Here is a 71,752-nt window from a genome sequence, read left to right on the forward strand (position 1 = left end):
ATGAATTCAACCCCATTTGTCTAATGTGCACTTTTGAGGCAAGAATGATAACATCCACAAGAGTTTCCATGAAAAAGGAAAAGGAAAAATATACATGTAAACTCAAAATATTTTGCTCTTACTAAGTAAACCATGCAAAGAACCTGCATAAAGTAAACAGCACTTTTATAAACCAAACCTTAAGTTTGGTTTCCCAATGTGTTCCCATTTAAAGAGTTGAAGCAGAAACATCATCTTTGCAGCCACTATAAATGAAACACTGAAACTTGTAAACCTATTATAGACCTTTTTCAAAATGCCTTTGCTTAATGTAAGAGACGTATTTCTCCTTATGGTAATTTGTGCTGTCAGAAAGGTATAATGAATCTAATATTAGTTACTCTAGGTACCTTACTTCTAGGTTATGTCTATAAAATATCAAAAAAATACGATTTTAATGACTTCAAACTTAATTTCAGGTATCATACCATGAAAATCTTTCCAATCTGAAAGTGAACTCACAAACTGAAATACACCTTAGACAATTTATATGAGGTGCATGAATGAGTTCCCTTTCGTTATAAAACAACCCATGGCCCACAAATGTGATAACCCAGGCCAAGCTGAGATGTGAGATGTTCACTAATGATTTAGATAGCGAATCAAGTTTCAAGGTGTTGTCTGACTGTTGACATCCATCTTGAAAATCAATGTCACCAATTTCAACTGTCTCCTTACTATAGAGGCAATAATTACTATCACTGAAGAGAGTGAAACATCGTTTTATACTCTATGAATTCCCTGTGCTTAAATCTCTTTTTTTTTTTTTTTTTAACCTGGGGATTCCCAGGAGTTTGTTTCAGCAAATGACTTAAATGAAAGAAATCAAATGGATCAAATACAAATGCATAGGTACCCATAGTGAGAAGTCCAGATATTTGGTAAAGCTTTTTCAAAATGCCAAGAGTTACTGCTGGAAAACAATTTCTGTTATATCTGCTTTTGCCTTCTTAAGTTCTACAGCAATTTTTTTCAGCTCAGGATCAAAACCCATTATTTTGTCACCCTCATTGGTTTATGTGAAAGTGGTTCCCAGCTGCTTTGTGGCCTTGTTACAGTACTTGCCCGAGTGTGCCAATATCATGGTGCTCACAATGAGCAGTGTGTCAAAGCCTCATGTGAGTTTGCAGCTAACAAGCTGTTAATTCCCCCAAAGGTGACTCAGTCTACCAAACAAAATGACTATCTGCTTGAACTAACTCCAGTATAAATACTTCATATCAGTGTTAAAGTAGATTTTAGAGAAAACAGAAGCAGAAGCCTCTGGAATCTAAAACATTTACACAATGAAGAGTTAGCTTTTAGCATACTGCAGCACTGACCTACTTCGCACGCATTTTCATAGCAATTACAGACATATGATTAATGTTCACTTAGAAGACATCAGTAATAATTAGGATCTCAAACAGTATCTGCTAAACTGGGTGAAAGCATTTAAAGACCATTAGTAGTGAAAGTGTTGAGATATATGACAGATATCATTTATGGATTTTTCTTTTGCTAAATCACAAACAGTATTTGTTGCTTTTAGAAAGGGTTCGGTTTGTTTTCTCTATATCAGTGGTTGATTCACTTGCCTTGACAGTTTTTCATTAACAGAGATAAGAATAAACAAAAATATACATACACTGTACTAGAAAAGCCATCACATTTCAGGATACTCTATAACATTAAAATAAAATTTAAAAAATGGAATAAAACTTGGCAGCCCTGACCAACTGAAGTAGACCACTGAACACTGTCTCTATTACAATGCACTGTCAGAGAGTGTTAGGCTCTAAATTCATAGAGTCAGAAGATAAGAATTCTTTGTAACTGATCTAGAAAGTTGGGTTATTTAAAAATAGAAACTATTTTACTGATCTGCAAGCATTTTTTTTTTTGTATGAAGCCAAAAGAATGCAAAGCATGTTTATTGCATATGGCTGTGAATAGTTTATTGGATTTGAGGATTTGTTATTATATTCAAATAGTGTGTCTCCTAAAAATATGAGATGAGAAATTATAGCACAGGTATGTGTCTAAATGTATTACATAAAAAAAAGGAAAAAACAAACAAAAAAAAACACTACTCTCCAGCAAACAACCTATGTGGTAGGGGTCTCTCCATCTTTCTCTGTATACCATGCAACTTCATTACACAAACTGTGTATGTTACATTAGAAGACAATATATGACTGCTTTGAAAATGAATGATACAATTGTATCATGCCTTTAAAACAAGCAATGTTCATGATTTTTACTACCTCAGTATATCTAATTTCTCTTTAAATTTCATCCAGTAAACATCATATTTAAATCAGATAAGCCTCCTATGATCCTATAAAAATACACATGAATTTTCATTCTTTTCCCTTCAAGTCTGAACAAATTTTATACATGCTTTGGATCTATGTAGACATACTCAGCTGAGTTTGCTCCCAAAGAATTTGAAGATAATGTTTTATGCTAGTTTACTATCTTTCTTACAATGTCTTTGTAACAGATGCTTTTCACATTATTGGTCTGATACATAGCGCATTTAAATCATGTGTAGTGCTCAAAACTTAGTACTGGAGATTTTTTAACTTGAGCCAGCATGCTCAACTGAAGCCATGTACCTAAATACTGCATTAATGTAAACATGCAGCAGGGTAATCCATGACTCTTTACACAATTCTGCAAAAAAGGCTAAACCACTTGAAAATGATGAAACAGAAACTACCAATTGCTGTTGTGAAGATTTGTTCTGTTTACAAAATTGACAGGCTAATTATTTGAATATGTCAGGAGAAAAATATGTATTTGAAAATAAAGTTATTTTCAAAATCTGTATTTGGATAGCTGAGTAATAATAATAATAATAAATCATTTAGCAAGCATGTAGTCACCAAAAAGAAAGGATAAATAGCATTTGGTTTCAGACACCTTTTATCTCTTTTGATTGAGTTGTTATTCACCTACAGAAGGAGGATAAGGACTCATCACTGTGCTTCATCATATGTGGCGATCTTCAACTCTGCATTCTGTTTTTACCTAGTATATTTCACCTCTGAATTCTTTAGCAATCTCGATGGATTCTCCTTAGGTTTACCACAGAATCCAAATTTATATGCTGGAGGAGATTAAAAGAGAGTGCCATCTTTAGATAGATATCCCCAATGCAAGAACACTGAATCTGCCTATTCACAAGAGACAGGATTCATTAAACTGCTCTGATGCACGGCACAACCTCCCTAAATAGCATAGAAATGGTTAAGACATGCAACACAGGTTTAGCAATGAATGGCCAGAAACTCTTTGAACTGGAACTGCCTGAGCTTTTCACAGTGTGGAATGAAAGCCAGTGTTGCATTCCTCCTTATTGATATGCTTTGTGTAGTTTCTATTGCATGTTTGCTACTTTGTTCATTGATTTAAAAAGATGATGAGCATTAATTCTACACACTGTTAAAGAGCTACCAGTCAGTCCATTAAACGTAGCTTACATCTATGGGTAAATGACACAAATTCCCAACAAAAGAGGGGAGCCCTGTTCTCAATCCTCCCAGGTAATATTGTGGAGATGTTCCTCTTTGGAGAATCTATGCCATCTCCTTTATTTCTTGGTTCAACCATTTTTGTATTTTCCCAGTGGAATGCAATCAACAACATGGAAGCAAATATGTCTTCAAATTTTTACAGGATTACAAGCATCAACCAATTCAGGACCACATTGCAGAAAAGTTCATAAACTAAAATGACAAAAACGCCTATACCTACAATACATGCTCTCCAAACAATAGCATTACTTCAGTACATTACATATTGCAGTGGGTTGAACTCAGCTGGCTACCAGACACTTACCAACCACTCACTGTTACTCCTCAGCAGGACAGGGAAGGAATAGGATGAAAAAGCTCATGGGCTAAGATGACGACAGTGAGATTGGTTACAAGTTACTGTCATGGGCAAAACAGACTTGACTTGGGAAAAAAATATTTTTTTGCCACCTAAAATAGGCTTGAGTAGTGAGAAACAAAAATTAAAACAACACCTTCCCCCCACCACACATCCTTTTTCAGGCTCAACTTCACACTCCCATGCCATAGACCTGCCCTACATGACACAGGATCTATGGGAGGTCCCTGGAGTGCCCATGGGGGATCAGACCAGATACCCAAGGATATCTGAAGTGCACTGGACACCTAACTTTAGGCACATAAATTATTCTGTACAAAGTGTTCAGTTCCTCACAACCCCTGAAGTGATTCTGCACAGCCTGGTCCTGACAGCTGAGCCCTGCTCTGTGCAGCAGGGGTGAGCTACCTGGCCTTAAATGAAGCCAGTGGGCTTCTAGGTGTTATAACTGGCATTAAAATATATATTTAATGAAATACGAGATGCCCTAGTGCACCCCTCCTGGCTGATGTACAGGCATGCATTATTCCCAGGTCCAGTGTCCAATCTGCCAGTTTCATGTATATTCATAGGGTATTAGGCTTTAAGATGGCCAAAGTGCCACTAGGTAAGTATTAAACACCTAAATTTCCCCCCAATGTTTAGACAATCCATTTATTTATTTTACTAATGAGGTCTGCAGCCTCATGCTGAGCTTTACCTCCCACTGTCCTGGCCCTGACAGCAAGGAGGAGACCCAGGGGAGGTGGCATGAGATGGGACAGGGCAGTGAAGGGCCACAAGGTGATCACAAGATCACCTGGTCAAGAGGCTGTCCCCACGAACAGGAGTGACAGAGAGCTCTCTGTGTCAGCCATTTTCCTCATGGGCATGAGTTATTGGGGTTTGTCGTTCCCACTACATTTGAGCAAGGCAAAAGAGCGACAGACCTTTTCCTCTGGGCAGTCGAGGACTGAGCCTTCCATCAGCTCCTGGTACCCACCCTGGTGATGTGGTGGCTGTGTCACAGCGGCAGAATGTTGGCTGTGGCCCATGTCACAGATGACACAGCCGCCCAGGATGGAGGTGAGGAGCAGGCGAGCAAGGGCTGAGGTGAGGAGAGGGACACGGACAGGAAGGGATGGGTCTGGGTAGGGATGCACGGGTTGTCCCTGGTGGGTCAGGTGGTGGCTGTTCCTTTTTCATCCTCTAGAGCTGGAGGCTCATGCAGGGACACAACCAGACCATGGCGCACTCCTGTCCTCAGCCACTCAGCTGAAGGGATTTGCTGCTTTCTACAAGGACACCAACATCAAGATAAAGCATCAAAATGTTATCTCTGGGCACCAACCCCAGTGATGCAGTGCCCATGTCACAGCAGGCAGCAGGCTGGTGGTGGCCCACATGCTACCTGTGCTTGTTGGCATTACCCGGCTTTGTGCAGCCGCAGGCCCAGGCCGGGACACAGCTGGGCCATGGCACGCTCCTGGTCCCCCTTCCTCAGCCCTCTCAGTCAGAGGTTTCTGCAGCTTTCTGTGGTGTCCTGGACCTAAGGGTGAGGAACACATACAGCCCCAGACTGCACTGCACCATGGGCTCACAGGTGTGAGACACACGTCCCACAGCCATGGATGAGCGGAGCTCCCTGCCACCCACACTCACTGTTTCTCTATATGAAGAATCTGAAAAGGAAATGCATCTCAAAAAAAAAAATATTCTAGTTCATGAACCTGTTGGCTACTTCTTCTGGTTTTGTGGTCTTTTTCAGGAAACCTTTTGGGGTTTTCCCTTACTTTCCTTATTTCTGTATTATATTCAATTTAAATATCTTCATATATATATAAAGATAGATATATATGTATATTTATGTATGTTTGTATACACATATGTATGTACATATATAAAGATATCTTTATTCATAGCAATATAGATGTATGTGCATGTATAAACACATCTAAAGTGTATCTGTATTAAAATATCTATTTGTGCATAACTGTATACTCATATATATATGTATAGAAGAATCTCTGTATAAATCTGTATGTTGTTATGGGTGAGCACACACTGATGTACAAGGAGTGGGAAGACAATCAAAAGGTGCTCTGAGATCACAATAGCATAACAGTTTCCAAACAGGGCATCCAGCCAGCCAGAGAGCAGTATGGAAATGTCCTGTGTGAGCGTCCCAATATTTCATTATGTAGTTTTTAAAAAAAAAAAAACTCAGCTTCTCAGCCAATTGTAAGTCCAAATCAATAATAATAATACAGTACTGGTGTCTTAATGATATCTTAATAACATCTCAAAGTCATGGTAGAATCTTAGTTTAACCAATGTATATAAGCCATTTTGTTGTGATCCAGATGCCACTGGGGTTGGCCATGCCATGAGAGCCAGCACAGTGCCCTTTTAATTCCTATGGAATGGGATCTCATTTGATGCCTTTCTACAGTTCTTTTTGTTATTATTTGAACTAATGAGACCACTAATTGAATAATAAGATGGAACTAACTACAGAATTACAATATTGTCTATAAGAGACTCAGAGCCTTAAATTCATGGGTGATTTAACATCTGTGCTACTGTTTCCCTCTGCTCTGATATTTTGGGCCAGACCTTTCCCAAAAGTGTCAATGCTTATAAAGGAAGTGCATAGAAGTCGTGTTTGCAAAGCCAAGTGTGACATCCTTATGCTCCTCAAAGTGTCAAGAAAAAATATTGGTTTAACATAGGAATATGTTTATAAAAGGATCTATCATGATCAATATTAGTCATGTTTCAAAACTGTACTATGAAATACTCTTACTTTTTGCTCTTTAAAGGGAAGGGCATGCAGACTTGTGAGATGATACATGCTACAGTTCATAATAAGTTTGAGATAACAAGAACTCTGGACCTAAGTAGTTTGGAATCAAGATTTATGTCACTAGGATGACTGCAAAAAGCAGCCAGAAGCATCAGGGGACCTTGCCATATTAAGCAAAGAGCATCCCAAAGCAAATGGTTCCTATGACCAGCACACCCCTTTGCAGCTAGCCAGCTCCTTTGGACTCTGACATCAGTGAAAGATACTTGCCTCATTTCTTTTTATTAAACATCATAAAAATAACCTACTCTTACTTTATTACTATTTAATTTTAATGATTTGTTATTTACTATTTCCTCAACTCTGTATATGATTGCTCAAAATAAAAGAAAAGGTAGAAATCATTGCCATGATCATCACAGTATTCAGCTGTGGAAAGAAAGATACTATATTGTATAAAGAAAGATACAAAAAAAAATGTATAAAGAAAGAACTGTGGAAAGAAAGATACTGTATTGTTGTACAGAACATGCCATATATAGAAATATTAAAAAGCATCATTTTTATTGAAGTGTGTTCTGCACACTCCTTCTGTCTCTATTTCAAATTATTTTTTGTTTTATTTTAATCTTGAGATTTCTACTCAGTGAATGTCCCTGATGGCACTAATTTTCTAGCATGCTTGCTATGAGGTCAGGTTAGTGTCTCTGGAACCAGGATCTCTTCACATGTTTAGTTTTATATGGTGACCATATTTAACTTTCTGGAACATCTGTTTCATAAAAATTAACATAACAGCGTGTTCATAACAGGCCTGTATGAATGTGTAATGGAAACAAAGAGAGAACTAGCATCCTCCCATTCCTGAACATGACACAAGCAGCCAAAAATGAACCATTGAGCACAAGCAGGCACCCCTGAGGGCAGACAGCCCCAGCCCCGGTACAAATACAGAAGAGTGAAATGCTCCTTGCAACAGTCACACAAGACCCACAGAGACCACAACGAGGGCTCAGGCACTTTTTATCTCATGATGCTGTAATAATGCAAAGGCAAACCAATAGATTTATGAGAAAATCAGGACAGTTCTAGCAATGGATGCCCATTGTTAGCAGCCTCACTCCGCTGGACTGAATGCTTCCCAGCAACAGTCCCTCTTTTAGTAAAATATTCCTGCTTAAATTGCATCAAATCAACGTGGATTTAAAATGTTTTGAGGGACCCCTTTATTCCATACATATCTTTCAAACATCACTTACAAAGGCATGATGGACTCCCTTAATATTTAATACAGAAGTACTCTGGTCCAGAATTCCACTTACTGGAATTAGAAGGAAAAGCATTTGGATATATTAGTCTCTTGTCAAATATCATACAACAGTAAATTCTGTGAGAGAGTACAGCCAATTTCTCAGAAGCTGTGATTAGAAATATATTTTTAAGGTTTATCTAGAAACATAAGCATACTCCAGTATATGTATCATGAGATTAGCATCAAAATGAGAAAAGAAAACAATTATATTTCACGGGAGTACCAAACAAACCATCTGACCAAAACAGAGACAGAAAAATTAATCCCTGAATCACATTGGTGTAAGCCCAGAAAGACTCCAGTAAGATTTATAAAAGTCATCCTGGATTTACTACAGACAACACAGAATAAAATTTAGCCTATAATATTGATAATAAAAACAACACTTCCTGACATTTTTATTCTATATTTTAAAGTATCTACAAGGAATTTTTTTTGTCCATTCAAACATATCTCAGTACAATCAAATGTGTCACATTGCCTATCCTTCCCATGTTTCCAAAAGGTTAATGTACTGTAAATAGCTCTGCTTCAGGGGAAAAAGAACTTCCCCATAGATCTTTCTCCCACATGAAGAGGAAACTATGACTTAATAGAATTTCTAAAATTATGAAACCCATTCAGCAAAAAGGAACTTTGACTGATTGTCAGTTAGTTCATTAAAGCATTGACTTTCAGAAGTGGTTAGTATCTAGTCAGCCTCAGGAGAGCTGAGGATGCTTGAGGTGTTTTTTCTCACTTTTTTTTTTTTTCATAGTACTCTAAACTGAGGCTCCAATACTTGGACTGAATTTTAGACATTAAATTTTAAAAGGCTACTCTTAATATTGTTTTGGTTTTTGTTTTGTTTTACAAATTGTACTGCTTCTGTTGCTTCTGGCTAATTAGGCAGATTTTTCCCTTCCTTCAATCTGCTCTCCCAGAGGCCCAACCAGCATTGCTCATGGCTCAGCTCTGGCCAGCGGCGGGTCCCTTTCGGAGCCATCTGGAGCTGGCTCTAATCTGACATGGGGCAGCTGCTGGGCTCTGCTCACAGAGGCCACCCTTGCAGCCCCCCACTACCAAAACCTTGCCAGGTAAACCTGATACACTCCCTCTCTTTCCATCTATGTAGACACACATCTATGTCCAAGTCTGAATCAGATCCCAGAAGCCAGGTGGGGTTAGTTTTAACCAGCTCTAGGACAGACATGCTCAAGAGGCACCTGCCCAAAACAGAAGGAAGCACCGTTGTCCATGCCAGATAGGTAAACCTTCCTGTTCAGGACAGTGTGGAATCAAAGTACAGTTGCACCAAGGGCTGTTCTTAGCTGTTCCTCAGTTCCACCAATCTGGCCAGGTTCCAAAATCAGCTACTACATTTTGTACCACTGAAATTCACCTGAAGTTCCAGTTGCATGTATTTATTTTTAATATTTCCTTTTTTACGTCATTAGAGACAGCTGTGGCATCACCTCTGTAGGTGGCTGCAGTGCACTTAGCCAACAACCCCCTGCTTCCGTCACAGCACAGCAGGGAGAAGTTACCTCTCTTAAACTCCCACTCACTACCAAAGTATGTGAGCTTTCACTGCAAACTGAATAGTCAAAATAAGATGTCTGCTACATTTGAGTTTTATAAAGTGCGGTGATCTGTACAGAAAAACTGCTGTACATGATGTATTTTTACCATTAAAATTACCCATCAATTATGACTGGAAATGTTTTCCTTCTGATAAGTCAGTACATTATACAAGAGGAAGCTAGCTGTTGTAGTCAGTATCTTACTCATCAGTATGTAAAACAGCAAAAAGCGGATAAGAACTAAACAAGTGTGGTTCCCATGTTCCTGGTAATACATAAGCAAGACTCCTGAGCATCCTCCATAGCAGGCTCCATGTACCTGTACCAGATCTCTGGTTGAAAGGATCTATATATCAGGACCTGCATGCAAAGCTAACTGCCAGGCACAGGATCCACTGAGATATAGCAATGTGGTTTTAGTACAGAACTCCATATATGAGATAGCATCATAGAGTTTGCAGAACAGAAAAGCCAGCAGGAGGTTCATACTTATACTGAGTATAACACAGTGATGAATAATCCACTGCATGGCTTGGAAAATTTAAGGCTATCCAGGAATAGAAACTTCATAGAGTAAAAGGCTTTCCAAACAATGATGTATACAGATCTTTCTGACTGAAATAGTTGCATTATGGTTTGTTTTCATCACAGTTGTTCACTCTTAGACCAACAGAGAGCTCAAGGAAATGCGTTTTCATTCAGAGTGTGCTGGTGCTTCATGTGGGAACTGCTGCTCAACAAAATACAGCTAATCCTGATAGCATCGATATAATTAAGAATACGATCCCTTACTCTTTGAAAAGTATGAATGAAGAAACCCAAGCAAATGCAGATTGGCTAACACTGATTAGTTTGGTCTACTTTGGTTCTTACCTCACTTAAGAAGTAGATTTCTACGGAGCATAAGTGTAATATTTGCAACACCAAGAAGCATGAATTAAAGTTACTCTTGCTAGTATTTCAGCAAAACATGTTGCATATTCCTGTATTTTCCTACATAGAAACACTTTGCTGAGCTAGCAATGTCACTCTGATGTCTCAGAATATAAAAGCAACAGGATTTGTAAAGCACGGTGTCATCTATTATGTTTGGAACAACACCTTTGGGGGTGGGGAATAAAAACTCTTACATGTTGGATCCAGACACAGCAGACATCAAACTAAGTACAGGCTGTGAATGACTGCTCTGGGTGTAACCTAAATTAGTGTTACTCAAGCATCGTGAGAGAGGAAGACAGCTGATTAAGTATGTTAACCAGGAGAGATGACAGTCTATGAGATGTAGGAAAACTACAGTGGTCATAAAGCTTTCATTGAGTAAATACTGAGTCCAAGGTTTTGAATACAGTTTGCTGTTTTAGGTCCTTACAAACAGCTGTGGCATTATCTCCGTAAGGTGGCTGCATTGTGCTTAGCCAACAACCCCGTGTTTCCGTCACAACACAGCAGCGAGAAGTTACCTATCTTAAACTCCCACTCACCACCAAAGCACCTGTGAGCTTTCACTGTAAACCAAATAGTCAAATTAAGAAGTCTACCACACTTGATTTTCATAAAGTGTTTTGATCTGCATGGAAAAACTGCTACATAAGAGGAAACTGATATTACTCAAAGATCTTGAGAGGAAGACAGCTGACAAGGAGAGATGACAGTCTATGGAATGTCGTTCTACACCTGCCTGAATCGTGAGTGCACTACTGAGCCTTAACTGATAGCAACAAACCCTGACCAGCCTCACCTGGAACTTCCATCCACATGCCATGTGCTCATTCATTCAGGAGCTCTATTTCAACTCAGGTCTGGGCCATCAGTCCTTGCTAGATCTACCTGATAGCTGTGCCTGTCCCCAGCCACCCTCAGTGACTGACAATGGGGGCAGCATTATGTCCTGCCTTGTCCCCTGCATTGACCTCGGACCTGTGTCATAGCCTTGTTTCCAAGCCACGTCCACTCCCAGCTGGGCTCCCTGGATCAGGCTCATCACCTTGCCTCATCTGAGACCAGGGCTGATCACCTGGAACTACCACCACCCTGCTCAGGTCCAGCCTGTGCTGAGGTCACCCATAGTACCCGTTACCTGCACTAGGGATAGCCCTGTTCTTGCTGCTCCCTGACATGGAATACCACATACAAAATTTAGGAAAAGAAAAAAAGAAAACCCTCACTTATTTTTATCTGGGAATCTAGATGAGAAATCATTTATTACACCATGTACCAAAAGAAGATGGTAACTTTCAGTAGATTTTCCCAGAACATTTCTTTCTTCTCAGCACATGAACAGTTCTCAGCCACCCCCAGACATATTGTCAGAAATTCACTTCCCACAGGACTATGAACATCAAATAGAACTTGATCAAGCCAAAATGACAAACACCAAGTTTTCCACCACCTCTGTTTTTACACAGCAGAGCTCACGCTATTTTTCAGCGCATCTCAGCTCCTGCTAACTCATTGCTTCTTCCAGAGTTATGTTTCTATCTTTCACAAGTCTATGACTTCTTTTTATTCTATGTATTTTGACCACTCTTCTCTTGCAGATATAGAAGTTGAGCAATGTTAATTAGGCTAGTCCCAAAATAAATTGTTTCCAGTCTGTTCTAAGTCTGATGTTTGCCAGAGTTGTGCAAGAGCTGAAGGAGGACTTACATAATTAATACCTTTATCCTCTAAATACATGTTAGATTAATAAAAAACTCTCATTACAAGCTTTGCTTCTATAACCACAAGCCCTTATACTTAATAACATATGTATTATTAGCTTTGCCGGAGTTAGGCTAGCTGCAGACATTATTCCTACTGCCATGATAAAGAAAAGCTTTGGGGTTTTGAGGGAATCATTTCAGAAACTTCACAGGAAAAAGGCTCACGTTGGTCTTCAGTTACCTTACTCAGGAGAACTACATGGGAAGCAACGCGAAACAAAGGCATAAGAAAATGCCTTAAGTATAACACATATTACCTACTTTCACCAAATGCAAGGTCTTTATTCAACATTTTTGTTTACCACTCTCTTGCTGAGACTTACAGAGCAAATGCATGTGAAAGGGTAATTCCGTCATAAGGAAGTGAGCCAGGTCCCGAGCAGTGCCTCGGTACAATGTCACTGCCTGCCCTTCTGCTCTCAGGCCAGTCCCTTTCTTTGGCTTGGCATGCAAATATCTTTTTGCCACAGGGAACATAAACATAGTGATGCATGCTAAACATCCTCCTGTGACCTTGATGAGGATGCTACAATCACCCACATTGAAAGTATTTTTCTCCAGATTACTAGAATGCAATTTGTAGCAGCATGCAGTCATTTTTCCTTCAATAAAGGCTTTTCTAGCTGTTTTAATTCTTAAGAATACGTTCATAAATTCCCTTTTAAGTTTCTGACACCAACTTTAATGTTAGTAGCATGCAAGAAAACTTGCACAGTAACAGACATTATCAGTTCTTTTACTTTACTGCCCTTGTAGTCAATTTTGTAGCTGACTTTGCTGTTAACAATGCATAGAAATTTTAGGATAGCTCTGTGGCCTCCACTTAGGTTACAGAGCTGCATTAAAACATGAGTGGAGACCGTACGGTGGATGATCTGTACCCAATTACCCAGTGCGAGTAGCCTGGCAGTCACAGTAGAAGCACAGTAAGCCGCAGAGGACTGATGAGTAGATATTATTGAGACAGGCATTACCAACAGCAGAGTAAGACCCAAGTTCACCATTGAGACTCGAGAGTTATTAAAACAGCACACAGAAAATGCATTTATTTATATTAATAGCTGAAAGACATGCATGTAGCACTCCTAGCACTCAGCCCCCGCTTCCCCTACCGCTCACAGACCCACAGCACTACTACTCCAGCACCGTGGCAGGTCATCCCCCTCTTTCCTCTCCTCTCTCAGCACCCACTACACCACCCCTCCACCACCAGAGCCCCCAAATCCCAACTCGACCCCGGGCCCAGCGCTGAGGCAGTGCCGGGCAGGGCGCCCTGTAATGGCCACCGCCCCTCGCCCCGCCCCGGCCCGGCCCCGGCAGCGCCTGGCGTGCCGCGGCCGCTGCCGGCCCCCGGCTCTCTCCGCGGCCATGCGGCTCTGGGGCTGTGCTGCCTGCGTGCTGCTGCTGCTGCTCTTCGCCCCCGGTTCCCGTGAGTAGCACCCGCGGGGGGACGGGAGCAAGGGGCTGGAGGCTGCGGGGATGGGTTGAGGGGAGCCGGGGAGCACCGCGCCCCGATCTGCCTCAGGCCGACCCGGGGGGTCGCGGTGCCCCGGGTGTGTTGCACCGCGCTGGGAGGGTGCCCCCTTTTCCTGCCCTTTTCTGAGTCACGGTGACATTGTGGCGAGTGGTTCTGGGTGGCTTCGAGGGAGTTTGGGCTTTGCTGTTGGGACAGGTGGTGGGGTTTGGGGTGTTTCTGTCCCGCGCTGCAGCAGCGCGTCCCTGTTCAGTGACTGGCTCTCCTAAACGGCTAGCTTCTTGTTTTGTGGTGGTAAAAGGCGGGATTCAGGCGGCAATTGTCAGAATGCGCTCGAATAAAAGGAGAGAGACAACGGTCCCAGCTGCCAGCATCGCCTTTTCCAAAAACTGAAGTGCCTCGTGCAGTACTTTGCAGTTTTCAGAAGTATGTAAGCCAAAAGATGGGTACCAAAATTAACTTGAACAAAACAACATTATTGCCCTAAAAAAAAAAAAAAAAAGCTTTTCTTTTTTACGCTTTTTTTTTTTTAACAGAAACTTACTTGTAATCTGTTTACAGCTTTGCTGAGATTATGGCCTCCATTTCACAAAGATAGACTGCCATTTCATTTGATAGGAGATTGGCCTGATCTGCCTTTTGTCGGGCTGCTTCCTGGTTCTATATGCTGGTTTAACCCGCGTGCTGTCTGTGCTGTCTCCTGGGGCAGGGTTGGTCTCATCTAACTTTAGGCAGGCTAACTTTAGTCCTTTTATACTTGAGTTTGTTGTGTAGGTTCCACTTATGACCTGGTGAGAGAAACTGTGCCCTTTTAAGTTCGGTTCAATGTATCTATTGAGGTGTCTACTGTAGGATGAGCCAGGGAGCCCCTTAGAAGTTATTATTTATCAGTATGAATGGATACACTTGATTAAATAACAGCTAGATTTGGGTCAGGCTCTGATGTGCATAGTCTAGGTCTGGTTCCTTAATACAACGGGTTGAAGTACAGATTTCACGTTCAGACAGAAGTGAAGAATACATCAGTCACTTAAGCTTGCATTTTCAGTTAGTCACAGAACAGCACTTATACAGTATACTTTGCTATGTCATTTAATATTTTTTTTAATTGTTTCTGGATCTTTTTATTCTTCCCACACGTTCAGCAACTTCCAGAAACTCCTGCTGAGGTCTATGTTGGTTTCAGCAAGGATTGGTGTGATGTGAGAAAGTGGCAGTAGATTTATCCTCATTCCAGTCAAGATTGTTGGGCAAACTGGTTATTTCAACATAATGCCGTTCTTTTACTCTGCTAGAAAGTTTATTTCTGTGTGTCAAGTCAGTGGAAGAAACATTTACCAAAATAGTATGGTCTAGAAAAGTCCCTCCCACTATTATATAAAATCCATCTGGTTTCATGACATCTTAGTAAGGAGAATTGATGTTCCTGTGCAGGAAGCCCACCCCCTTCCTACTCATTCAGAAAAGGTCTTCAGCATCTCCTCTGAGCTTACTTGTGTACAAAACTGCTCATGACACCAAAAAAGAGCAGCAGCACTAATCTCCAGACCTGAAAATGGGCATGGCATTTTTATTTCAGTGCATCTCCATACTTCTCTTAGATCCTTGGGTGGCAGTAAAATGTGTAATTGTTTTTCAGTCTCAAATAGACTGAGGTTGAGAATCAGTTACTTTCATCCCTGTTGTTTCCTTAAGCATCTGTGTAATGGTATGCATGCTTTCCTGTGCAAGATTGCGAGATAACTTCACAATGTTAAGGCATGAGGACCTGTCCAAAGAGTTGCAGAGATAATCCTGCCTGATCTTTGTCACAGGCTGAAGCAATAACCTTGCTAGCTCAAGACCACTTACACACAAAAAGACCTTGTTGAGTTAAAGGGAAAATAAATACGGAGTTTCTGCATAGCAGCAGGGTTTTAGATTTATAGTTGTCAAAATTGTCTGGTTAATGTTGCAATAGATTTGAGACCAGGGGGTTGTCTTTGTTTTAATCTCCAGAATTTGAGTTTGATCTGTTTCCACTGGGAAGAAGGAGAATCCTAATGGTGGAGACTGTCAGGGGGCTGGCTACATTTGTGTTGCTGCTTTAACTGTTCCAGCACCTTGACTTTTACTCATTTGGATTGTTTAGAGGCTACTGTGCAAGCCAGGGATCTGTCTGATAGACCGTGTGCTGTCAGTGCCTCTGTATTATGTTGTTGTTTTTAAACTAACAGAAGCTGAACAGTTCAGAGACAAAACTCACCTACTTACCTGCTTGGTGTCCAATGTGAAAAGAAAAGGTTCTCAGGCACAATTAAGTAGATGACTCTTGAAATGTCCTCAAAATGACTGTGAAGTTGTGCTTAGAAAAAACCTGAATCGTATTCTGACATCTTTCTGCAGCACTAGGTTTGGTTAGACTGGTTACAAAGCCTGCGAATCCTTAGAAATGTGTTTATCTTAGCTGTGAGTGTCAGAGTGGGCAGATTGTCCTTCGTCTGTACTGGGAGTGGAATGAGCAATGCCACCCATTTATGTGCATGTCTTCTGTCAGGCTTTGTCTACAGAGAACAGTGATTTGGTGCATGCCTAAGCTGGAGACTGCAGATTTCTAACATTAAGGGTTAATGGGAGTTACCCACTGTGTTGATTTTTTTTTTTTTTCAGGATATGGCAAAATTAAGTCAATTTAAAATTTTGTCCTGCGTATTTTCACATTTACCTTGTTATCTGCCTCTGTGTTCGGTTCCCATGTCTGAGCACCACTCCTGGAAGCTGCGTTCGTGCTGTAAAGCTGGAGGAACTCGAGTGATTTTGACCTTTTGGAAGTTTGTTTATCCAAATTGTCTCAAGCTCGTGACATCTTATGCATTAGACCAACAAAACCACAGAGAGGCCCTGAAAGTGCTTGTTGTAGCTAACTGTGCCGTGTGTTTCACAGGAAGCACGCTCGCCTTCAGCTGCGCCCCAGCCAGCCACAAGCAGTTAAGTTTGTAGCTGCATCTGTGCCCGACCTTGAAGAGAGGAAAGCACAGAGCTGTCTGACAAAAATGCTGCCTATCCCCTTTCCCTGACCTTTTCTCGTATTTGGAGCGTTTGGTGCATTGTTTAAATTGGGTATTTCCTTGGTTCAGTTCTGTTTCGTCATGAAAAATGAGGATCTTCTCTTTTTTCTCCTCTGGATCACGGTAGAAGCAAGCATCAGCGGATTTTCTCTACCCAAGATTTCTAGCCCCAACACTGCAGCTAATCCTGTGACCCATAGAGCTTTATCTCTGCGTGTGTGCAGTCTTCCATGCTGCAGCTGTCTGCCAGCTCTCTTCCCCCTTCCTTCCTGTCCTCAAGCACATGCGTGTACATGTGAGTCTCTCAAGCCATCTAACCCTGGCACTTCTGCTCCTGGTGACCCCAGAAACCCTCGCTGCTCTGCTTTGGACCAGTTGCACCGTGCAGTCCGTTGTCATGAGTGAGAGCTGCTGACTGTCAGTAGAGCCATCGCTGCGCAGAAGGGCGTGCTGCTTTTCCCTTGGCTGTAACACGGGATGTCCTTCCAGTCTCCCTGGGTGAAGTCTCCTGCCCTCCCCAGGGTGATACACGCACCCCTGATTCCAAAACCACGGTTTGAGGATACAGAACAGTTCAGAAATGGTGGTGTTTTCAGCTTTTCCTCACCTGTCCCGTTCACTGCCACGTGTTCCAGTGTGGCCTGTGCTTCTGCAGTACCCCCATATAAAGATGTCTTGGTATGCAAGGGTGCTGGCTCTGGTGGGGGTCACGTTCTGCAGGATTGGGACTTTCCTGGCGAAGCTTAGCTTACCTGTCTTCCATAAAACCAGGGGGCTGCGTGGTGTTTTCCCCTAAGCTTCGTAATTAAATATTCTAACGCATCTTGCAACGCTGCCCTCAGTCTTGCTGCCACAGTGATGAGATACAATGAGTGGTTTATTACTTGTACTCACAAACTTTACCATTCTGAGTTCTTTCTTGACTAAGGTTTTGTAGCTACTACTAAATGCCTTATTTCTGGGATATTTAGTTCAAGTTATTTCCTTGCTTGTGATGTGAGATTGCCTTAAGTGATCAAAACTAGACACTGCTGTGCAAAGGCAGGATCCGCAGCTGGTCCTCTTGCGAGTGTGGGAATGCCAGACGCTGCGTTCTGCGTGGTTTATGTTGAAATCTTGCCACTTGTGTGTAGGACCAGGCCTGAGGACAGACTAAACAGGCCTCAGTCTTAAGGGTATGATGATATTTCGCTGGCAAATGTGATCCATCTCCATCCTACTCCTAACCTTACAAACACTCAGCGGATGCATTAACAAGCTATTAGTCCCAAACTCAGCAGCGCAGCTTCGTAGTGGAGTTATCTCACCATGCTGTCCATGCAGGGGCAGAGCAAGCACTCGTCTGCTGACAAAAGCCTTATAGGCCTTAGAGGAAAAGATTTATCTGAGAAGTTCTCTTCCTTCTGCTGTAGGTGATGCGGATCGTATGTTGTTACTGAAGGAAGGTGCCTGACTTTCTACCTCTTACTTCTTTCAGTCTCCTTGCTTCTCAGGGAAGAAGAGAACTTGGGATGATGATGATGGGGAAGATAAAACTGAGGATGGGAAGGAGTTCCAGCTCATTTGATGGTTGGGTAGTGCGGTTGCCATTTTTAATGTGCTAAGAGCAGGCTGTCATGGTACCGTTCGTTTATATCGTCATTACCTAACTCCTGTCCACAGTAGTTTAGTCGTGCAGATGCCCAAAGCAAACGACAGTTGCTGTACTATATACTAACTTCTTTTTTTCTCTTCATGGTAATAAAACACCTAAACTAAACCATCTTTTTTTTTTTTTTTTAAGTTGGAAATACCGATGGAAAGACAAACACAACTGTCAGTAATACAACCCTTAATGAGAACTCACACTCTAAGGAGCAAGGTAATACTCCTGGCACTTCTGTTTCTACTTTTCAGTAGCATTGAGAAAAGTAATATGTATCACTGCATGTGTTAAACTGCCTTGTAACAGTTGACCCTTTATTGATTCATGAACAGCTGTAGGGCAGGAGGGGGGTACTCTGATTGTCACATCCATTCCGGGATGACTAAAGATATTTAAGAGAAACTGATGAACAGTAGAAGAAGACAAGTCAATTCTCATGGTCTTAGGTACCCCAGAGCAACAGGATGTTACTCCTTACCAGAGAGAGATGATATCAAGTGGGAAAATTGTATGTGCAGAACTAGAAATATCTGCCAACATCAATTTACAGTTAAAAAGAGGAGAACCAGGTCAAGAATTCTTCTAGGCTGTTGACTTCAGTTCTGCTGAGAAAAAGGCAAGGCATTTGCTCATTTAATTTTTTTTTTTTAACATCAAAGTGGATTCTGGGTCCACCGTGCTTGAGCTCATTGCTAAAGCATGCATTTATTTCATAGTGTGATCTCATTTTTACTGCATTAAAGTGCATGGCTTTAAGCAATGCATGATGTTTAAGCCACCCATGCAAAAGGGATTTTTCCTTGGGTCATTTTAACTCTGTATTCCTTTGCTTGTCTCATTTGCTGTTGGCTAACAAATGAGATGAATAGCCAATACTCTGCTCGTTGACTCACTTTGTCATTGTATTAATTGCATCACTGACTCACGCCCAAATTCGAAGTAATCTACACAGCTTCTTTTCACCTGTATGAGCATGCAGTCCACATCCAGATGTGTTCCCAAGGTTGCAGAAGCAAGCACTCAGAACCTGGGGAAAACCCAAAGCTGCGTTCTGGCTTCAATATTGGGCCAGTGTGGGAAAGGTTTAGCCCCAGGCATATCCATGGCTTATACTGATAGAAAAATCGACATATACAAGAAAGAATGTGTTTGTAATTGTACAGTCATAGACTGGTTCTCAAAGGCAATTAAATCTGCAACCTAATATCCCAGATACTTCAGTATAAAAGTTGTGGGTTTAGTACTTAATGTTGGGGCTAGTTGGCTATGATTATACCAAGGAAAAGGCAATGAAATCATTCTGTACTTTTTTCTTTTTTTTTTTTCCCTCCTCTGTTTTGGTGGATGATACAATGGTATAAATTGGTGCTCATAAACCTGAACTCACTCATAACGTGTGCAATTGCAAAGAGGGTTGACAAAACTGTTCTAAAGTAGCCTTCTTCAGTGTTAAGAACAGGCGATCCTTCCAAAAGAGTTATGCCTGCTGCTTGATTCTGATGGCAGTCGCTCTTCTTGTCTCTATTATGTACTTTATTTTCCAGCCATGATGAGAAGCAGTAGAGCTGCTGCTAGTTACGTAACACTTGCAATGTGGAGGATGCTGTAAGAGACCAGTTACTTCAGAGAAAACAGTAATCACAGAACAGACATAGGCAACAGTGCAGAACTGGATGTATGGACAGTGACTTTGTCAGGAGTGGGAGTGTAAGAACAGCCCAGGAAGTCATTGCTAGGCGGGAGAGACCATTAACCTTTGGCTAATTTTGAAGAGGGACACAGGAATGAGGACTGAAGAGAGAGTGTTAGGGTGCCTGAGAAACTGAAGTAGCATGAGTGGGAAGGGGAAAAAAGAGAACTGGAAAAGCAGAAGTGAAAGAAAGGAGGGAAGGAGAAAAACATTAAAACTGAAGCAGTTTATGTTTTAAAAGTCTGTTGAAATAGGTGCATTCACAGGAGCCTTTTTGTGCAGAGAAAGCATAAGCTCACAGAAGGCTGCTTCACTGAGTGTCAGTCCATCCCTGTGTGACACAGACACAGATTTCTAGGTTGGAAGAGACCTCAAGATCATCGAGTCCAACCTCCGACCTAGCACTAAGTACTCCACTAAACCATATCGCTAAGCTCTACATCTAAACGTCTTTTAAAGACCTCCAGGGATGGTGACTCCACCACCTCCCTGGGCAGCCCGTTCCAATGCTTAATAACCCTTTCGGTAAAGAAGTTCTTCCTAACATCCAACCTAAAACTCCCCTGTCGCAACTTTCGCCCATTCCCCCTCGTCCTGTCACCAGGCACGTGGGAGAACAGACCAACCCCCACCTCTCTACAGCCTCCTTTAAGGTAACTGTAGAGAGCGATAAGGTCGCCCCTGAGCCTCCTCTTCTCCAGGCTGAACAAGCCCAGCTCCCTCAGCCGCTCCTCGTAAGACTTGTTCTCCAGACCCCTCACCAGCTTGGTCACCCTTCTCTGGACTCGCTCGAGCACGTCCATGTCCTTCCTGCAGCGAGGGGCTCAAAACTGAACACAGTACTCAAGGTGCGGCCTCACCAGAGCCGAGTACAGGGGCACAATCACTTCCCTAGACCTGCTGGCCACACTGCTTCTTATACAGGCCAGGATGCTGTTGGCCTTCTTGGCCACCTGAGCACACTGCGGTATGTATAACACAACTACAGTATGTTCCAATATGAGCCCAGTTTGTAACAGAGATGAAACAAAATGAAATAAAAGATTGGAGGACAGGAAAAGGAACTGAAACAGATGAATAAAAGCTAGAGAAAACACAACGCCTGAGTAGGTCAAGAGAGTCAGTGACAACATGGCAGATAAAACAGCTGGATTAGACCATAATGTGAAAATGGAAGAGAGCAAAGAGAATGAGATGCAAAGAATTCAGATCGCAGAGTATTTGAGCACTGCTGTACTTACAGTGTAAATATGTTCTTGCTGCACTGAAGTCTGAAAGCATTCTTTAGAGGGGAAAAAACAATCTGGTTTTAGGTGGAATACTCTCTTCTCTATTCCCACTTGGAGCCTGCAAACGTAAAGGAGAGCATTGTGCTGTGAGTACTTTAATTATAGCAAGTTAAAAATGAAAACAAATAACATTTCTTTTCTTGTTTTCTTTTGTCCTTGAAGAGAATAGCAGCAATTCATACAGGCTCCCTCCTATACCACCCGCACAACCTACATCTACATCAAATACAACAGGTATGTGTTTGTTCATCTGTTCTTTGCTATGCATCTGGAAGATAGCTCCAAAACTACCCCCAAACCATACCAAATTCCAAAGGAACATCCGTCAAAAGTGGGTATTTGAGAGAGGCATTATAATTTTAGAAGACTGGGAGCCAGCATGTAAAACAAGTCTAAGATGAAACTATACTATTTTTAAAGTTTAGATTGCATGCTTCATGGGTGGAAGCAATGACATTTGCAGTGCCACAGAATAACAGGAATCAAAAAGTAAAGTTTCAGAGAAGAGTTGAAAGGAATGCTCTTTTTTTAATGCTTATTCTTTGTCTCCAAGCAAACTTCCTCCATTTTCATGTAGTAAAACTGAATGTGTTGTTATGTAAACAGTGCATATCTGCTTATGATATTTCACAGTAAATAGAGTTAGGGCATAATGAAGGCACTGGGACTTGAGTTTCAAGACTCCATTTCCTTTTAGGTAAGACTCATGGCACCTTATACAATAGCAACTAGTCTTTGTAGAGCTCATAGCACGAAACACTGGAGTTCAAGCAAGACATGAGCAGCAGATCTGGGACAGTCTGTCACAGTATTTTTGTACTGTTCTAGCACTACCATCTTACCTTCACACCTTGGCAAAAGAACTGTAGGTAAAAATGATTTCTCAACACTGTTGCAGTTCTGGTGCTCCAACACAAATAAAGTGTTTACAAAACACATCTTTGTGGAAATGAGAAACAACTTTATTAGATCAATTACTAGAGTCTGAAAGCAGATTTTTAACCTGAGACACAAGCAGTTCATCCACTTGGATCTGCAGTATTCCAACCTTTGGCTATGTTAATGTGAGATTATTAAAAATGGAAATTAAGAAAATGTTTTTCTGGAAGAGCTTGAGCAGGCATATTTCACCACATCGGTAAAGACTGGGTAAGAATTAATGTCATGCAGTCATTCAGTCTGTGATGCACAGATAAAAGGTTGTGTCTGAGAGAAGAAAAGAAGAGCTAGTTTCGTGCATACATCAAGTCCCCTTTGTGCTAACAGCCATGTGAAAGAAGGGCAGAAATGTTGTGCCTACCCTAAAATACCTTGTGTATTTGTGGAGTTTTATGCTGATCATAAGGTCCCAGCTAAGTCACTGCATTTCCAGTACAACTCTCACTTTGTGCATCTGCAGTCTCCAGATAACCTCTGAGCTACCATGATTTGTTTGCAATTCATTTAAGAATAAAATACTCATCAGGGAAAAAATAATCTTTGCAAAGAGCTTTGTGTAGCAAGGAAGTTTCTCATTCCATTGCCTGCAATATACCAGTTTAAGCATGCCTAGCTTGGAAAGTGGAGAGGAGAGATTTTTGTAATCCCTTTGTTGCCTTAGGGCCTTCCCCATGTGCAAAGCCAATGTTAAACACAGGTGTTTAATCCGCCCTGCACGCCAGCCCTGACTGTGGGCTTTTTGCAGAGCTCTGAGATTTATTACGTAGAGATAATAATAGTAAAAAGAGTCCTGAGCCCTGCACTATCAGGCACCGTACCAACCTAACAGACAGCCATGTCTTGCTTCACCTGGTTTACGATTCACATCCTTCAACGTTTTTGTCTTTTTGTTTGTTTGTTAGAAACTTCAGAGGTTTTTGCTTAGTCTTTGCTTTGTGTTTTTTTTGTTTGGTTGTTTTTTTTCCATGGCAGCAGCGAAAACCTCATTCTTCAGAAAAAACATCTGTGAAAAAGGAAATATTTATTTTATGATGATCAGTAATAATTATTCTGTATGTTAGCACAATGCTTATGCAGTTTGAGCAGTTAGTTGTGCTCTTTCCTGTTGAGTTAGAACACACATGGTGTATTGCGTGGTGCTAAGAATTATACACTGTACGTGTAGTTTGGTGGATGCATATAAGATAGTTGCTTATTCTTTAAACACAAGTAGCTTACAAAGTAAAATACCTGTCTCTTAAAATAAAGCTTCATAAACCTGAACTATATTACTGGCATGCATCCTTTTCAAATAATAAAAATTAATTCATGCAGCCTGGGTTTATTTAGCATGTTCAATTAAGCCCAGCTGGTCTTCTGGGGGGAAAAGTAATTAGGGAAATAAAAGATAAAAGGACAGATGTTCCTAGCAAATGTTCTTTCATCTTACCTCTGTTGGTAAAACAGTACGGCTAAGATTTCTCAATGACAAAGAAGAACAGATTGGTGTCCAATTCATATCAGCTTCTCAGATTCCCCACATGCCTCTGAAGGCCTCCCACTGATGTTCTGAAGTGACTGGCACTAAATACATCATGAAAGATAAGTCTGTAGAAGATTAACCAGGCTTTACTTTTAATATAGAAGTTCCATCACCAAGTGCTGTAATCCTGATAAAGTAAGAAAAAAGGATCATTAATAGGAAAGAGAGGGAGAGAAGGTAATATACAAACTTGCTAAACTTCCTCGTGATAGCTGTTTGGATGTTTTTTGCACTGACTCTTGTTTTCTTTAGGGTAATTTAATGCCCATGGAGTAAGTACCATCTTTGTGTAGCAGCATTTAATAATGATATGCCTGGAACCATTATCACAGAATCATAGGATAGCTTGTGGTAGAAGGGACCTTAAGATCGTCCAGTTCCAACCCCCTGCCATGAGCAGGGATGCCACCCACTGGAGCAGATTGCCCAGGGCCTCATACAGCCATGTTAGCCATTATGTTACTCAGAAACACGAGCCAATTTGACATTCAGAAATCATGGTTCAAAAAACCAAAATCGTTATTGATTGACACTTGCATTCAGATTATTCTTTCTTCACTGTAGGTGTCTCTTTATATTAAGAATGTAGTGGCCAGGTGTGATTTCATGTCATATGACTGTAGATGGTTTCCACATAGACTTCCATATCTTACTTATTTCTTACAATGAGGAACCATTTGATATTTATAGATCGTTGTACATTTGGGGAGCTTGCCTGCCAGTATTAAAATGTGCCCTGAATTTTATCTGATGTATTTTACACATGCTTCATAGAGGAACTGAATTTCCTAATTATAACAAGGTAAGCACATAAGTGTGGTACTTCATATGTTCCATCTCAATATTTATTTCAAAACTGTTTCCCAGGGTTATGGCAAAATACAACAATAATATCAAAGAGCAAGAAGATAAATAACATTTACTGTGGGGACTGTATTGGGCTGTTTCAGTAATTTTAATGTTAAATGTCTCAGAAAAGCATCATGTAGGCCTGTTCCTTTCTGAATGCTTACATTGTCTTAGTGTTTCATTGTTAAGAAACATTTCAGGTGCTGTACAAATAAGCAGAAACTGAATATCAGGTTTACAGTGGAATTGAGATGACACTACCTTTTATTCAATTGTTCTAATATTAGACAATTTCAAGAAAACACAGGTGTCATTGGACATTTGAATTCCCATAGTGAAAATGAATCCAGATTGTATGAGGTTGTAGAAATAATACAGCAGTAGACAGTGCAAAGGGAGCTTTTTCCCCTTAAAATTCCTTCATACATAAAAGCTATTTGCCTCATATTGTCTGCTTAGAGAAATTTTAGTTACACAAGAGGCTCGTGTTTCTTGTGACTTCCTTCTTAGAAAAATAATTACTTATTCTTAAGATTTTTCTAGCTGGCTGCCTTTTGTCAAGGTTCTAAGGATTTTGCTATAAATATCAACCTCCTCTATTGTTACTCTTGCATTTTGCCTCCTGGTACTTTTATTCTGAACAGTTCATTACTGCTTTAAGTGAAATGGGAAGGGGAAATATTGGGTAAAAGCAGAATAAAAGTTAAAGACGTTAAGTGTCAACCAAACTTGTGAAACAGCATTCCAGTCCTCTGTTTTAACCATGGCAATATAGGCAGCTATTAAGTAAGTGATACAAGCTACCAGAGTTAATTTAGTTGAACTTTTACCATGTGTGGAAAACCTTTTGAACCTTGAGTTTAATATACGTGCAGAAATTTCTCTGCTAAGTTTAAAATACATGCAGCCTCAGTAAAGTCAGTCTTTCAGTCAGAAGTAAATTAAAGATTAAATCATTGATAAAATTTGGTGTTTTCATGCAAAATCTGCTCTTATAGAAAAGCTTAGTTACCTGGAAAGTTGGAAAATTATTTCTTGATTCAGAATTTTATGACATTTTGAAATTTTCTAAGTTAGGAGTGATTCTGTGGAATTGAATAGTGTTGCCCAAAAGATTTGATACTTTTAAAAGTTATTAGATAATATTCAGGTCTTATTTACAGCTTTTCCTTAAAACCATTCCTGACCTTGAGCCCTACAAATTGGGAGTTAAGTCTTTCTAAAGGAAGTGCACAAGTGAAGGGTCTGTATGCAAGCCTGGATATATGTGGAATGATTGTTTCATTGTTACCCTGTCATTTTAGGTGGGTGTGACAAATCATGTGTTATTCAATGCGTGTACATTTGATTATTTTAATATATTTTTCTGAGTGATTTCAAAAATACAAATTTCCCAGGTACACCCGCCAATACCAGCCAGCCCACCAACACCACGATGTCCACCACTGTGACTACTCAGCGCACCAGTACCAGCCGGACAACAACTTCAACTACAACTTCATCAGCCACATCTTCACATCTCAATATTACAATGACCACTTCCAAGATCCCTCTCGCTTCTGTAACAGGTGAGCTCACACCTCAAGAAGGTCTTTACGGCGTGTATATGCATTGACACATGTACAATTCTGGAACTGTTATTTTTGCAGTAGTGTTGCAAAGAAATAATATATTTGCATGCTGAAAAGCAAGAGTGACTTTTTAGTTAGTTGGTCACAGCAACATTCCTCTGAACACTCCACATACTCAATAAAACTTCACTTACCCTGAGTGACCTGACGTATTTAAAAAAAAAAAATTAGTCTGAACCAGCATCCACCAGTGAGGAGATTAGTGTGTTAGGAGACAGCCTGTTTTTTATGAGACTTTGCACTAGGCTTCTGAGTGCAACTTCTGTAGTTCTTGTGTTCTTTCTTCTACAGTTTACACGAACTCATCTCTACTACTTCCTTTCTCAAGCCAACCTGTGGTTCAGAATACGTCTGCTGGCTTGGTAGAGGGTCTGAGATCTGTTAGCCCCATTTGTAGTAATGTAATGAATTTTATCCCTAACAGAGGATAGGGTATGACTATGAATGAGTCACACTTCATGTGAAAGTTGTAAAATTCAGTTTGACAGTACCCTTGAATTCAGAAACAGTACCTGTAGAGTTCACTGTTGCCTTACAAGTGAAGCATTATTGGGTAGGTGGAGCTGTCACCAGATCTTTGTTGGCCACATAATTTTACTTTTAGCAAATACAAACCAGTACAACCTGAGTCTTTTGCTGGCAAATAAAACCAGTTCTCACATGGAAACTACTAGGGCTTATTGAAGGTCATGATATCTATGTCAATATTTGATATTTGGGGGAAGCTCATGTTGGGCTGCGGAGCTGATCTCAGTCTGGCTGCTTATTCCTGCAGTGAGGATGCATACCCATGAGACACAGTAAAACAATCCATTCATCACCACCAAAATACTTTACTCCCACCAGTTAACTATGCTGAATGAGTTGGTGTTTGCTGGCCCCTCTGTAGGCTGACCCAGTATGTTCATCTGACTAAAACCAACTTCCTTTCCTGCTGGGTAATTTCAGGACAAATTTAGCAAGCTAAATTACAGAGTCTGAAAAATGCTGGGACTGGTGTGTAAGAAGGGCAGGAGCTGCATGCATGGAAGGAGGTGAGAGCAGGGGACGAGAGGGTTGGAGAGAAGTGGCAATCAGTCTTTCAGAGAGAGGAAGCAGTTGGATCAGCTGCTCCCATGTCACCAGAATTTGTCACTTTAAAAATTAGCTCTAGGTTTCAGTGTGTTTGGTTGGTACCTTGCCAGTTGGCCTACGTTAAATTTGTCCAACTGGGTCTTTAGATGACATGTCAGTCATCTGGGGAATGCAGGAGACAAAGGAGTCCCTTGAAACAAAATTTGTAAAAAGTGAATTTTGTTTTCTTCTTTCAGCCACATCAAAATCTGAGACTGTCGTAGACAAAAAAACATCCAGATTTGACGTGGGCAGTTTTGTAGGTGGCATTGTGCTGACACTTGGTGTCCTAGTTATTCTCTACATTGGGTGCAAAACATACCACTCCAGAAGAGGCATTCAGTACAGAACCATGTAAGTTTCAGAGAAGGTGTTTCTGGTCAATTTATGACTCTTCTGTGTGTTTTTTTCCCTGTCATCTATTATATTATTATTTTTATTTTTAAGGACATATGCATATAAGTAAGAAATGCACGCATACTTTCATCCTAACTATTTGCTAGCACTGTAAATACTTCTGCCAGCTTCTGCTCCCTGTGTTGTTTACAACAATATTTGTGAGTTGTTTGCTGTATTTGCTAGACTTCTGGTTCTTCCTGATGCTTTTTCCTGGACTAATTTGTCTGTTTGATTTGCCTTCACTACCTCACCACCACCCCACCCCATTGTTTCTGTTACTAAATGGTATTTTATTGAAACTGTCACCATCTCTCTTTCATATCACCTTTTACGTACCTCAAAGTTTAGTTTACCAGTTTTCAAGCCAGACATTTAATATTCCACTTTCGTAAGCCACCACTGTTGAAACAATTAATTTGTTTATCACAGAAAACGTACAACTGCAGTAGTGCCATTATTCGTGTTTTTAAAGCACAATATTTGATTGTTGTCAATACATGAAATCAAACTTCTGCCCCACTTCACAATATAGGCAGGGCAGCTGGTTGATTTCTAACATGTATTTTTGTGTTATCATGTTCAGATCTCCAGAAACCTGTCCATAAAATTGTATGCACTGAATGTGCTTTTAAGTACTCTTCGCAAGTCTGTGAAATGAGGTAGAATTCATTCTAACAGGATATAAGCATCTGCATCTATCAAATCAGTTCTATTACCCTAAAGTGGGCACTTAAAATCTGCTAGATGAGTCAACCTACCCATGCTTGTTTGTATTCATCCACTATGAGGACAGATAAGAGCCTCAGACAGCGAAGCATATGTCAAACGGTATGGGCCGGATCCCACCTAAGGTCACTTGTTCATTTCATGTGCGCCAGTGACTTTCAGCCTTCTGTGAGCTGCAGTCCATTGGTACTTCGCCTGTGGAGCGTTAGGTCCTACAGAGCAGATACAAACCTGCTGAAAGCAAGCTTGCTTTTCTTTTAGATTCTGTAGAAGTTGTCTGACAGCATATAGCCTACAAGTGGAAAACAACAATTTTAAACGTTTTCTCTAGGTGTTTCCCCAGGTGGTCTAAATTAAGTGTATGTCAACCAATTTCATCCAGGAAACTAACTTGTGAAAGGAGATTGGGGGTGTTTTTGTCTTGGGCACGGTTCATCCTCGTTGAGCTACTCCTTTCCTCTCCTGTACAGCGTTCACTTCTGAGAGCAAAACACATTTGTGTTCTGACTTCATGCTTTATCTCACTACTTTTGCAATGAATGCTGCAATTTTGATTGAACCTTATTGGCTTATCAGCTTCAAGTGATTAATAAAAATTAAATGCTGTTTAGCTTACTGTAGAGCTGCAGAAGTATCTCATTTGCCGTTAACACCCAGTTCTACTCAGTTTTCTTCCAGGCTTGCCTCCTTGTCACATATTTAGTTTAAGAACTGGGAGGTTTTGTAACTAGGTTGCTTTCCTTTTTCCTATTCAATATAATGCATATCAGTTGTAGGAGCTTGTTTTAACTGAGGTGATGTCATTAGACTAAGTGAGAAGCTAGTGTTTGGGACTTCGTTTTCTCTCCATCTTTAACTACTGTTGGCTGGCCATGGGATTCAACAAGTCCCCGCTGTGCATGTTTACCCACAACAGTGTTTGAACAGATAGTGTAGAATTCAGGTGAACAGCGTCTTTAAAACAAAGGAACTTATAGCTGAGCTTGTAAGCTGCCTTTGATCAGCTGTCACTGCTGGATATAGGTAAGACAGAATAAAAATGTCCAATAAACTACTGATCTGGAAGTATTAACATTTTGACTTCCATATTTCATTCAAGTAAATAAGGCTAGTGAAGCTTGAGGAGTGTTGACACAATTAAGTTCTTTTAGCTTCTGACTTGGCTCAGAGAGGCCTGTGATTCCAGATTAATGTGTACTTTGGCCTTCTCAGCAAGATGGCCTTTGTTCACAAAATATCCTTCTTAGCAGCAACTGGGTGACTGTTTCTTACGTTGACTGATGCTTGTACTGCAGAACGTTAATTACTGTGTTTCTATTACAGTGATGAACATGATGCCATCATTTAAAGAGACTTCAGGGAAGACAATAATGGAAACCCATCCTATCACACTTGTCTTAACTTACTTCTGGAAAGAGTTTATTTCATAAAGATGATCACCATCTCTAGAACTGTGGGTTTGATCCTGCAAAATGTTGAGAATCCCCTAAGTGACCTGATTTTCTTACATTGGCTTTGATAACAACAAGAGGAGCTCAGCACTTTTTAGAGGAAGTATCTTCTTTTTCCAGTATTTGTAACCAAATTTAAAGAATTAAACGTATTGAGTTGTTTGCAGGTACACAAGGCTCTGAAATGGCTAATCACTAGCCCAGTAGATCACATCATTACCTTGTTAAGTTCAACTATTTCTCACATAGCCCAATAAATCCATTGTGTTCCATAATGGATATAGTAGAATAAATAGGACAGACTGCCTTTGAGACCAAGAATAGGCAAGTAAAATATTTTTTCTTAGTGTTTTGCATTAAATTGTATTTATTTTGAAGTTTGATGTGAACTTTAGTTTGGAAATCTGGGGTTTTGAACAACTCGGTTAATTTTTATTAGGATAGTAAAGGGACATGGTTTGCTTTGCTAGCTGTATAGAAAGTGATAAGGAGTACTTTAAACTTCAGTCATTAGCTCACAGTGACCTGTAGAGACTTCCCTTAACAGGCTACACAATGAAACTAGCTGCAGGAACAACAGGCAGACTGGAGATACCTATTCACAACCCCTTTTTTATGAATGGGTCCTTATTATTAATAATAATTTTTAAAAAGACTATGCAATCCGTAGCTTCTTTTTTATAGTATGTCCTAGTGTTCTGAAGATAAACTCAGAATTGTCCCCATCTTAAATACGAAAATTCTTGCTAAAATTGTTTTTTAAGTTCAATGTAGCAGTCACTTCACTTGTAGGTTTTTTTTATTATTATGAGAAAGCTGCATACAATGTTTTAGCATTTGACAAGCACTGAAAGTTACACAGAAATGGAAAATCTGTAGGATGTCATTTTAGAAGAATATAATCTGCATTTTTAGAACTATTTGCTGAACTTGGTACTGCTGTACCCATGTACAGCAGCCTGGTCAAAATGCCACGGAAGGCAACAGGGCATCTTCCAGAAAGCTATGGATTAAGTTCCAGGTTACTCTGGGAGTCGTGCGCAAGACAGCTGATGCTGTTTCCATATTACTTTTGCATTTACACTGTGGTAAAACTGCTGCCTTCAGTAGATGGGCTCCTGATTTACACTGGTGTAAGGAAAAGTAGAATGAGGATCAAGAAAGGCTTCTCATGCACCTCTTCTACAGCACCAAGAAATTGTTGGGTCCTGTTCAGGCTCCATTTGTAGACCTCTCCCTGGAGATCAGGGTTCGTGCGGTGGGACTTGGCTGTCCTGGTCACTGCTGGGACACGTCCGTCACGCAGTGCCAGAAGGGAGGTGGTGATAGCTGAGGAAGGTCGTGAAGGGAACTGCACGCAAGTCTGTCACTGGTCAGGGGTGCAACAACATTGGGGAAGTAGAACTACAGCTCTGGCATAGACTGATTTTTTTTTTTTTATTTTTTCCAAAGAGCAGTTGATTCTTACACTTGCTAACCATGCTAAAATGGGTGGATGGATTTTCTTTTCTTTTATCATATGGAGTACTAAAGCTTTTGTCTGAGGCACAATCAAGTCCAGCAAGCCATGGTTTATGAGTAGTACCAGCCACACTTGAAACGTAGGTTGTATGGCTGTTTTGTTTGTTTTTTATTGTGATGCAGCAGAGGAGTGACTTGAAGTAACTTCTGTGATTATTTTCTTTTTTTAATTAATTGCCTTGTTTGGTGTTTTTATTTTTTTTAACTTGAACAGTTTGGAAAGGATTGTTACATAGCACTGCAATTCTTTACTTTGTGGAAATTAAGAGAATTAAATTCAACTCCATTATTGGGATTGCCTCACCTCTGTTGTACAGATGAATAAATAAAGTGAAATCTTTGGAGTTACTATATCAATCTCAGTTGGATTTTTATTTTATTAAAAGTTTTCTATAGTTTTTTATAATTATCATTTCCACAATCATAACAGTTGAGTAAGATATATTCACCGTATATACTTTTAAATGACAGAATACTGGAACTATGACCCTTTTGCCCAGCCCAATCACATGTAGTCCATTTTGTAACTTTATTACTACAATAAAGCAAAAATTATTTGCTTAAGGTTTCAGAGGCATCAGTGCAAATACAAAACTTCACTTCCTTCCACGTCTTTGGATACTAGACAAAGTGAGGTACAATTGATAAGTCTTACCTTTAACTTTGCATTTGCTTTCCAACAATAAATGATGTATGTGACTTGAAAAGGGGATGAATAGGTCAGTTTTTCAACACTCCATAGCTCCACCAAGTACTTATTTAGGCCTCAGTCACAGAGGTTGTTCAACAGGGGTGGAACAAGCAGTGGATTTGAATTTAGCTAGACTCTAGAGGGGTCAACTGTATGTAATAACTAAAATAATAACTTAGCATCCAGTAATCCTGATTATGTTAATTGAACATTATCAGTTCTTATTTCTGCAAGGATTTCAAAGGATTTGGTACAGCAGTCTGGAAATCTTAGGCAAATATGACCACGGTCTAGCACTAGCACCATCCCAGGCAACTGGGCCATAATCCCTATGATAAGATACATTTCACAACTTCCTCATAGAAATCTTTCCCCTTCCCTGCTGATTAGTTCATCTAAATTCCATCATAAGTCTATCATCTGCGCATACTCATTTTATGTAACAGACCTTTTAGCATGAATGCTGCTTCTCCCCTTCTCTAGGTATATTTATACCACAGTTGGCATCTTTCAGTTCCTTAACTAAACTAGAGTTTATCTGGTAAAGATGATTCACCTGTTCACTGTCCATTCACTCAACAGGACTCTGTAGTTGTTATTTTGCTTGATTGTGTTTTTTTAACAGTACTGGTGCCTGAGCAATGTGGTTCATAGTTCTCTCTTTTTATTAGGTATCCCTCTGGTGACACATCACAGAACTGCATTTACAGTGTCGTAGTTTAGTACCATCACCAGACATTGATTACAGTTCTTTCACACTACCTAGACACTCATTTTTAATTCTTAAAATTCACATTTTTGTAATTCCATATTAAAACTTACTACACTTACTACTGCAATCTTGGGAAGTCATCCACTAGCTGCAGAACAGGGCCAAAACCTTTGGTTATAGATCATGAATGTTACTTTTGCCTTTACCAAGTAATAAAAAATGAGTCAAGCTCAGCCATATGACCAAATCTCAGGACTTCAGCATTCTGCCTTCCTCTCACAGGTCATTTCCTTCTGTGCAGTGCTCCCTTAGCCTTTACTCTGGTACCAACTCATAACCTTTCCAGCTTAATTTTTTGGTGGGGCCCCTGTATCAAAGGTTTCGAGGCAGTCCAGAAATACAGGAATGCTGTATTTATTTATTTAATAATAACGAAAAAATGTCTATTAAGATTATCTGAGTAACATGATCTTGCATCCCTTTGTAAACCTTCTTCCATACATTTTCCTTCATGTTCAGAGACTGTTAAAGCTCTTACAGTCTCATGCCACTCTCAATTTTTGCCCTGAAGACCTAGCATTCTTAACATGCTTTATTGAAAAAGATACAAGCAACAAGATGACAATTTCTTATAAATCAAATATTGCCAAAAGCAAAATAAGGAGAATACAGGTAAGTGTCTACAGAAGCGGATAACAATGAAAACAGACCTGGGAAGAATATAAACGTTCTCTGTATGACACTCAGCCATTTAGAGCAAACCAGCAAACCCTGACGTGCGTGACAGAGATGGCAGTCTCAAAGACAGGAAACCTAAATGAATTTAGGTCTGCATTCGGCTGTTCTCAAAGAGAGCACAGAGCGGGCCTGCCAATTCCTTGTGTTGATCGTAGTGTCTAAGCGTGGGCCTGAATTAGAATTTAGTGTTTGTGTCACTGTAAGGCACTTTGAATAATGACAAACCTTATCCTTCAATGCCAGGTCATCGCTACACTTCAAAGTGTCATATCCAGTAACTCCAAAAATTGAAAGAATAAGAGGAACTAAGTTCTGGAGGTTCTTAAGCATCTATTTAGAAGACCCATGAGTAATATAATCTCACTCTGATACTTAAAGAATTTGTCTGTTATTTGTTCTGACCTTATCAATGGAAAGTTTCAAGCAGCTTGGAAACCATGGCATTGAACCTGGCCAGCAATCAGTTGAAGGATGCTTCTGAAGTTTTAGAAGAAAAACTGAGGAAGACAGGGTTCATAAAAATAGAAAACCAACAAGCGTCTGTGCAAATGGGGTACTTTCTTACTACTATTGTTGCATACTTGACAATCTTTTCTAAAGACTCTATTTTTCACCGACAATTGAAGCTATCGTCCACTGGCCAAACCACAACCCTAACTAATACCCTATTCTCCATAACTACCCAGTATTTCTCATTTCTCTTTCTGTGGAAAGAGGAGAGCATCGGTAAGTCAAACTGTGCAGATCTGAAAGGAAGAGATCTTTGTTCTGAAGAGGTCCATACACTACCTGAAAGCACACGAGCAAAGAAAGCTTTGGCAAGTTCTAGGATACTAGGACCACATGCTGTCTTCAATTTGAAGAGAGCTCTGCTTCCTGGTCAATGCTCAAAAACAAGTAAAAGACAGATACACAGCCAGTCCAAAAACAAAAACAGCAGGAAACTCCTAAATAATTATGATAACATTTCTTAGCACTAGCTTTACAAAAGAGCCAGCTGCTACTTGTGCCTTGCAGTATCTCAAGCCAGTATCGTAAACTGCAGCTGCTCTGGGCTAGAGCCTTTGCAGATAAGTGGCTTCACTCAAGTAAAGCCACTGCTCATTTATAGCAGCTGGGAATATTGCCTTCTAGCTTTATCTTAGCGCAGACCTGGCCACCGAACACCAGTGACACTGAAGGTCTCACCTTCCACCTGTAAGCCATATGAATGCCTGCTGCTAGCTCGAGCCACGCGGTGGATGCGGAGCGCTGACATCTGGCAGCAGGGAGCCAGGCAGGTGGAAGGGCTGCTGGCTGCTGCCTCCTGGAAGACTCCTGTGAGCTGCTGGTCACCGAACGTTTACTGTATCAGCACTGCCAAAAAGACACAGCTCTTGAGCTTTCCCAGTGGAAGCTTTGGAAAATGCTTTCAAAGGAGATTGACACGGAAAGAAGTGTGAGCATGGTCAGCTAGTTCACAACTAGCTAGTTATGAGTGTAACTGCTAGTTACAAGTGTAACTGCTCAATTGTAGAGCATTACCCATCAGGGCAACCACAACCATCACAGCAGGGAGTAATGGAAAGCTGCAACCTACATTAGCCTCCCTGCCAAAACTAGGTCAACGGATTTTACCCAGCAGTTTCTAGGTCAAGTTCTTCCACTTCTCAGAAAGTGGTTCAGGTGCCTGGTGGAGGAGGAAACCCCACAGCCTCTGGGCAGCCTGTGCCAGGGCTCCATCACTCAAACAGCACAGGAGTACAGCCTGGTGGTCAGAGGGAGCCTCCCGTGTGCCAGTTTGTGCCCACTGCCTCTTGTCCTGGCACCACGCATCACGTTTTAGTCTTCCCCAGCTCCCTGTTCAAGCACAGGGCTTATGTGGTAACACTTCATGTGAGCCTGACCCCTCCAGTTCTCCTACCAACTCTCATCTTAATTGGTAGAAAGTTTACATGGTTCTACTATTATTGCTTTCTGAGCAATAAATGAACATAAATTTCAAATCATGCACATTACGCTTTATCAAGCTTTTTATAATCCTTTGCAACTTCTTAAGTTGCTGCATAATACAAAAAGCACCTTTAGAAACTTCAAAAGCAGAAAAGCAAAAGGATGTTAATCAAAGCTGCTTAAAACTACATGCAATGCTTGAAATATTTTCACTTTTAAACTGCAAAATTAAAAGAAGGTTATGTACATATAATACAGTTGGATAAATGTACAGTTAAAGAATCCTATGTACTGCAAGGTATGTATGTCAAAGCATTACAGTAAGCAGGGTGCCAGCTACTGTACAGCATTAAACACAACACTGCAGAAATTATGGAAGAATGGATGAAGCCACAAGTCAGTGTCCCTGATTTCACACTAAAAATAGAGAACCAATCGATTCTTCCCCTCTCCTCAACCCCCCTAGACAGCAAAGCAAGGGTACTTCAAAAATTGTATCTCCAGTATTGCCCTGAAAGGGACTCTACAAACTGCTTGGAGGCAGGGCAAAGACCAGCAGATGAAAACCAAACTGCATTTATATCTTCCTTTGCAGAATTGCCCCACTAAATTTAGTGATTTACAGTACTACTGGTGTAATAACACACAATCTGCTAAAATCAGTCTCATTTGCATAATTAACTCAAACAAAATGACATGGTATTTTTGTTTGTTTGTTTGTTTCCCTTTTTAGCTAGCCAGAACTTCGATTCAATGCTGTGGCTGCGATTGTTAACATACTGGTAGCCCCACGCAGCCTAAATTCCAAACTCAACGGGAAGCTTTCCCAAGACGGCAGCTAGTTAAGCCAGGAGACCCGGAGGTTTCTTTTCGAGACTTAGATGGGACGCTGTCATTAAATTACAGTGCAGATGTACAATAGGAAGGATGTGTACAGATGCCAACCATGTGACATCTCTAACTATGAATGGAAATTTATTTGCTAGTGACAAGCACCTCCCTGTTTAATGCAGGTCTTGCTCTAAACACCAAGCAACCGTTTCGCAGGGTAAGGCACTACAACCAGCACAACGTGCATCGCCTGCACAGGTTCTTTCTTAGGTATAGACTTCACTACCTTCATACACGAGGTGCTCCTTTTACAAAAGATAACGGGTACAGATAAGAGCCACACATGAAGTGATGAGAACCAGTTACATGTGCACACTCATCCTGGAACCTGAGGTTCAGCATTTTCACATCACACTAGAGTATAAGACACTGAAGTACCGATAAGCACATCTTATTGCTGGAAGGTCTGAAGATTGAGAAGCCTGTACTTGGGCATTAACATGACTTGGAAAGACTGGTTTCACAAAGTCTGACAAATTGACAATGCTGCATGACTTGGAGTTATCCCGGCAGTATTCTTCTCCCACTGTTTGGTGCTACGTCCTTGAAAAATACCGATGAACATTTCCCCCTGTAGGTATCTAACATGCAAGTCCATGTATCCAGAGCAGAAAAGGGTGAGGAACCAATCATTAAGGAAACTGGAGTCATTGGATTACCAGTTTATAACACAAGCCCCAAGACTTCATAGGAGGTTGGAAGATCCTACTATTTAATTGCACAATCAATGTAAACTTCCAAATACAGAAAAGTAGCTTTTACATTTTAATCCTCAGCGTAAAGGTTACATGGCTGCATAGCTACCCTCCATTTCATCATTTCATCTCTAAGATCCTGAGATCTGGCCAGGAGTTCTATTCTTTGAAAAAATCAAGACAGAAGGAAGTACCAGATGCTGTTTCTGTTTCCAAAGAGCACAGGAAAAAAAAATACCACCACTTCTAACAGGAAGAGTTTAGTCACTGCAGCCTGCAGAGAATAACCAACAAACAGAATAGAATGAACAAGCACTCATTTGCTAAGTAGAAATATTTTAATTCAGCCTTCATATAAACTATTATCAATACACATTACACAAATATCTCAACACAACATTTAAAAGTCTCACTGTTCCTGCAACAGTTAGCCTCTTTTCTCCACCCTGTCCACAAGAAAGCCAAAACAGAACTGTAACAGTAGCTGAAGTTTACTGTTAATAAACAGCCATCTTAACTATTTCCTCACATCCTGTACTCAGTTTACAAGGCAAGGATCTTGGTGGCTTGCAGGGGTGGCCTCTGTGAGATCAGGGACAGTTCTAGCCAGTTCCAGAATGGACTCACTGCTGGCCAAAACTGAGCCAGTGAGCAACCCTGGTTGCACCTCTGATGGCATATTAAAGGGAAAAAACTGCACAACAGCACCTAAGTGAGAGACAAGCGAGAAAATGAACTAAACAGCCCACCAAGGTCAGGGAGTGAAAGGGAGGAGGAGCTCCAGGTACCAGAGCAGAGGTTGCCCTGCAGCCTGTTGAATCGACCATGGTGGAGCAGGCTGTCCTCCTGCAGCCCGTGGAAGACCACATCAGAGCAGCCATCCTTCCTACAGCTTGTGGCAGACACCACGCCACAGCAGGTGAATGCACCCTGAAGGAGGCTGCAGCCCATGGAACACCCACTGAGGAAGGCTCCCACCAGGAGCTGTCACCCTAGAAAGGAACACGCACTGGAGCGAGTCTTCTGCCAGGAAATGCAGTACAGGCCTGTGCTGGAACAGTTCTTGAAGAACTGGAGGCCACGGGAACGACCCATGCTGGAGCAGGTGAGAAGCATAAGTAGGCAGGAGCAGCAGAGACAAGTGGTACAAACTGACTGCAACCCCCACTCCCACTAACGGCAGGAAAGAGGTAGAAGAGTTAGAAGTAAAGCTGAACCTGGGAAGACGAGGCAGGTATTTTTTTTTTTTGAGTTCTCACTGTCCTACTCTTATTAATAGGCAATAAATTAATTTAGTCTTGCTCCCTGTCAAGTCTGTTTCACCCATGACAGTGATTTTTGAGCAATGTCCCTGACTTTATCTTGATTCAACAGGCTTTTCCGTATTTTCTTGCCTCATGTTGCTGAGGATAAGTGAAAGTGCAGCCTGTTGGGCACCTGGCAAGCAGCCAAGGTTAGCTCACCCCACATCCAGATGAAAGAAACCCATGACAAGAGCTACGCCAAGCTCCATTTTAGGAACTTGACAAGAAAGGTCTTTTTTTTTTTTTTTATTCAAACAGATAAGGGCATACTAATCAAGTTGCTTTCCTTAGAAAGGAAAGCTACAGAAACATCACCTTAGTAGTGAGTTAGTTTTATAAATAGAAATTGTCTTTGGCAAGGAAGACCCAGTATATTCATAATGTTGATATACTTCATTACACAACAGTGTTAGGTAGCTGATTAATCATCTTCTTTAACACAATTTTCCATTCTCAAGACTTTGCTGGCTTAAGCTTCAGTGCCTGGCAGATGACTTTTTGCAAGTTTCCTTCCTTATGAAAGAAATGTACGAACTGTGCCCTTTATCGTTCCCCTGCAAATAGGGCATTTTCTGAGGGATGGTGCACATTCTTTGCATACTACTAGGTGACCACATGGAATAAAAACAATGGAAACTTCTTTGTCCATGCAAACTTTACACGTTCTTTCTTCCTGCAGTCTCCTCAGTTGTTCTTCCATAGGTAAACCTGGAAAAAAGTTAACCTTTTAAGAAGCCTGAATATATGTGCATTCTACTTAGAAAGTAGATTGGAAAATAAAGGGTGAAACTGAATGTGACTATGTTCACTAAATATAGATGGCAGTGAGAAAATAAGCACACTTTCCAGAGCTCAGAAACCAGCATGCAAGGAACCAGTCTGTACTTTCCATTTCTAAGGGACAACAAACAGCTCGGGGACTGGAGACCAGCTATAGTTCTTGAGACTTATGTTTATATTTCAGCATATGCTGTACTTTTTGTGTTTGGATATTAGAAGCACAGAGCACAACGACTGGTGGAAGTGAGCTATATTCAGATTTGTGTACCTTTCCACAAGTCTGTTAACATATTAAGTTTCATATGCATCTGAACTACAAGAGTAAGAATCAGAGCTAACTCAAACTCAAGTCTGACAAGTTTATCCATCCAGCTGTTGGCCAAGCAAGATCTTAGGACAGCTATAACCCACTTTGGAAAAGTAAAAATCACGGTACCTCCTATGAAACGCTAGCCTATTATTCACTGCTTGATCCCTACCAAACGCCTTCGTGAGAACTTGTACCAGGACCAAGCCCAGCATGTGCCTGAATTTCTCAAGCTCCGGAAAACTCAACCTCCTAGTGCAACGGGTCCTGTGTAAGGCACAATGTACAGCTTAAGGCATATAGACTTGCGTGCAAGCCTGCGCATGCACTTAAGATGTGCTTATCTCAAAATTACCAATATAAATCAGGTAGAGGGTCAAGCATGAAAAATCAATTTCTTAACCAAAGTTAATCTCTTTTTAGGATGTTAGTCAATTGTCCCAAAATACCCTTTAAAGTAAGAAAGTGGAGTTTAAGATACCTGACACATCTTCCGTGGGAACATACTTCATGCTCTTCTCCACTAAAATAAACGAAAATGAACAACCATGTCATTTCACTAATCTACATTCCAACAGCATCTGACTTTTATTTTTAGATGGCAAAGACAGCACTAATTAGTCTTTGATAAACGTACATCCTTTAAGGAAAATGACATACCAAATAAATCTTTGTAGAGTACAGGGTCACAATCTCGTAGACAGTTTCTGAATATGCTGGCTGCTGCGTTTCCTTTCACTAGAACTGTGTCTATCAGTTCCCTTGCTTGCAATGCTGTCTGAGTCTTTTGTTTAATAACGTCATGCTCAAGTTCCGTTATCACTTTAGCTGACAATAAACTCCCAAGGATTGGAAGTACACATGTTAAACGCTGGAATAAAGCCATTCGGTTCTTCCGGATTAAGGTCAAATCATCTGGAATAGAAAGGGGATTGGGTGTTTGTTAGGAACACAGTACTCCAAGCTGCATTTTTGCTTAGTAACCGACACGTTCTATAAACTCTACTTGAAATGTTCACTTACTAAAGAGCATTAAAAAGACCTCAAGGAGTTTTAGCAGTACTTACATAAAGAACATACTTAAGAAAACCACATACAAGCAGCTTTGGAGCTGAAGCCTTTTCATTTACAAGGCCTCCTGCTCCCATCTCTACATTAAGTGGTTTGAGGGGATCTTGTCTAACTTCATACAGGTCATGCTCTCTGCGGAACTGCAAAGAAAAGAAGTGGAACAGCTCTGCATAACAGAAATGCTAACCCACTGACAATTGACAGGTTAACTTCAGTCAGTGACGGTCAAAACCATGACCGAGGTGTAGATGGGATCAAGCTTTTCTAAGAGGTGTCCAACAGAATTATGTGCAAGCAAACCAGAAGCATAGCACAACTAGATTCAGTTTTTAAATATAGTCTATCACAATTTTACAAACAAAGTCTCTTGAAGATTTAATGGCTGAATCCATCTCTGCTTTTGTGGCAGAATATACAAATAGGAAAGAAGCCATTTTATTTCAACTTGTAATTGAGAAGCTTCACTACTGCTTCAAAGACTCTAAAAACACAGGGGGGAAAGGGGTGTCTTCAAAAAATGTACATAGTCTTGATGCAATAGGGAACATAAAAGGTGCATCAAATAAACACCATTCAATATCTGACCTACATGGTTGTTTCAGACTGAAAAGCTGACCTTTGACAATCTTACAAAACCTAAATTTGTAAAAGCTAGCCAGCTCCTAGAACAGGAAAATGTTGGCTCACCAGTTCAAGTACCTTAAAAAGCAGGCAAATTTGGAAGGAAAAGGAAAAAAAGTATGTTAAAGTATTTTGTTTCAATTTATTTAATTAGTAGTGATATAAAGGCACACAGTTATTAAAAAAAATATGGCTTTGTTCCTGTGGAAAGAATAAGGTGATTCTAAACTCTTGGAACCTCTATGAACCATCTTCCTGAAAGGGAAAGAAATAATTACGAGACTGCTAGCTACACAGATTGCCAAATAATGCTCTTAGAAAAGTTGATCCTAAGAGCAAGTAAATTAAATCACTTTGCGAATAAAAACAATTATAAAAATCACACCAGAAAGTAGAACAATACAAACCACTTCTGCTTTCGTTTTTATTCATGCCTTATGCATACCTGACGCCACTTCTTCAAACTGTCTCTCTTTCTCTTCTTCCCTCTTCTCATCTTCAGCAGTGAGCAAATCGGACACAAGATCATTAACAGTCTTGTAGTTTTCTTCAGTGGCCAAGATTTTACTTTGCACTGTTTGCTTTATTAGCCGTCTGCTGAATCCCATCTCCAAGGCAGCTTTAACTACAGGTGTGTTCATCATGATTGCATCTTCTGAATGATTCTCTCCAGGTTCAAAACGAATGACTAATCAAAGAAGAAAATCACTGTGTATAAGGTAAAGAACAGAATACTCATACAACCTACAAGTCAACACATCAACATTACCTACACGCAACACCTAACATTAAAAAGTTCAGTAATTTCAATAGTTAAACAGACTTTTTTTTTTAGTAATTGGTTTCCATTTTTAAAACTAGTTACTTGCATTCAGTTGGATTGAATCCATGATAAACTTTGACCCACGTCAGGTTTCACAAAAAAAAAAAAGTCTAGGATAATCCAGAGAAAGATCAGAGACTCCTATTATGTCTTCAGGTTGTCGTTCCCCCCTCCCATACACACACACTTATAGTCATGTTTAACTTTAGCCTTAAAAAGCATCTTGACTGAATCTTGAGTTAGAAACTCAAAATTCGGGGCTTCTAGTGCAAGCAATTGCTCTATTTCAGCTCTTGATCAATCCATCCATCTTACTGAGCACCAGGCACATGGGACTGACTCATCATCCTCAACCAGCAGGGACTACGATATTATCTCCTACTTACCCTGTGGGAGGAGTTTATTGCCACCATAACTGGAGCTCCACTCACAATGGAACTCGAAGACTTCACTTTAACAGCTTGTCCTACCCTTTCTCCAACTACTGCCACTCAACTCACTGTTTACCTAGCTCTGTGCCTAAAAATGGAGTTGCATTAACTGCATGACACCTTTAGCAACTACTCCACCAAGGTCGATACCACAGATCAATTTAGCAAACTCCAGCTTGACTTGTTTCTGTTTAACTCAACAATGAAACAAAAAATAAAAGGAAGTGCCAAGCATTCAAAACTAAAATCTAAGCAGGATATGGCAGTATGTAAATAAGGAAAATGAAAGCTGATATGTCTCAAAGGAGCTTCCGTAAAGTCTGTTCTTTAATGTTACATAGACAGTTATAGTATTGTTGTTCCCAAGAAAGCCTAAGATTCGCTAAATAAATTAGTTTTGGAGAGCTTATCATTAAGTCTGCAAAGTGCTGAGGGTCTTCACAAACACGCTTTTCATGTTATATTAATATACATACTTGGAGGATCCATGTTTTCATCTACAGGTGTATCAGAAGTTGACAAGAGCTGTAAAACACAATGGAATTGCGTTAGTATCCAAGAATTGCTTTTCCTTCTACATACCCTTCTAGCAACTGCTTGTCTCAAGAAGTTGGGCTGGGCTTTTTATCTGAATAATATCAGTTAAGTATTTTTACATATGGTTACACAAGTCTCAATTTCTTCAACTACATAACCAATATAAAGTTAGTGCTGATCACTTCTATTAAGAGAGTTTTGGCTTATTCTTACCATATCTTGTATGGATAACGATAATTCAGCTGTGAGGAGCTGCACAGACAATTAAAAACTCCCTGTGACTGGTTTCTGAAATACCAATGGCTCATCTGCACTATTCGCCAAAACTTACATAATCATAACTTCCTTCTCCTGACACAGAGGCTCAAAGGATCTCGTTGCCTCATAATGAGGAGCAAAGGTTTGTCTGTAAATGACCGGGTGTTGTAACCCCTGAATTACTACTATAATATTATACCACCTACTTAACAATTTCTCATGAAACTCCTTCCACGAGTAACCCTCTACAGGGTAAGTTCCAATATTTCAGTTCCTTTAGCCATCGTTCAGCACCGAATTTATTTTTTTGTGCCCATAAAGAGCATATACCATGTGAGAAACTTAGTAGAAATATATATAGAAGTAAGGCAGAAGGATGTATGGAACTCCCCAAAAGAACACAGCACTCTTCAACAAGGGAAAAAGGAAAGTTCCAAAACAGTAAGGTTTACCTGTTCAAGCAGATGGGGAAACCTGGCCTGAATCTGACTTACAAACTCTCCTCCTTTTACACGAAGCAGATACTCACACCTGAAACATTGGCAAAAATGTATTCAATTATACTTTCTATTTCCCAATAAGAAGAAAAACAAAGAAGAATGAAACCGTCTACAATAGCACAAAATAATTTAAATGCACGTTTCATGCTGAGTGAAGGAAGAGATGAGTTTTCTTAACTGGAAGCTTGATGTAGCCTAGTACCTGGTAACACTTCAATAAAGCTTTTCCATGATGTTCAGCAGTCAGTAGTCTTACGTACATAAATGCAGCAGCTTTACATTCTGCTACCACTTTTAATCAAAATGACATACCATAAGAAATACTACGTCAGCTTCCTTGCAAAGAGCAGTGATAAAGTTTCTAACTCAACTTCTTTTGTTCTCTCTCTTACTCAAATCATTTTAAAAAAATTATCAAAATTCAACACCACTACCAAAGCCAGATCTGCTTCATGAACGCAGAGTTTTATCTCTTTTTAAGTACATTTATTGACCAGGCATAACAGAGGGAAACAAAGGTGTCATTTAACTGTAAAAACATCCTGTATCCAACAGGAGCTGGTAAATTGCCTTTGTAAGATTAGTTGGAGCGTAAAGAATAATTATTCACTTTCCTGAAATTAAGTGCAGCTATTTCTGTCATTAATGAACATGGAGATTTCCACAGGCTCAGACAGCAGTCAGGTATGCAACTGCCATGTAATTATAGGGAATGTATCCACAAGTTATTTCTGTCATTTTTCCAATAGAGATGTGTTAACAGTCACTGAAACCTTCTACACAATCCTTCCTACACCTAGGAGACTAAACCACACCTGCCGAAAGGCTCGTTAAAGAACATCCAGTGTGTGCGCAGAACTAGACTAAGTTCTAAGTTCTTCCTACCTCAGTGCTCAGAAGCTTTTTTCTCCTCTGCCTGCTTTCTGAGTGCTTCCCTTATCTGCATATGCTCACTAAGAATGCAGCATCACTTGCTAACAGTGATTTGGGGATGCACACAGCTCTTAGTTATGAAGGGGAAAGACTTAAGTATCATGCTTAATGAAGAAGCATTTTAAGACACCTTTAGCACTTCAGAGCTTTCAAAAAAGAGGAACATGAAATACATCCAAGTGATAGAATGAATTTGTACACTATATGGCAAAATTAAGAACATTCAGCGCAGCATATAGCTGCCAAAATTAAAAGTACTTAAGCAGTAAGGATATGAACAAATTATGATAAAGAGTTTGCAAGTTACCTTGGAAACCATTTTGCATGCTCAATCCATGGATCATCTCCAGATTCCCAGCACCTTAACCCACCATCACAGCAGAAACACTTCACATCATCGTTGCGGCCTTTAAAAAAGGAGGCAAAATATCTAGCAAACATTTACACAGGTTACTTTAAAACAAATGTTGAAACAGCAGTATGAATAAAATCAGAGATACCAGGTTTTCGTACTTACCTACATAGTAAAAGCCAGCATCTGCAAGCTGTTCAGGTTGAACTGTAATCCTAGTTGGCCAATTTATGAATGTTTTAACACGTGCTTCATGAGTCTGCATGCTCACATTTGAAACATTGAAACTTGTTTGGTCTCGGGTGAGATTTTCCACAAAAGGACAGTTAGGAAAGTGTCTCCGATGCTCTGACAAGGCATTATCTTTTGGTTCCCAGTTACTCAACTGACCACCACAGGAGAAACAAGCAACTTTGTCTCCTGTCCCCAGGTAGTAAAGTCCAGCCTTTGCCAGATCAGTGGGCGAGAGAAACATCAGGGGCCATGCATGAAAAGTGCGTAGTCTAGCCTCTTCAGTACTCATTGAAGGATTGTGAGGCTTAGGTCTTAAGTGTGAGAGGTCTTCAACAGCCCTAGTAGTTACTGGGTCTTGAGGAAAACTGGAAAAAGAGCCACTGAAATAGCCAACTTGTTCAAAGCTTGGAGAAAGCGTCATGGAATGTAGAGATGATGATAGACCGCTTGTGACCAGAGGTGAAAAGGCAGAATGAGAGGACAGCCCGAGGTTGTTCACTGAAATCATGTCCTGAACAAAACTGCAGCTAGGATACAGCTGTTTGTGCTTTTCCATAGCATTATCTCCTGGTTGCCAGTTGTCCAACACCAAGCCACAACTGAAGCATTTAACTTTATCTTGCACACCAGTGTAATAAAACCCAGCCCGAGCAAGACTCCGTTCTGACACTGGCACATTGACAGGGAAAGTAGAAAACGTTGACATTCTGTAGAGTTCACAGGATACATCGTATTTCAGTTCACCACACAGAGCGCTCTGCTTCATCATGCTAGCCAAGAGAGGGCTATTTTCCATTATGTTCATAATGGAGTATTGTTGGAAAAATGGGACAAGTCTTCCTCTGGGAGGTAGCTGTGTGCATTAAAGGCAATTCTGAATAACCCCTGCCTGTGCAAAAGTAAGAACCTGAAAATGAAATATTTATGTGCAACTTTCAATACAGGTACGAATAGAATTAGCCACATGATTAACAGACTTCAAACATTTGCTGAGTTCTTGTACTTGTGTCTACACAACTGCTTTTGCACAAAAGCTGATCTATCCCATCAACAATTAAAGAAAGCATGTTTAAAAGGACAAGGACTGTCCCTTGAACTACACATACATCACATGCTTTCCTTGTGCTTTGTATCTGGGAGAGCAGCGCCAACTAGTCAGGCTAGTAGAGGCTGGGTCCAGAGGGCAAAACCTCAGATGGGTTTATCAAAATCCTTTGTCAATAAAGAAACTAAAACTGGGGGGGAGAGGGAGAAGCTTCAAATAAAATGAAATAGTATGTTACAGTTTAAAATGATGTCAAGTGGTTTAGGATCTACTGCACCCTAGACAACTATACACATGCAAACTTTTAGTTTTTAACTCTCATTATGAAACTGAAAGTAACAGCTTCTTAAGCTCAGAAGAGCCCCTGAACTGACATTACTCGATTGATCTGGTGTATCTGCTACTACTGAACTGACAAAAACACCCTCAACATCTGCATATTGTTGTAGCGATTGTTAAGACTTAAGTCAGTTTCTACTCAACTTCAAGTGTATCAAATATTCAGCTATGAGATGCATAAATCCTATGCATTGCCTCTGACAAGAACATACTGCCTTAATGAGCCCCAGGCTTTTCTGTCTGTAACACTGTCAGCACAGGCTGAACAGAGCATTTCAGTTTTAACCTGGTGCCTTAGTTACAAGTATGCACTTATCGCATTTAACATAAATAAATTGCTTTGTGTCAGGACATTCTAATGCTTTATACCAATAAATTAAGTTTTTGCTGTATGCCATATTTATAAAACAAACAAACCTCAAACAAAGGAAAAAAATAAAGCTTTAGTTTCTTTATTGTGCACAGAACTACCTCCCAGAGTTCAGACTGAAGTCCCTTCTAAGGTGCCTACGTCTCCATATTTGATAATGACTGTTCACAAGAAGAAACTGTAGATGTCTATAGCCTCAATGAACTCCTTTGGGTGGAACAAAACCTGTAAAGAAGGAAGAGTAGTGTTTCAAAAAATGCAAAGCAATGTGCACATAGTATCTACATAAACAAACTACACAAACTGAAGCACTAAAATCGCAGAGGAAGCTTTTTTGAGATGTCAGCTAGTTTCAGGAAGTCAACTTTATGTACTGTCATATGGAATGGATCTTACACAACTTCCCTGCTACTGACACATATGCAAAACTGTTTAATCCACAGGCAGAAGCATTTGGCAGATGGATGAATCAGGCCGCACGATCACAAGCTGTATCAGCATAAATAGAGGAAAAATCTTGTACAGAAGATGGTACACCCATTTAAATTTGCTTAAGGCTGCAGAATCTCAACCAATAAAGATCCAGTTTTGTTACACTGTCTTATATTAGGACTATTGAAATTTCTTATTTAGCTAGATCTGACTATATTTAAAGGGTAACTTCAGCAAAATTTGGAATTTCACCAAAAATTTCAGTCAACAACAAAGTTCACACATTCTTAAATATAATATATATATATAGTAACCTGTTCTGCAGTATCAATTTGTTGCAAGTTCTTCCAGGAAAGACTCAAAATGGATGTATTTGTCACAATGACACAGCCTTAGAAAAGTCCCCTACAGGAAAACTGCATTTTCTAGCTCTTACCACGGTCATCCACCCTATTAGTGCCCCCACTAATTTCCTAATCCCAAGGAAGTGATTAACAATGGCACAAAGGCCACGTGCAGCTGGGACTGAGACGTCAAGGTCTGTGCACAACGCTAGTCCAAAAAGTCTCCCGACTGGGAAAAGCCAAAATAAGCGAGTTATATCACAGCACGATGATGTATCCCTAGGAATCACTGACTGCTCGGGCTGTTACCTGATAACACTCCTCTAGTATTACCGTGCGTTATATCCCTACATAGCCTCGATGCCCACAACCTCCCGGCCACCAAACCTCATGTGTCCCCCCGGTTACCCCGCAGCGACACCGATAAGTTAATTAAGCCCAAATAAGCAATATTTAACGAGCCCAACACCACACAAGGGGAAAGCGAGCTGGCTCAGGCGCTGCCGGCGCCGAGCGGTGACACGCAGCAGGGGGGAGCTGCCACACAGCCCCGGAGCCCCCTCGGGACCTCTCCTTTCCCCCCTGCCCCTATCCCCGTCCCTGTCCCCATCCTCCCCGCTCCACGAGGCGGCTCCCCAGCTCCCCACCAGCCCCGCAGCAGGCCGCGTCCCGCACCCCCGAGCCCGCAGCCCCTCACTCACAGCCTCCGCTCGGGCCCCTCGCAGCAGGCGGCCGGGCTGCGCGCCCCAGCCTATATGGGGCGCCCGGCCACGGGGCTCAGGGGGAGCGGAGCCCCCTCGGGCACCGCCCCGGCCCGGGGAACTCCGGCCACGGCGGTGGCGACGCTGGTAAAGCCCCGGGATCGGCGGAGCGCATGCGTTGCCCGAAGGGAGAGGGCGGCCACCGCCTCCTCCTCCTTCGTCCCGCCCGCCTGAGATGGCGGCGGGGGTCCCTGCGCCTCCCTCTGTGTGGTGGTGTCTGGGGGAAGGCGCGGTGCTGTGGGTCCTCAGCGCCCCTCAGCCCCCTCTCAGCCCCCCGGAGCGGGGCTCGGTCCCCGCCGGGGTGAGCGGGAACGCTCGGTACTTTCCTAGCGGGCGGGGAAAGCCCCGGGGGCGGCGTGCTTCCCGCTCCGCCCCGGGGCTTTCCAGGCTCCTTCCTGCGCCATGCGGGACCCGGCGGCAGGCGGGCGGGCGGGGGGCGAGGCGCCGGGACCCTGCGGGTCCTGGCTGAACCCGAGCTGACGGGGGGCGGTCCCGGAGGTTAAACCTTAGGGCTGAAAGTCTCAGGGGAAGGCAGTGAAAGTCGCGGGGGGAAGGCAAAACTGACGGCACGTTTCCATCGGAGAGGTTTAGGACGGTATCTGCACGTAAAAGTCTGCAGAACTTCCACAGGAGGTACCATAATACTGACCGGCGCTCAAAATCTCCCGGCAGAATTACGATATGACGTTTCCTATAAAGAAACGGCAGACAGAAGGTGAAAAAGCCCCGCTTGGTGCATTTGTGATGACAGCGATAGCGGGGTGTTTGCACAACTGAGAACTGAAGGGTAAAAATAAAGGAAGCATGACTGAAGAGCGTGTTATGACACCGACGGGTATTTTTTTGTAAGTGTTCCAGTAAGGTGAATTTGCAAAAGACTCATTCATATCTTTTCTAAAATGGTTTCAAATTTCCTGTCATATGCGATGACGCTAATCAATAATAATACCGAGTCAAATTTCAGACATCTAAGTGCAGTAAGGCAGTACTGGAACACCATTTAACTTCCCTTAAGTCTTGACATAGAAATGTTTCAGCACTTGCTAAAAAAGTAAAACAACCTTAAAGTTTAAAATTGTTATCAGATCACCGACGCGTCATTTTAAGGAAGCTTCTGACATTGAGAAGACAACAGTAGGGATTCAAAAATGGACTCAGCTCTCTAAACACCATATCTGAAGATGGATAGGGTGTGGGATTTCAAGTTTGTTGCACACAGGGAGCTCAGTATCACATAAGCAAGTGAGCTCTGTGTATGTGTGTATGCATGGCTTTAATTGCAGCTGCTGAAACATTTGTTTTCATGGACCAAGCTGCTGATGTTCTCAGCTTGGGACTTCAAGCAGGAGTTCCCAAATGAATCTGTTGCTATAGATTCCAGGTGGCCTCTTAACTTTTAACCACATTCTCCCAAAGCTCATTAATTCACTGTTCCACCTTAACTCTCTGTCCTGCAGTGCTTCCCCGCTTGGTGCCACTCCATGAAATCAGAAGATAACTAAAGGTTTCTTAGCACTGAAATTCCCAAGGAGTGATGTGTCACCAGCAGCATCCCAACTCCAGCTTCAGCATGGGACCAGGGTAACTCTCCAGAGGCAGGGGCAGAGGAGTGCAGCCATAGTGCTTCCAGTCATATGCAAGCTAAAAGCAGCACATGCACAACATGAGCATTCCTTTCACCGATTGCATCAGAGTTTGAAGATCACGGGCTTGACCTAAGAAACGGTAGGATAAACAAGATGCTCTACTTTGCAGATTTGTTGCTCTGGAGGAGGGGAAGGAAGGCTGTACTAGGATAAAGCTCTCCTCAACCAAAGGGAACTGCTCTCTTAGCGAGTCCCATGTAATCAAAGAGGTGACAGGACTAATAAAAGTGTGGCTGCCGCATTACCAGTGCTTGTGAAAATAAACCTAATGACAGTGTTGACTGAAATAGCAAAGGTGATATAGCCAGTTTCTGGAGGTGGAACATGGTGAGCCTGCAGCATGAGTGCATGATGAATGCCAGCGATAAGTAGGACAGACAGGCCAGGAAGCAGCTGATAGGACTGCACGTCCAGAAATCTTCTCCAGGAGGCCTGATGAATGTCTGTCCGTGCTGGGACCCATCTCTTGATTCCTTCTGCAGTTTACCGTCTTCCACAGCATTAAAATATCTTGCTTTAATGGTGCCTCTGTAACACATGCCTAAACATCCCTGAAGAGGAGAGGGTAAAAACACACTGTTGTTTGCCTTTCCATTGCTACTGCTTTGCTCTCCCTTAAGTTACAGGGGACCTGTAACCTAGTTTTTCACCACCATAAGTGACTATGTCAGAGTATCTCACTAGGATTTCAACTTTACCGATACCCGCTCTGGATATGCTTGGATACTGACAGTGATTTTCTCTCAGATGTTTTCTGGAGATACAAGCAGCTCAAAGCAGTAAATTCATCGTGTCTGTGCTACCAAGGATGAGATACAACATAATCTGCAATTTCAGTAATAGTGCTCTGGTCTTTAGCCAAGAATGGACCCCTACTTGTTTTTTTGTTTTAGGGAAAAACATTCTGTTAGATGAAGAAAAAGTACTCCCTAGAACAGCGCTTGTATTACTTCAACCATGTCTATAGCATACCTATAGCCTGCTTGGCTGTCAATTTATAGAAACTAATGAAAGTATCTAAATTCCAAAATTGCTTTTAGGAGTGAGAAAGCATTTCTCCAAGGCCTTACAGTGCTTCGTCTGGGAGCCATGCAGCTCCACCAGTGAAGGAGACTCCTGTACCTTCTCTTCCACTCATCTAAACCCACCTATAAAACTCCATACTTGTATTAAAAAGGAAGAAGAGTTATTGCCAGCTAGCGTCCACACTTTTCAGCTTCCGAAAGGTATCAAAAGCTGCTATGGAGAGTATTCTAGCAGCTGTGCTGATGCTACTTATTTTGAATCAGTAGCTGCCATTCACAGTTCATTGGTAGCGTCACCCCCTTTCCAGCAGTAAAGATGTAGGTTTTGTCTGCTAAACTGATCTAAGATGGCAATTAGCATGCCAGAAAAAAATAGCGAGCAAATTTTCTTTGGAAGATGTGGCTTATCAGCTCTTTCAAAATATTAGAGGAGGAGGAGGATGGAATAGGAAAAAAAAGAAAAACAACAGATGTTAAGGGCGACTTATGAAAAGCCAGACTGGGACAGAATATTTACTGTAGATAAAGTAGTAGGACCTATTTGTTTTAGAAATGAAGCCAAACCCCAAGAGCAGGGCAGTTCTGACATCTTGTAGACATGACATCAGACAAACTATGTTTTGATAATCTGAATGAATGCAAACTGCTTCCCACTTCACTCCAACTAAACACAGCAACAGGGCACCTATGTCTAGACCAGCAATAACTATTACTTTAATTTTGTGACAAGACTTTATTAACTGCATTTGGGCACATAGCAAAACAAAATAAAAGTGAATATCTCACAAAGGACAAATATCATATCTAGACAGTAAGGGTATCATGACTCATTGTAATAACCTCTAATGTTCAAGAAAAAAAAAAAAAAAAAGAAACTTCATCTTGCAGCTCCCATACTGAAGGTCAGTAGATTCACCATCCAGAAAGTTTCCATTAGCTGTGCAGCCAGACAGTTCTGTTTTACACATCCTCCTACACAACGGAGCACAAGAGCAAATGTTAAAGTTTGCCTAAATCTGTTGTGGGTTTTATTTCATCACTTTCAGTGCAAAGAAGAACTCCCACAAGACATAATTAGTCTGAAGAATATATCAGAACCACACTGAATAAGCTGAAGCTTTTACATCAATAAAAAACTTTCTTTCATTGTTATTTGCTTGGAGAGTCACAGGAAAATTTGGTAAATTTTGCATTCAGTTCCCTTTTTAGATTTGAGAAGCTGTTCGCTTTTCCAAGTTTTATTCTTGGCTTCTAGGAAGACATTTGTGTTCTGCTGATGGTTTAATAAACCTTACATTCAGCAGGAGAAAAGAGCCTGAAAAGTGCCAAAGCAGAGATGACTGGGCTAAAATAAACAAAGTTTATGTGGAAAAGAGGACCACATGTACATCGAGGAAATCGAAAGGCTGCTATTCAGCTGCATTGACTTGTTTAAATTCAGGGCTTCTCATTCCTGCTTCCGTCAGAGGTGCTGTCTTTCTAAACAGCAGATTGTCTACTTTGACTCAGTTACTTCCTGCTGTTGTAATACAAAAATTTCTCTAGGGGTTTTAGTTCTCTTTGCTTGAACTAACTATTGCTATTCACATTCTTGAGCAGTGTCATGGTTTTGGCTGAGACAGAATTCGTAGGGGCTCGTAGGGTGCTGTGTGTTTTGGATTTTTGATGAAAATAGTGGTGATGACACAGGGATGTTTCAGTTGTTGCAGAGCAGGGCTCACACAGACCAAGGACTGCTCAGCTCCTGGTGCTGCCCTGCCAGCGAGGTACCTGGGGGTGCACAGGGGGCTGGGAGGGGACACAGCCAGGAGCTGGCCCAGACTGGCCAAAGGGATGTCCCACACCCTGTGGTGTCACGCTCAGCAATAACATGGGGGGCAAAGAAGGAGGAAGGGGGGGATGTTTGGAGTGACGGCGTTTGTCTTCCCAAGGAACCATTACACGTGATGAGCCCTGCTTTCCTGGAGGTGGCTGAACACCTGCCTGCTGATGGGAAGCAGTGAATGAATTCCTTGGGTTGCTTTGCTTGTGTGTACAGCTTTTGCTTTGCCTAGCAAACTGTCTGCATCTCAACCCATGCCTTCTCACACTTTTACCTTTCGGATTCTCTCCCCAACCCACCTGAGGAGAGCGAGGGGCTGTGTGGGGCTGAGCTGCCTGCCGGGGCTAAACCACAGCAAAGAGTCATAAGGAATCTTGTATACTAATGCCCCTTAGTTGAAAGAGAGCCTGATGTGACAGTGTTTGATTTTGTGAGGATTACTGTGGAGGTTTACCACTAAGACTACTGTGAGGCTCAGGAATATACAAGGGGTTTGGGAATCACGCTACATGTGATGGCATCACACTTCACTGTGGGAGTGGGTCACAGCTGCGACGAAGTGTTCCGTTTAAAAGAATGACATCAGAAAGAGTATTGTCCATTCAGAGGTTTCAAATGTCACTTCAGAGCATGGGAAATCAGTGACTTCCAAAAACCTACACGCAAAGAAATTCAGCCTTATGTTCCCACATGCAAAATAAAGCCCATAAGTCCAGAAGCAAAACCAGAGATGTGAGCTATGTGCCTGAGTTCCCAGTGCAGCAGCTGGGAACTGATCTGTGGTTTAAAACAAACAAACAAACAAACAAAAATGCTCTTCACAAACTGAACAAGCCATAAATCATCTCTACAGTCTACCAGAACAATGATGGCTCAAATACTTGTAGCAGACATGGGATCTGACAATAGGAGTGGGGGCTGCTTATGTTAATCCTGCTGACAAATGGTAGTAAAACTGCAGCCTGAGAGAAGCTGGGCTTTTCCTTTTAGCGTTCTGCAGTGTTCCTTAAGAATATGTTGAGAAATATGAAGAATCATAGTTTTACTGTAAACCCTTTGTATTTTTAGCACTTTATTAACTGCAGTGGGAAGACACTGACTTACAGAAACATGGGATCAAAGAAATAAGGAAATGAGGCCTGCTGAAAAAAAAAAATCTCTTAAACTTTAAATTTGTAATGTTTTCATGATATTTTCATGTAATATTTTCAAGGATATTACAAGGAAAAGCATAGCGAAGACAGGAAAAAGTGATGAACCTTTGACAAGAGGTTAAGCTAGTATTTTTTTGATTGTGACTACAAATTGAATATTAACTTGCACACTGATACCCATTGGGTATGTATAACAGGAGGAAGGATAAAAGACAGTAGTTGCTGAGTTAGTGGGTATAAATTACTATTTAGTGAAAAGGCTAGAAAACTGGGTTGGAGGGGCTGGAGTTTGCTATCAAGTTTCCACAGATCTGGTATTAAATCAAACAACTGAAAAATTATTGGGGTAGAGTGGACAGACAGATACATTCTCACAAAAAAAAAAAAAAAAAAAAAAAAAGATTGCATAAACCAGATGTTAAAATCAGGCTGAACAGCACACAATAGTTGTCATGCTGATTAGTCACTTTTTTTTTTTTTTTTTTCCCCTAGTGGAGCAGGAAGGAGAATTGCTCCTCTGCTGGTGTGCTCATTCAGAAGGACCACCGCAGACTCAGAAAACAAAGAGCAGACTGACAGGGCTGAATTTAGAAACCAGCAGTGGCTGCACTGACCTAAAGTCCATCAATCCCAGTACCAGCTGGTACCAGATATCCCAGATAGCAGATAATCCGTTTATGCAATAAATCCTATCTTGACCTCTAATACCATAATCTGGGGCTGCTATCCAAAGTTTGGTGTTGTTACTCGTGATATAGTCCAAAAGGTCACTCAAGTTATTTTATGAACAAAGCTTTGGAGGAAAAAAAATGTCTGTATTGTAGTAGAAACATTCCTGGGCCAGAAATTCAGAGTGGCACCAAGAGCAGCTGGCTCAGGGAGCTGGAGGCTGCTGCATTCATTACCCCACAGGGCTGCAGAGAGAGGATACAGCAGCCTTGGGGGAGCAAAGGGGTTTTGTTACTGTGTTGAGTAATTTTCAGCAGGGAGAGACCATTTTCAGCTGGAACGCCCCATTCCTAACACACAGGAGCAATAAGAAATATTTGCACCAAAAAAGAAAGCTGGTAAAATATGCTTGTACAGCATCTGCAATAAGAAGCCCCATCCTCTGCAGCTTTAAGTTGCCATTATTTTACAAAATACTAGTGCTGTAAATAGTCATGAGACTGACTTTATACTGCTCTCTTTATCTCTTTATCCTGACAGTGAGGCACATATTTAAAATGACAAGATTCAAGGTGCTATGCCCTCATCAGACTTTGCTAATTGTGGAGATTAAATTACCTTCTAAGGGCTAGCAGAGAGGAGGTCCGTGTGTCTCAGTATCAAACGTGCCAAAGCCCTATGCACACAGCATTGTTTCCAGCACCACCTGCACACTGAAAAATCCAAATGCAAGGGCCTGAATCAAGTACCAGCATCTTGGGGTTTGATAGTGGCCCTCTTGCCAGTTACCTTTCATCCCGTCTCGAAGCCCTTCCTGATACAGCTCTGAATGGGTATCTGACTGTGAACCTGGTTTGTGCCTGAGCTTTGTCAAAGACATGCTGTAGGTCTCCAGAACGCTGTCTCCTTCACTTGGACACTCAGTTCTGAACATAAAATAAGCTACTGTGAGAACGTATCCAAAATTAAGCAGGTTATCTTCCTCTGAGAGAATATATAACAGTTCGGCATCTACCGAAGACTGAAGGAGTTTCTCTTTATAATGTATTTCTTACTTGGAAACAATGGCAGTATTCATGCCTAGTTAGTTCATAAAGTTACTGCTTCTGAATGTGCATTTCCCAAAATGCAGGAGTCGCTATAAAAGATGCAGGATATTTTGGACCTTAGCAAGTTCAGTGTTATGACAGTGATTTCCCTTCTGCTGGCTCCTCTGGAATAATTGAAAAATGAATTTATTCTGAAGTCAAACGTTGCATGTACATAGTAAGCCGCTCAATTCTGATCCAGACATGTAGGCCTGTGGGCCGAGTCTTTGTAGATTGAAATCCGTTTATATTGTGAGCGCTATTCTTTTATTTCTGCCCTTTCAAATCTCTCTTTCCCCCTCCAATCTGTTTGTTTCTATCCAAGGCTAATCTTCTGCACGCAGAAAACCCCCACATTTCTACAATATCCTGTTTTTCAAACGCTGTGTTATCTCTGCAGTTGCTGCGCACGAGGACTCTTCAGCTGACAGGCTGTCAGCTACATTGCTTGCAGGTTGTCAGGCCTCCCGCGTTACAGTATGTCTGTCCGGCCCCAGCAAGAAAGACCGTCACTTTTTCAGAGACAAAGATAAGCTACAAAACTCATTGTAAACCAATTTCTTCTGCTCAATAAATAGTAGGACAAAAGACAAGCCTCTGCAAAGCAAAGTGTGTTTGTCTTCTGTAATACGACACTATGATGACAGGCGCTACAGAAAGCTTTAGAAGGCAGACATTGTACAGCAACTCTGAAAACAAAAAGAGCTGCTGACCAGCAAAACTCTTAGAAAACACCAAAAAAGAGTGCAGAATTTGGATTTCATGCAAGAGAAGGACAAAGGTTACAGTGATGCAATTAGCAAGAGAGAATCATCCAGTGAAATGCAGAAGAGATATAGGATATATATATACATCTGAACTGGTCAGTCTTTATATTTAAATGGAAATTAAAAGGTGCTTTTAAGATGTTTAATGTGTTTTTCATTAAATCCAGAAGAAAAAAAAAAGGAAGAAAAAAAAAAAAGAAATGCTTAAAATGGATTACACGAACCACCCTGAAATGATGTTTTCTCTCTGTAATTGCAAAGGAGGTGAGAGTGTTAAGTCGCTAGAGAGCCTATTCTCAGACAAATAGCAAAAAACAAATCTGGTTTTAATCTTCTGTTTCTCTAACATCATAGGGAAAATGATAAAGTAATAAGTCAATGGTTGCTCCAGATCTACATGCTTTTTAGTGCGTGCTTTATGTAGGATAAACAGGCAGGAACCCAACAACTGTTGCCTTGAACCAGACCCGTGGTCTGCCTGGGGTGTTCTGCAGTTTCTAGGGACCTTCTAGCAGAAGGTACACAAAGTCCTACAGCAGGAAGTTACAGATAAACACAACAGATCAAATATGCTTGGGGTTTGTTTCTGTTCATTTTCACTTTTGTTTCATCAAGGGCAGGATTTGATAGAGCTGCAGGGAAATGAAACTAAACTTTTCACTGCTACAACAGGGGACCAGAACCAAACTGCTAGTTTTTTTTTTAAAATGCACTGCTTTGGGGTTTTTCTTTAGAAGATAATCTGGAAAGGGTCGTTATTTTACTGGGAGAATTACAAAGAATGAACTACAACAATAACATGTTCCTAGTAGGACAGTAAAAACTATTTGTAGATGTCCATTTGGCAGGCCTGGGCTTATAAAACACCAGCCCAGGAGGCCTGGTGGCTGGGAAGCTGCATGCCCTGCTCTGTGGCTACTTAGCATCAGGCATCCTCCCTGTGACTCAGGGCATCGCTGTCCCTGCTGCTGCTTCTTGTTGGCTCTGTCAGCTCTGACCTGTCGTAGTCAAAGAGTTAGCTCTCTTTTCTTTAGAGACCTCTCATTTTCAGTCATGACCAAAGGAGAAACTGAAGGAAATTAGAGAAAACAGCTCATCCACCATCTCACTTGGAGTGTGAAAATCCAGGTACCCACCTGTCGTGGCAGCTGTATCTCATGTATTAGCAACAATTCTGCAATCTCGTCCTCATTCTGTAAGTCTGACAAGCAAAATGCGATTGGTGCCTGCTATTTGGGCTGTTTGGGACGGGCAGAGAGGGCATGGTGATGAGCTGCCCCTCCGGAGGACAGTCCTGCAGCGGAGCACAGCACAATACCATGTTTCACACATCAGGATTTTGGAAAGCTGAGCAGTCTACGGGCTGGTCCAGACACACAGAAACTTTTGACACACTTAGGAGGTGCAGCATGGTGCCAAATTTCACAAGACAAGTAGTCAAGTTAATCAAAATGATCTGGCTCTTCCCACCAAGGACCATGTTTTCCAGAGCACGATCTATCCTGAAGCATAACAGGGGGATTTTATTGCCAAGCAGGCTTCAGTGAAATCCTAAGTGAGGTTTCAGATTGCTTTCTGGGGAACTGAGCTCTCCCTGGGGTGGGGGCAGGAGATTTGGCAGGATTCCCCTCAAAGTTTGTGGGAATCATCTTCTGAGGCTAAAGGGTGGGAGAGACCATGGCCTGAAGATGGATCTCCCCTGCCTGTGGGGCTGAGGACTCACGGCACAGAGGCACGCCACTGCTGCAGACCCAGAGTGTTTCTGCTGTGAACATCTACTTTTCCAGAAGTGTAGTCAGCGGGGAAAGTCCATCCCTGGGGTTCCTATCACAGCCACTGCAGACCACACGCCTCAATGGAAAGCTGCTAGGAAGAGCGAGCAGTGACACAGCCTGGTGCTGGCTCCTTTGCCTTCCCCTTGGTGTTCCCCTACTCTAAGGCCCTCACCTCAGCACCTCCTTCAGCCAGAGGCCATGGAGGCCATGGGTCCATGCTCCCCTTTCTGCATCCTAGCAGGGAGCCACAAACAGCTGCATCTACAGGGAGAAAGCGAGAAGGGGAAAGAGTAGAAGTTATGGGGCCTTGTTGACTTGCAGCACAAGAGGAGCCAGGGTTCAGGTAAATTCGTGCTTGTGAACTGGAAGAAGCCCAGCCCTGGCAGAGCCTCAGCGCACCCACACGTGTCTTGTCACCTCACCCGGTGCAGAGGACAGCTGGGCCTCGTCCCCGCCACGTGGCCATGCTCCTGGAGCATGGGCTGTTCTTGGGCCCTCACGCAGCCAGAAGATAAGTGGTTAACAGGTCTGTGCACATCAGCAGTCATAAACTGTAAATTAGGCCAGGAAGTTAATAAACAACAAAAAAAAAACTGGTATGGAGAGGAAGAACAAAGTACTGCCTTGTCTGCAAGGAATTAGCTGCCCATGTACTAAGGCTTGCTGGGGATCTGGAGAACATTTTCATAAAACCAGAGTCCAGAGATACTGCTGCAATTGTCCACACAGCGTATACTGCAAGAGTTACTACAACAACTGTAATCATGTCACAGGCTATATGCTTTTTTTTCTCTCCAATTTTAGCTTCAGAGACTTCTCCCCTTCAGACATGTGGATCCACCTGCCCTATTTTTCATGTTAACTCTGAGAATTAGGGTTAGGAAGCTTTCCTGGCTGCTCAAATCCCAATCCTTCTCACTCTGAGCTGCTCCACATGGGATGGGCTTAGCGCTGGACACCAAGATGTGTGAGTCACGTGTTGCAGATTAAACTTGTTTTTTCTTTTTCATCCATCTTTTTTTCCTACCAGTTGATTAGCAGATTTATTTTTTTTATTATTATTATTATTTTTTCCCACAAACTTTGCCTAGGGGCACTAATTCCTTTTGGTCCTCTCTCTTTGAAAACAAAAGTAATTTTGGTAGCAACATTATCCCAATCACTTTTCCTGGAAAACAATGCAGGGTCCTGAATTAATCAAATTATAATCAACAGCGGAGAAAAAGATTGTAGGTTTGCTAATCTCTCGCTATGTAATTAAGCATGCCAAGAGCTTTGTGTTGCTTTTCTCTATGCCACAGGAAACAGAGAGCTGAGGTGCGGGGCAGTGACCCAGGAGCTCATCAGGTTTCCCAGTTATTGACTTTGCAGAGGTAGATCTTTACAGCCAGAACTTGAACGTCCCCCAAAGACACCAGACACTCCGACTGATGCACAGCAGTGAGAAAATGCCAAAAAAGGGCTGGTGTTGTTTTAGCACCATCGAGTGGACAAATAAGGAAAAAAAAAAAAAAAGTTTATTTTTGAGACTGGATAGCCAGGTGTAGCTGGGCAGGCAATGGCATGGTGCTGGCTGCTGGAGCCCTGAGCAGCGCCAGCCACCCCAAGTCCAATGCTGTGGCCATACATCCCACACCCTCTACAGCCCTTTCTCATATATTGGAAAAGACACATGAGATTCCCATCTTTGGGGGATGTTTCCTGGGAGCTCAGCCTGTGACCCTGCGTGGCCACCAGCTCTCACGCCAGTCAGCATTCATATACCACCTGTGCTCCAAACCCTTCCCATGTGGCATCTCAGCAGTAGCAACCCAGTGGCTAATCACAAAAATACCCTGCTCATTTATTTATCACTTGCAAGAGGTCTCAAGTACCTCAACACCCTACAGTTCTTATTAGTGAATTAATTGGTACCTCCTCACCCATCTTCTTATGGTATCCACAGATATCTTGGCAAACTTTTGTACATCTTGTCACCAAATCAGTCTGTTTTGTTACGCCGCACATAGCTCCAGAGTCTGGAAAGTCACTTCTGAAAAGTTGCGCCTGAAAATATGAACATGATATCTGTAATAAACAAGTATGACTGTAATATAAAAACAAATGTAAAATCTGCAATTCTTAATGCAGAATTTCAGTTGCCTCAGAAGCAGCCCAGACACTGCCTACTGTTTTCTGCCAGCTGTGTGCCTCCACTGAAATCAAAGCCCTGTTACATAGATAAGTGAGTTTTTCCCTTAGTCACAGGCAAAAAAATATATTAATGTAGTGTTTCCAAGTGTTCCTTATACCCCAATTGTTCTGTGGGTTTGGGGCAGTAACTTGTGGGTGGCTGGCTGGACTTGAACAGCTTTTAATGCTGTTCAGAAAAGATATATGAAGACATGTAGCAGCTGTAGCTATGTAAGAGCTGCTTTCCCCTGGTACCAGATAAGATAGTTTATTAAATTAGATAAAACTGCCTTCATCCCCCGCCCCGATATTCTCTATACTTTACTGTCGTACTCCTGCCTAGAACTTTGGCCAGCTCTGTCTCTTGTGACTTATCAGTTGTGGATCTGTTATTTGGATTACCCTGCAGCCTACAGAGCCCTTTGTGCTACTCCAGAAGTGCACGCGCCGTCTCTGCGCTGGAGAGTTTACAGTCTGCCGAGATAAGAGAGAGAGGAAAGGAAAGGAAAGGCACTCGGCAGCAGGGCGGCCGCGATGGGCTGCACCGCACACGGGAGGGCCCAGGTCAGGGTCTCCGTGTCCTCTCCTATGGAGCCGGCAAGAGCTGGCCCCTGTCCAAGAGAGGGCCTGCGTGGCTGTGTAGGAGATGGAGGGAAGCAGAGGCAGCTCTCCTGAAAAGCCATCTATCAAAAGTTGAAGCTTGGAGCAATGGTAAGTATCCTTCGGGATACTTGACTGCAACTCTGCAGGCAGCAGAGCTGTCCTGGAACAAGCGCAGGCGCAGACTACACATTTTCTGCAAATTCCACTTTTCATATCATGTTTGTTACTTGCTTATCACATACAGCCTGCTTAAAATAGAAGCATTTAAGAAACTGCTGCCATCTTAGGCCCTCTCAGCTTTGAGCGAAGGAGAAAAAAATCCCCTTCAGAAGTGGAAGGGTGCCAACCTCCAGTTCTAGCCAACCTTTGCTGCGTACTTGCCCTCGTTCACCCCACCCACACACCTCTGGAGGTCGAGCAAACACTCAGGGCCAGGTCTGACAGTAGGTTTCTCAGCTGTTGGTAAGAATTTGAGTGCCTAAGTCCAAATAACGCAGCCAAAGACAACTAGTTTTGGATCTAAATAAAGCAAGAAAGAGCCTGACCACTATTTTGCTTGTTACCAGCCTAATATTTCCAGCATTTACCTTGGAGGCCTGAATTCCACTCCCTGCCCTTAAGACCATTTCTGTTTTACCTGATAGCTGTTTCTGTGTTTGATAGGAAGCTGGTTTGGGAGAATCCACCTCCTGTCTGCCTGCCACTCTCCTGCACTAGATGAGGCAGTCATGTCCAGCACTCTCTAGTCCTTGGCTGCTCGACAGCCCAGCTACCTATAGGAAGACAGGGAAATCAATCACAGCATTAGTCCAAGTTACCTATAATCAGTAGTCTGGCCCTGTTGGTTGTGCTGGTCTAAATCCTTCAGAGCAAGGAGAGGATTCTCACCAGGTACAGCAGGCTACTAGGTCAGCATGATGGCACTGTTGCCACTGCTGGGTCACCTCCTCCTGCTGATGGCACCAGTTTGCAGTCACAAGAGCACAACATCATACTTGCACATGGGCACTGCCACAGCTCTTGGGACTGGATACCTGAACACATGGGGACACAGAAATTACTCAAAATCAGTAAGAAGATGAAATGAGTTTCTTCAATCATATGCACCATGCCCTATCATGACAATCTCTACCATCTCCCCTTTTCTGGAATGAGACTGAGCCTTTCTTCCTCTGGCCCTAAGTAAAGCAAGGTAGTGAGAACTCTGAAACACAAACTGTTAAGCTATGAACTTCTTGCCAGTTCATTCCAAGAGGTTTCGCACCAAACAGCCTAGTATCAGATAGCTCTCACTCTTTATGTTGGTGTTTTGGATCCCTCTGAGATAGCTGAGTCCTCCTAAGGTTGCACACAGGGAAGGTGGGTACCTAACACGGGGTCCAGCTTCCATTCTGCATGGGAAGCTCCTTAAAGTCCAACTTTGCAACGTTCAATTTGTAAGCACATAAATAATCTTTTACATCTGGTTCTCAACATCTGGGAAATCTATTACCGAGCTTGTTTAGAAAGCATATTTGATCTAAGTTCTGGCTGGAGCACAGTGTCTGCATTTCATCTCTCCTCGTCCTGTGCTGCCCAGCTGTTTGTGTACCAGCTTTCTGTGTAAACAAACCTGCTCCTGCCTGATTCATTCAGCAGTTTCACAACCCAGCATCTGTGACCTTGCAATTCCCAGGCCTCCTTTGGAACAAGGCTGATTAAAGGCGAGCCTGTACTACCCCACAGCTGTCTCAGTACTTCACAGCAATAGGAAAAGGAATACAGAAAGCGAGGACCACAAATTCATTTGAATACAATGAAGATACTGTTCCAGCTCGCCCAGCTGTGGCAGTGACATTAAGGAAACCGAGGAGTTTGGTCTCTAGATTTTCATACAAGGAGTAGGATGGCTTTAAAAAGCACAGATACGATACGTAGCTTGGGTCTCCCTTATGCCTGTTGCCACATGGCCAGATCAGGCCCTTGGTCTGGTTTACACACTGCAGGACTTTTTGGAGATGTAGCAAAGTGTTTTATCTCCCTGCTGAACTTCAGTGGAAGATACAACCTCGAGAGCTAAACCCAGCTGGCTCAGCAGCCTCACTGTCTCCCTGTCCCTTCCCTTCTTCTGGAGACCTGCCTGCCACCTGGTCACCTCTTTGGGCCCTGATCCTCCCCAGGAGGCACCAGCGAGCAATTAACCATTCTCCTCCTGAGCCTACATAGCTGCTTCACATCATCACCAGCCAATATCAGGGTAACTGAAAGCAGACATGGAAATAGACACTGGCACAGGCTGCCCAGAGAAGCTGTGGATGCCCCATCCCTGGAGGTGTTCAAGGCCAGGCTGGATGGGGCTTTGGGCAACCTGGTCTGGTGGGAGGTGTCCCTGCCCATGGCAGGGGGTTGGAACTGGATGAGCTTTAAGGTCCCTTCCAACCCAAACCATTCTGTGATTCTAAGTAAAACTCTGATTTTCCTACTGTTCCAACAGTTCCATTTCGGGCACCTTTACAATGACACCTGCAACCTATCTCTGGAGCAGGATTCAGCACCTGTGCGAGGGCAAACGCCTCTCAGTGAAATGTGTCCCACCTTCTCAAAGTTTGTGGGAAATGAGATTTTTCATTGATAGAAAACCCAGGCGATTTAACCTATTAGTAGATTGCAAATTAGTTTAACAGCAAATTACGTAAAGGAGCCTGCTACTGAAATGCAATTGGCTATTTTCAAGACAAATGTTCCTTTTTAACATCTGCAGTAGGTGGAACAGTTCGCATCCCGGTGAGGAAAACGTTTTCCTGTTGGGTAACAGAGGTGCTCATTAACATCACTGTGATTAAGCTGCTGGGGTTAGCTGGCAGCTGGATAACTGCACATCGCAGGCCTTCATCGCTTAAGAAGACGCCAGCTATTCAGGGAACTTGCAGGGCTCTCCACTCACACCCATGGTTAGTCGTGGTCTGAAGCATTACGGCTGCAAAATCTGGGGGCTCATAACGCCCAGCGTGTGAAGTACCTTGAGCTACCACAAAACTGTGCCTGGATGTTGGCCTTTTTCAGGAAGACCGGGCTCTAAATTAAGTAAACATCCACTCAGGGAAGCCCCACAGCCTGGGTTGTGCAAGACATTGGATTAGGTTTACAAGGCTGTCTCCTGGATTTACAACTGCAAAACGGCCCAATCCGCCCCCCAGCTGACTGGGCACGATGTTACCCCCCTGGAAATCTAAGCAAGAGCTGGCTGGGCGAGCCAACCTGTGAATAGTTCCCACTGCCTGGCTGGCAGCAAAATCCGCTCACAAATATGCCATGCTTATCCAGTAGCTTATTTTTAAGCTTATATCTAGAGATTGTACAAATGAAACGCATCAGTGAGATTCATTGTCTACGGATGTGAGTTACAGACTGCTGTTTTGTTATGTTTTTCTAAATTGGCTTTATCTGAAGCTCACTTCTATGCTAAACTGTAAGTTAATACTTCTTCCTTGCTTCTCACGGGTATTTTCTGCAGCGTTAGCATTTTTTTGTTGTTTGGTTGTTTTGTTTGTTTAATAATCATTAAAAAGTAGGCAGTGAGGGATGAAGCATTTATTAGTGCTTCTAATTTTGGGAACAGAATAAATTTTAGTAAGGGGTTCTTGGAGATGGAGCTATTATACACTAAGATGTCAATGATTTTTTGCAACTGATTTTTTTTTTTTTGCCTTCTAATTTAAATAATGTCTCATGATAAGGACATAAACTGTCCACTGAAAGACAAAGTATTAATGTATTCAGGATCGTAAATATTTGATGATTTGCCTCCTTTTTTTAATACCTTTTAAAACAAAATCAAAATATTCTAAACTGAGTTGAGTAAACCATTGCAGAGATGAATATTAGCGGAAAGAGGAGAAAAGTAAGACCAAAAGACAAGGGACCCCACATATGTATTTAACAGAAAGCTGAAATTAGAGAGTAGAGAGAAGAATATGAGAACGCTCTTCCAGATGGCAGGAACTGCAGAGGAGGAAGAGCATGATGGCAAGAAGCAATGAAGGGAGGCTCACGATGGGTGAAGTAGGATGAGAACAGACACTTTGGGGCACACATCCAACTCTTTGGGTTACATAAAATTATCTTTACCGTTTATGCACTTCCCTCTTTTCTTTCTGGGTGATGCATATTACAGATAGAGCTGGTAGCACTGCTTGTAATTACCACCGCCTGACAGTTCTCGTTATGAGATTCTGCTTTCGGTTGCTCATGAGTTTGTTGGATGTTACTCACCCGGGCTGAAATGTCTTCTGCCAAGGACTGGCCTCGGGCTGATTCTTTTCCCCCTCCATTTTCTTTTAGGAGGAGGGGAGGGGAGGGCAGTTTCAGTAAAAATGGTTCTGTGGTTTTCAGGGCAAGATTAGGCAACCATTTATTTGAGCAAGAGTCTGAAATTTGGCAAAAGGCGTGGAGGTCACCCTGATGCCAGAAGACGTAGCCAAGTTATAAATGTGTTTTTAAAAAGCCTCAGCTCACATACCTCAGCAGAGACTTGTCAGCTTGGCAGATGGGCTTGCAGAGGGTTGTGCCAGCATGGGGCATGCTCCGTCCCCTGCCAGCTTCCAGCCCCCAGCAGGGCTGTCCCCAGCAGAGCTGGCTACCGTGGGCCACCACTGGTCACCAGCCTGGAGCAGGGGCAGCTGCATCCCTCCAGGGACAGGGCTGCAGCTGAACTGGGGGGCTCAGGGCTCAGTGGGGGTGGGAGCAGGGAAGTGGGGCTGAATTAGCAAGGTAAATAGGTGCTTGGTTATAACCCAGTGAAAACAGAACTGTGCTGAAATAAATCACTGGGAAAGTAAATACCAGCACCACCGCCTAGCAAAGAACCCAGGACCAGAAGGAGGGTGGGTGTCTGGTGGGACAAGACGAGCAGGAGGAAGGAGAACAGCAAGGAAAGGGAAGAAACCAATCTTGGTGGCAGCTATCATGTGCTCTCCAGAGCCCAGAGCTGAGCCCAGGCCATCCCCTTTCCTCTATCACCAGCAGAAATCTGGAAGTCCACTGGCACACGTGGTTCCTCCTGCTTGCAGTGCCCAGGATGAGAACATGTTACCCCCGTTCTTCTGTTAGGTCTACAGGATTATCCTGACCCCCTTCTCCAGCTGCTTTCTTAATTTGTGCTCAGGGATGGTCTTTGTTGTCCTCCAAACCAACACTGACAGTTTCTGGGAGAGGGCCCTGCATAGCCAGCTTGCTGGCAAGGGGTGGCTCAGCAGCAGCCTCTTGGGCAACCAATGCCATCGGCACACAACTGGGCAATACCACCTAGTGGTATGAGCTTGGACCTCAAAGCATGGTGTAGGAATCAACTTGTATCACAGTTAGGCACAGAAATGCCACAGTGGTAAGCAATATTGAAAAGAAGGAATAAGGGAAAGTTCCAGGAGTGATCTTTCCACAGTCTCCTTGTTCCTGGAAAATGCCCTTCTCAACGAAGCATTGCTTAGGATAAATACATGACATCCTTTGTTAAGGTCGGTTTGGTCCAGTTTGATCTACTTGACCTGAATGGCTTAAAAGTTTTAGAGATGAGAGCACAGATGAGATGACAGCATTGTACACTGGAGAAGTACAGGGTGTGCTCATACCTGGAAAGCTCTGGGCAGTTTTCTCCTTCAAAAATGGTGGTGTAGAAATTGAAAGGTTCAAAGAAGGGCAACAAAGTGATGGAGGCTGTGGACCAATTTCACACAGACGGCACTTAAGCAAGCTACAGCTTTTCATTTCAAAAGTAGAAAGAACGAAGGAGAAAGTGCAAATAAAAATAAAAATAAAAATAAAACAGTGGTGATAGGACAGGAAACAATTACCCTCTCTTCTGATGCAAAAAGCATGACATCAGATGACATGGGCAGGGACCAGGTTCAAAACATGTAAGAGGCAATGGCTATTTGCTCAACATTTAATTAGCCACATGATGTAGCAAATACTGAAATGTTTGCTGTGTGTCAGGAAGCGTTCAGAGCTTCTACACCTTACCTCCAGAGCACAGCCCATGATAATAGAGCTACACTCTGTACTTCTAATGCCATGAACCATCCTGTGCTTGCAGCCTTTTCCTGGCAATGGGGAACCTGCATCACAGAGCTTTGGTCTGAGAAGAGCAGCTGTTCCCAGGGGTGCTCAAGGGTTTGTTAGAAAATGTTTTTTATTTAAATATGAATTCAGAAACCAAAACAAAGTCTACAAAGATATATAGAGAAAAAGATCTAAAAAGATCCCAAAAGTTTTACAGTAGTGGGAAACCCTAAGAATGATTTTCATTGTGCAATGACACAAGGATATCTGAAATACCACTGTTTTCCCAAAATTAATCTTGGCTCCAAGGCTCTTTTACATAGTATAGGTTGGTTGTTCGCTCACTGGATATTTTCAGTGTGTACTTCCGTAGGGAAAATAATTTGTAGCTGTATTTATTTGAAGACTATATTACAGTGACTAAGCATAAATAATGTATGTGGGGAGGCAGTGTAGAATTGCCTGGCAGCCTTCAACGTGACATTGCCATGACTGCTGACTTGGCAATCTTAATGTAGCTCTTTGTGTAGGACAAATTACAACCCAAATCGTAGAATCAAAGAATGGTTTGGGTTGGAAGGGACCTTAAAGCTCATCCGGTTCCAATCCCCTGCCACGGGCAGGGACACCTCCCACCAGACCAGGTTGCCCAAAGCCCCATTCAGCCTGGCCTTGAACACCTCCAGGGATGGGGCATCCACAGCTTCTCTGGGCAACCTGTGCCAGGGCCTCAGCACCCTCTGAGTATAAAATTTCTTCCTCATGTCTAATCTAAATCTACTCTCTTGTAGTTTAAAGCCATTCCCCCTTGTCCTATCCCTACACCCCCTGACAAAGAGTCCCTCCCCAGCTTTCCTGTAGCCCCCTTTAGGTACTGGCAGGCTGCTGTAAGGTCTCCCCAGAGCCTTCCCTTCTCCAGGCTGAACAACCCCAACTCCCTCAGCCTGTCTTCATAGGAGAAGTGCTCCAGCCCCTTGATCATCCTTGTGGCCTTCCTCTGGACTCATTCTAACACATCCATGTCCTTCTTGTGCTGGGGGCCCCAGAGCTGAACGCAGGGCTCCAGGTGGGGTCTCACAAGAGCAGAGCAGAGGGGGACAATTCCCTCCCTTGCCCTGCTGGCCTCGCTGCTTTTGGTGCAGCCCAGGATATGATTGGCTTTCTGGGCTATAAGTGCACATTGTCGGCTCATGTTGAGTTTCTCATCAACCGACACCCCCATGTCCTTCTCCTCAGGTCTGCTCTCAATCCATTCTCCACCCAACCTGTGTTTGTGCTCAGGATTGCCCTGGTCCAGATGATAAAATAATCCTGAGGTAAGTCTTTAACTGCCTAGATGTTATTTTTCAGTTCCATTCAGGTCCCAAGTGCTGTCAAAGTGCTAAAGTTTCAACCACTACAACTTTTCATACTGAAAAATCTTTTTTGCTTACTGTAAGATGGAGCTGTCACATCTCTGGTAGCAACAGGGGTGATGGTTTTCACAAAAATATCAAAAACCATTGAAACTCCTCAAGGTCTCCTTGAAAATTCCCACATGGAGACAACGCTGTTGAGGTGCAATGAGTCAGTGCCACATCCAACATCAAGCTCTCTGGGGGCTGACAGAGGACCTCTTTCACTCTGATGACTGAGCAGGTGAGGCAGTGATGAACAAGAGCTGTGATGAGCATGCTGCGTAGCCACGAGCCTGAAGGCATCCAGGCAAAGAGCATCACCTGCAAGCAAGGGCTCTGCAGGGTCCCCTCGGTGCATGCCTCCAGCAACACCTCAGGCGTGGTGGCTCTTCATGGTGTCTCAGCCCCAACTCACTAAAATGGAGGAATATTACTCCTTAATGTGCAGCATCTGCTTTCTAAGGTGCTTCGGTGCTTCCAAAGGCTCTTCCTTCCCTTTGGATATGGGCAGGCAGTGGTTTGCCTGGGAGTTAAGAGGAGAGCAGCCCTCCTGAGGCTCTGCAGTAGTTCATTCCCTTGTTCTTCATCAACCAGAGGACAGGAGGACACTGAACCCACTCTGGGGACAGGCTGGAGATCCAGCTGATGCTGCCAGAGAGATTTCTTCCTTATTTACTACTGCAAAACAAAATACAACTACCAAAGAATCGTTTAATCTACCATGAAAAAAATCCATTGACCTCAAAGTTTGCTACTTTTCTTTATATCAATACAAATGACACACTTCTTGTTGTCTTAATACTGATGGCACGAAAGCTTTCACAATCAAGAATAGCTAAAGTAACCATGTTAAATTTGTAAGTATGTACCATAAACAAAATAAAAATAGCTTAGGATGCCAGAATCAGTCCAAAGCAAACACAATCTAAAAATAATAAAGCTAAATTTAACAGAAATCAAATATATCAGGGTCCAGAAAATATTAAACTAAAACACACACACACACACACAAAACACAGCCAACCAACCAACCAAACAAAAAAAATTCTCTTTGCTTTGATCCTTTAAAGAGTTATTTCAGGAACATAAACACAACTCAGATTTATATTGAGCTGGGATTTTTTTAGATGTATATATTATCTTCTGTTTGAGGTCCTGGCCTTTAGATGTTCAACCCTGGGCATTTTTGAAATAACCATTTAAAATGGACATACCCAATTGACTGTTATATCTATATTTTTTTCTAGGAGGAAAAGTATGGAGGACAAAGAAAATTCCTCAGTTTCAGATAGAGTCAGTTCAAAAGTTGAGCACTGCTCTGCATAAGAGAACTGTGGTTGAATAATGAAATTTTAAAACAACACAGAGACGTACGCTGCCGCTTACTTCCCCCTTGGTAAAACTAACATGCAAGCGCAGAAGTAAACATAATCTGTGATGAGAATTTCTTCTGGCTTTCAAAACATCAGCAAGAGGATACTCAGGCTGTACATTTGGGGCCTCTGCTGATGCATGACCTTCTCAAAATTTATGTGTGTGGTTGCTGCCAACAGGCCTCTGAAAAGCACCGAAGTTTTTGAATTGCTGTTGGGGTCATCTTACTCAGCTGGGGAGCCATGACTTGGTGGCTATATCAGCTATCCCACGGCTACGTATGATATGTTTCCTTTTCCTTCTGCGTGTGGGCAGCCAATGTGAACTCCATCTGTTACAAAATCAGACATCAAGTTTTTCATTTTTTTCTTTCCTGGGAAAGAGGTTTTATTCATCTTGTATTTGCCCATACTGGTGGGATGAGGTGGCCATTTTGCTTGATGGATGGATGGAGGGGAAAGATGTCCGCTTAGAGTAAGACTGGCTGCATCCATTTCATATCCCTTTGCTTTGGAAAACAAACAAACAAAAAAAAGCACCAGAGTTAGGCCAGAAGAAAAAAAAGGGAAGGGCCAAAAAGCTCAATTAAAAAAAAAATCAATTTGCTGACTGCTCCATTTATTCTGAATGACAAGGGAAGGGGTGAAGGCCTGTTCTTTTCTGTTCCTCAGTGAGTGACAGATTATCCCAGCTGGTTACACAGCAGATTTCCACCCCCTACATCAATGATGATGAATTCCTGCCTCTCCACTGGATACCCATGAACTTAAAAGCTGCCATTCACACAAATGCTGCAGAATAACTGAGTCAGGTCCAGCCTGAGAGCAGCCACTCTCATCACCAATTTCTGTCATTGGTCTCACTTTGACCATACCAAAGTCGTAGGCCGCTCTGACCAGCAGGACCTCATCAGGGGGTTCTCCAAACTAGCCAAGCCAAGTCTACCCATGCACAGCTCTTTTTAGATCTTCTTTAAGCTGTGTGGATTTCTGAAATACTGAAGTCCAGAGAAGGGCAATGAAGCTGGTGAGGGGTCTAGAAAACAGGTCTTACGAGGAGCAGCTGAGGGAGCTGGGCTATTTAGCCTGGAGAAAGGGATGCTCAAGGGAGGCCTCATCATGCTCTACAATTATCTTAAAGGAGTCTGTAGCGAGGTGGAGATTGGGCTCTTCTCCCAAACACCAAGTGATAAGACAAAGGGAAATGGCCTCAAGTTGCACCAGGGGAGGTTTAGGTTGGACATTAGGAGAAATTTCTTCACTGAAAGGGTTGTGAGGCATTGGAACAGGTTGCCCAGGGAAGTGGTTGAGTCACCATCCCTGGAGGTCTTCAAGAAACATGTAGATGTAGAACTTAGTAGTGTGGTTTAGTGGTGGACTTGACAGTACTAGGTTAAGGGATGGAGTATAAGATCTTAGAGGTCTTTTCCAACCTGAATGACTATGATTCTACAATTCTAAGTCCCCTCTCACAGAAGTAGCACCGCCAGAGAAGCCCTGCTCAGGGGGCACTCCTGTCCTTACTGGGCTCAGGGGATGAATCCTGTTG

At 42.1% G+C, this 71,752-nt stretch overlaps 2 protein-coding genes and 1 long non-coding RNA gene across 4 annotated transcripts; 2 read left to right on the top strand and 1 right to left on the bottom strand.

Moving 5' to 3' along the window:
* Nucleotides 1-13,533: 13,533 nt before the first annotated feature.
* TMEM123 (transmembrane protein 123) lies at nt 13,534-31,926 on the top strand. The gene is made up of 6 exons (XM_035542415.1): nt 13,534-13,708; nt 18,584-18,661; nt 21,587-21,658; nt 26,132-26,302; nt 27,676-27,832; nt 29,927-31,926. Exons 1-6 carry the CDS (start codon nt 13,558-13,560, stop codon nt 29,949-29,951), a joined length of 654 nt encoding a protein of 217 aa, XP_035398308.1. The 5' UTR covers nt 13,534-13,557; the 3' UTR covers nt 29,952-31,926.
* A 5,308-nt stretch (nt 31,927-37,234) lies between these two features.
* BIRC2 (baculoviral IAP repeat containing 2) lies at nt 37,235-49,089 on the bottom strand. Of its 2 annotated transcripts, XM_035542416.2 has the most exons (10): nt 48,617-49,089; nt 47,241-47,364; nt 45,317-46,292; nt 45,107-45,206; nt 43,819-43,897; nt 43,048-43,096; nt 41,763-42,005; nt 40,286-40,540; nt 40,107-40,148; nt 37,235-39,246 (listed from the first exon to the last, which is right to left on the bottom strand). In XM_035542416.2, exons 3-10 carry the CDS (start codon nt 46,188-46,190, stop codon nt 39,053-39,055), a joined length of 1,836 nt encoding a protein of 611 aa, XP_035398309.1. In that variant the 5' UTR covers nt 46,191-46,292; nt 47,241-47,364; nt 48,617-49,089; the 3' UTR covers nt 37,235-39,052. The 2 variants fall into 2 exon arrangements, with proteins under 2 accessions (XP_035398309.1, XP_050566280.1); XM_050710323.1 differs by having other exon boundaries at nt 45,317-47,364; nt 47,886-48,836.
* An 82-nt stretch (nt 49,090-49,171) lies between these two features.
* On the top strand, nt 49,172-56,647 carry LOC118245866 (uncharacterized). Its single transcript, XR_004777998.2, has 3 exons — nt 49,172-49,521; nt 50,134-50,401; nt 56,481-56,647. It is a non-coding gene; the product is annotated as an uncharacterized LOC118245866 (long non-coding RNA).
* Nucleotides 56,648-71,752: the final 15,105 nt, after the last annotated feature.

Source organism: Cygnus atratus, chromosome 1 (genome assembly GCF_013377495.2).
Source record: "Cygnus atratus isolate AKBS03 ecotype Queensland, Australia chromosome 1, CAtr_DNAZoo_HiC_assembly, whole genome shotgun sequence".
NCBI classification, from domain to species: Eukaryota; Metazoa; Chordata; class Aves; order Anseriformes; family Anatidae; genus Cygnus; species Cygnus atratus.

What these genes read in the sequence shown, in the direction of transcription:
- TMEM123 (XM_035542415.1), top strand. Translation starts at nt 13,558, where the DNA reads ATGGCCACCGCCCCTCGCCCCGCCCCGGCCCGGCCCCGGCAGCGCCTG. An exon ending in GCTCTTCGCCCCCGGTTCCC is followed by an intron (nt 13,709 to 18,583) that starts GTGAGTAGCACC and finishes TTTTTTTTTAAG; the next exon opens with TTGGAAATACCGATGGAAAG. An exon ending in CTCACACTCTAAGGAGCAAG is followed by an intron (nt 18,662 to 21,586) that starts GTAATACTCCTG and finishes TTGTCCTTGAAG; the next exon opens with AGAATAGCAGCAATTCATAC.
- BIRC2 (XM_035542416.2), bottom strand. Translation starts at nt 46,190, where the DNA reads ATGAACATAATGGAAAATAGCCCTCTCTTGGCTAGCATGATGAAGCAG. An exon ending in TTCCCCATCTGCTTGAACAG is followed by an intron (nt 43,097 to 43,818) that starts GTAAACCTTACT and finishes TGTGTTTTACAG; the next exon opens with CTCTTGTCAACTTCTGATAC. An exon ending in ACTCTACAAAGATTTATTTG is followed by an intron (nt 40,149 to 40,285) that starts GTATGTCATTTT and finishes CGTTTATTTTAG; the next exon opens with TGGAGAAGAGCATGAAGTAT.